Below are 72089 nucleotides of genomic sequence, written 5' to 3' on the forward strand. Positions count from 1 at the left end.
TACTGCAGTGCGTTTAGAATTTAAACCAGGACGTTGGCGTAAAGTCTGATGATAAGGAACTTTACATCGCCTCTCCTCCCTTTGCAGTAAAAAAAATATCCGCCACCAGGTATCGAACCGGCCCCATCCGACTCGGGCAGCAGAGCACAGGCGGAATTAGCGTTGGCGCCAGTGAAATACCCAGACAGGAAGCTTATGCCTGGAAACTAGAATGTCATAATCGTTTGACGTAGCTCAGTTGTGAGTCACAGGGGCGGAAATTCTCTCACTTGGTTTGTGATGAACGGGTAACGCGTGTGGGAGAAACCATGAAGTACACTGCAAAACAAAGACGAGGTGGATATACCATCATATATTAGGTATTCGGTGGAAATGAATGAAGGTGAGGGAGCATGTTGCCAGAGGTCTCCCCGTCGTGCACAGGAAGCTGAACGTCACACGTGAGGTCAGCGTGACTGTAGCGCGAAATGGTGCTGTCCCCGCAATAGGAGGCAGTTGAAAGAATGGGAAAAGGCAGTGTATGCCAATCAGTGTTACGGTGCATTGTGGTGGTGGTCTTCATTACAACGATGCCGAAGACAACATTTGGATGACTTCACACAGGGAAGAATCATCGTGAAACTACACTCATGCTCATAAATTAGGGATAATGCTGATACATGATGGAACAACGCTCTGGTGAGCGGTTTGCGGGTATAACCATGCGGTGCATTTGACCTGCGGTCGTCGCACGGTGGCGCTGGCAGCAGTCCACATACGCAGAGGTGTGTTGGTGCATGTCAGAGTACAGTGCAGCGAGTAAGTGTGTAGACGTTTTCAGACATGCTAACGGAGACTGTGTTGAAAATGGCTCAAAGAACACATGTTAATGACGTTATGAGGAGTAGAATACTAGGGCGACTGGAGGCTGGTCAAACACAGAAGGTCGTAGCACGGGCCCTCCATGTGCCACAAAGTGTGATCTCAAGATTATGGCAACGATTCCAGCAGACAGGAAACGTGTCCAGGCGCTACAGTACTGGACGTCCACAGTGTACAACCCCACAAGAACACCGATATCTCACCATCAGTGCACGCAGACGGCCACGGAGTACTGCAGGTAGCCTTGCTCGGGACCTTAGCACAGCCACTGGAACAGTTGTCTCCAGACACACAGACTACATACGACTGAACAGACATGGTTTGTTCGCCCAGAGACCTGCAAGGTGCATTCCACTGACATCTGGTCACAGGAGAGCCCGTAAAGCCTGGTGTCAAGAACGCAGCACATGGTATTGGAACAGTGGTCCCAGGTTATTTTCACAGACGAGTCCAGGTATAGTCCGAACAGTGATTCTCGTCGGGTTTTCATATAGCGTGAACCAGGAACCAGATACCAACCCCTTAATGTCCTTGAAAGGGACCTGTATGGAGGTCGTGGTTTGATGGCGTGGAGTGGGTTTATGATTGGTGTACGTACACTCCTGTATGTCTTTGGCAGAGGAACTGTAACAGGTAAGGTGTATTGGGACGTCATTTTGCACCAGTATGTCCGCCTTTTCAGGGGTGCAGTGGGTCCCGTCTTCCTCCTGATGGATGATAACGCAGGGCCCCACCGAGCTGCCATCGTGGAGGAGTACCTTGAAACAGAATATACCACGCAAATAGAGTGGCCTGCCTGTTCTCCAGACCTATGCCCCATCGAACACGTCTGGGATGCTCTCGGTCGACGTATCGCTGCACGTCTTCAAACCCCTACAACACTTCAGGAGCTCCGACAGGCACTGGTGCAAGAATGGTAGGCTATACCCCAGCAGCTGCTCGACCACCTGATCCAGAGTATCCCAACCCGTTGTGCGGCCTGTGTACGTCTGCATGGTGATCATATCTCATATTGATGTCGGGGTACATGCGCAGGAAACAGTGGCGTTTTGTAGCACATGTGTTTCGGGACGGTTTTCTTAACTTATCACCACTACCGTGGAGTTACAGATCTGTGTCGCTTGTGTCCCCTATGTGCCTATACCATTGGCGCCAGTTTTGTGTAGTGCCACGTTGTGTGGCACCACATTCTGCAATTATCTTTAATTTATGAGCATGATTGTAGTAGAAGGACGATGTGTAGCGAGTGTAGCCCAGGAGACCTGTAATGCTCACATCATTGTTTCACGTGCGTGGCGAGCGTTCCGAAGCATAGGCACTGCTTCCCCAAGGAGAGGAGATTTTCAGTTACTGTCAGTCGCAGCAGGAAATGACCATTACATTGTGCAACAGGCAAGAAAGGACAGACATCAAACAGTGGTTGCAATTGCAACCATATTTAACGGCACTGCAAAGCACGTAATCCCACGCTCCACAGTGGCATGGCGACTGCATGTGGTTGGTCCTTTAAGGAACCATTTGCACTCGAGCATAGACGATATTTAATTTACTGAACTTAGATTATATGTATCGATTTTTTAAGACAACAGAAAGCAAAATAAAGGAATTAACACCGATCTCTTGTCGTAGCCAGTAGGCATCTACACTCTTATGTCATTCGTTGTCCTAGAAGGACGTAATATTTTGTGTGGCTCCACAGTTAGCCATATTGATACTTATTTGCAGAAAAGAGGCGCAGAATTAATAAGTCGCTCTCATTTGTGAATTGTCTGCAATTATTTACCTAGAATTTTACGTAAGTGTCGTTCATGTCGTAATGTATGTGTTGAAATGAATACATGTTTTATTTAATCGTATGCTTTTCTCTGTTTTAGTAGTTTTAGTCATCCCATTGCCATGATTGAAGCTGAGGTCAGATGTCAGACTTAGTCTACAAAAAATATATAATGAGCCCTGGCTACGATCCGTACATCTTCGAACGTGCGAAGCTCGATAAATTCACGGCGTAAATTGCATTTACTTTATTGTGTGACCTCAATGAACAATGCTACGTATTAAGAAATTCAAATCCAATCTTAAAGGCGAAACAAACTTTGGTTTCTCAATTACTTATCCAAACAAACAACAATAATTATTATTATTACAAATTATTATTATTATTTTATTATTTTATTTTTATTTGTTAAAGTCCCTTTGCCCGACGACACCAGTGCAGTATGTGTCGTTGATACCCGTAGATCGGCGGCACCGTTTGAGATGATGCCACGAGCACAGGGACTGGACCGACGAGATGTGGAGTCGCGTTTTCTTCTCGTATGGAAACGGATAGAGTATGCCGGCCGATGTGGCCGAGCGGTTCTAGGCGCTTCTGTCTGGAACCGCGCGACCGCTACAACCGCAGGTTCGAATCCTGCCTCGGGCATGGATGTGTGTGATGTCCTTAGGTTAGTTAGGTTTAAGTAGTTCTAAGTTCTAGGGGACTTATGACCACAGCAGTTGAGTCCCATAGTGCTCAGAGCCATTTGAACCAACCTCAGATGTTAAGTCTCATAGTGCTCAGAGCCATTTGAACCATTTTTTGGATAGAGTCTGAGTAGTGATTCTGGACATACCATCATACAGTGAGAACTGAGAATACGTAATGCACCCGAATAACTGGCGAAAACAATCGTTTTGGTGATCCAGGTGGTACGGTTCGGGGAGACATAATGGTGCAAAGGAGTACTGACCACCAAATCTTTGAACACGGTACAATCGGCGGTCGCCGTTGCTGTGACAGTGCACTACTTTCCGCATGTGCGCCTTTTCAGAGGTGTATTCGGTCTTCACTCCTGTTTTGTGGATTGCAATGCGCGACTGCATCGAACAGCGCAGGTGGAGGACCTCTTGGAACGAAAGAATGTTAGGCGAAGGGGCTGGCCTTTACTGTTCACCCGTCTGATATCCCAGCGGGTACGCGTGGGATGCGATGGGGAAACGTGTGGCAGCACTTCCGCATGCACCAACGAACATCCAGCAGTCTTCGACCGCGCCTTACGACATGTTTTTACCAGCATGCAGGTGATGCACTGCCGTCCGTGGTGATCACATGCCGCCTTTTCTAATGTCGACCGAACCATCACAAATCGCGGTGACTTCAGTGTAATTCTCGTCACTGAATAAAAGTGTCGTTTCTGTTCTTCCCTTTGCATACTTCTTTCACTCCCGTTCTGTATTTTACTGTAAGCTCTTCTTTGTATGGCTCAAGTTTCACCGAGCTATGTTACTTGGAAGTTCCCTTCGTCCTTAAGTTTGGTACACCAGTGTCTGTAGAGGGCGGAGAACAGCTGCAGTACTCGGCTACACCTGCTGTTTTGCGCGCTGCACGCTCTTACTACATCAGCGCACGACACATGTTCCGTGTTGTTGCTGCAAGCGTGGTATTTTGCAGTTGCATGTAAAGTTTGCTTTCTGTCCTCCGTCTCCGTCCAACTGCTTGTGGGCACAGTCTGGCAGGCCTTGCTTTTACAGCTGAGCTAACACACGACACTGCAGAGACAGCCACAGCAATAGTTAAATCACATCGTGCCTCACGTCTGTCACTATCCTATCCAAGTTGAGGTCAAGACAGACGTAAAAAGAGGCGCACAATGATGCTAGCTGTCTTGTCCATATAACTGCTTTAAGTACGCCATCCTTGATGACATGACTGACCGCAAGGAGGCAAGGGCAGGGGAGAGAGCGTACTCGGGGCCCTATATATACAGAGTGGTCAGAAAATGTGTGAAATGCTTGTAGGGGTGTTACAGGGCAGGTTGTACTGAGACATAAATGTTAAGAAAGAAATTCGATACGTTGCTCCGTTTCGAGTTATTTAGCATAGAATGTAGCCAATCGGGGCGTCGCGTGCTACACTCAAGCGGCCTGCCAAGGGCGGTGTTGCCTAACGAGTGCTTTGTCTCGTTAGCTGAAACTTGAATTTTCGCGCGCGAATATATATATATATATATATATATATAGAGAGAGAGAGAGAGAGAGAGAGATAAATGTTACAAATATATATATATATATATATATATATATATATATATATATATATAGAGAGAGAGAGAGAGAGAGAGAGAGAGAGATGGATACTGCAAATTTGCTATGAAACGATATTACAATACCATGCAGAAAGATCTTAAAGATTTAGATACGAACAAAAGAGGAAAAAAATTGCAGCTATCGACGGACGGGATTCATTGTTCTATACATCAAGAAGCACTTTGTGCTAATTTTGCAGACATGCAGCACTTGAAGAAATTGGTGGGATGAATAGTAAAATTTCTGAAGTCGCACGCATTATTCCACTGTCAGTTGCAACAGTGTTCGATGGAACTGGCTCAAAATGGTTCAAATGGCTCTGAGCACTATGGGACTCAACTTCTGAGGTCATTAGTCCCCTCGATGGAACTGAATGAAGAGTATGGAGACTTTATAATACTGTAAAATTCGTTGGTTAAGTCGAGGGACTTTTCTGGAACGATTTTGTTGATTTAAAACTCGCTGTTGTTGAATTTATGAAGGAAAAAGAATTGCAGGAACGAAAATTAGAACAGGAACGGACTGCAGACCTCGCATTTTAAGTAGATTGGACTGCACTCTGCCCACAGAAAGACAATGCAAGGTGGGCACTTCTTTCTGATTTGATGGGGGTACATTTAAAAAGAAAATCACGTTGTAGAACGGACACATTCTGACAAACATATTCCAGTTCCCTGAGCACAAACGAACAGCAAGGTCTGAAGAATTCGTTGTGGCCTTGGAAGAATTACAGGGATAGTTTCCTAAACGTTTTGAGCACACTGCCCCTCTTACATTTGTTTTAGAGATGTTTTGGAGCCTGTTTGCCGTTTCAGATAAAAGCTTCCCTGTGCATATGCAGATGCAACTGACTGGCCTGCAGGGTAATTCCAATTTTAATGACAAGTTCTTTTACTTTAAAACTATCCAGGACGTCGACGTTGCTTTCCTCAAGTAGAATTTCCCCGTCTTCGTAATGAGGTTGCAAAAGGGCTATAATATTTCTATCGACATATTTGTGTGAAAGTTTTCTTTCGATTATGAAACTAAATAAGTCACAACTACGTGGCAACCTGAGTACGAAAATCGGTGATATTGTATGCGTCTTTCTAGATGCCGAGAGCTTGTACTAGATACAATAAATAATAGCGAAAAGTTGTTTTGTTTGTGATTTATTTTGTTGCGAAATGTGAATCACGAGACAAGGTCGCATGCCGTGCGTCTGCACTGCCATTAAATGCAGCGCATTCGCATTGGCCCCTCTTCCCACTCCCTGCACTCATTGTGCCATGGCAGGGAAGGAAGCGAGCAGCGAGGCCGAGCGCTATGGCACTCGTGGCAAGGGTACGGCTCGCGAACCGAATTCTTGGCTGTCCCTGATCTACAGTATACTCATAATAACACAACAATAAAATTAAGATCATACACGCCTGGAAATGTAAAAAAGAACACATTGACACCGGTGTGTCAGACCCACCATACTTGCTCCGGACACTGCGAGAGGGCTGTACAAGCAATGATCACACGCACGGCACAGCGGACACACCAGGAACCGCGGTGTTGGCCGTCGAATAGCGCTAGCTGCGCAGCATTTGTGCACCGCCGCCGTCAGTGTCAGCCAGTTTGCCGTGGCATACGGAGCTCCATCGCAGTCTTTAACACTGGTAGCATGCCGCGACAGCGTGGACGTGAACCGTATGTGCAGTTGACGGACTTTGAGCGAGGGCGTATAGTGGGCATGCGGGAGGCCGGGTGGACCTACCGCCGAATTGCTCAACACGTGGGGCGTGAGGTCTCCACAGTACATCGATGTTGTCGCCAGTGGTCGGCGGAAGGTGCACGTGCCCGTCGACCTGGGACCGGACCGCAGCGACGCACGGATGCACGCCAAGACCGTAGGATCCTACGCAGTGCCGTAGGGGACTGCACCGCCACTTCCCAGCAAATTAGGGACACTGTTGCTCCTGGGGTATCGGCGAGGACCATTCGCAACCGTCTCCATGAAGCTGGGCTACGGTCCCGCACACCGTTAGGCCGTCTTCCGCTCACGCCCCAACATCGTGCAGCCCGCCTCCATTGGTGTCGCGACAGGCGTGAATGGAGGGACGAATGGAGACGTGTCGTCTTCAGCGATGAGAGTCGCTTCTGCCTTGGTGCCAATGATGGTCGTATGCGTGTTTGGCGCCGTGCAGGTGAGCACCACAATCAGGACTGCATACGACCGAGGCACACAGGGCCAACACCCGGCATCATGGTGTGGGGAGCGATCTCCTACACTGGCCATACACCACTGGTGATCGTCGAGGGGACACTGAATAGTGCACGGTACATCCAAACCGTCATCGAACCCATCGTTCTACCATTCCTAGACCGGCAAGGGAACTTGCTGTTCCAACAGGACAATGCACGTCCGCATGTATCCCGTGCCACCCAACGTGCTCTAGAAGGTGTAAGTCAACTACCCTGGCCAGCAAGATCTCCGGATCTGTCCCCCATTGAGCATGTTTGGGACTGGATGAAGCGTCGTCTCACGCGGTCTGCACGTCCAGCACGAGCGCTGGTCCAACTGAGGCGCCAGGTGGAAATGGCATGGCAAGCCGTTCCACAGGACTACATCCAGCATCTCTACGATCGTCTCCATGGGAGAATAGCAGCCTGCATTGCTGCGAAAGGTGGATATACACTGTACTAGTGCCGACATTGTGCATGCTCTGTTGCCTGTGTCTATGTGCCTGTGGTTCTGTCAGTGTGATCATGTGATGTATCTGACCCCAGGAATGTGTCAATAAAGTTTCCCCTTCCTGGGACAATGAATTCACGGTGTTCTTATTTCAATTTCCAGGAGTGTAATAACGTCCAAAGTAAAATATCACTGTTGTTGCTGATATTGCAGGATTGTGTTGAGCGTCAAATGGTCGTTGTTCTGTCACCGGAAAAAATTCATCCACAGAGCTATAAAGGACGCTCTTTTTAGGACACTCAACATTTTTGCTTTAAACCTCTCGATTGGCGGAAGTGAATAGATTTTGACATTGCACTAAACATTTTCATGCTCATGATTGTGAAATTATGTTGCGCGTTGATCAGTCGACGTCTTTGTCTGTTTAGACTGTCTATACTGAGGGTGGCATGATGGCTAATTTGATTACTCTTGTTATCGTCCACTTTCAAGTGAATAAGGCAGATGAACACATATTGGCTGCAAACAGTCATAAAATCTAGTTTAGCAAAGATTAGTTAACAGTGGCTCATATTTTTTCCCATAGGAGTAAAGATCCACACCGTTTTCCTCTGTAACAGCAGAACATTCCTTTGCCCTGCAGAGTGACCCGGCAGCGGATGTCCGTCGCTGATATGGCTGCGAAATAAGGCGTAGTTCACTGTTAGTCTTTACTGATCTGATGTAATGCTTTTTAGTTTACTCTGAAGGTAGAGAACTCGTGAAAATTTGACACACACATGTACAGTTTGGTCTTCCCCGGTTAATTTACTATCGATTACGACGCTCAGAGGTTTAAAAGCTACAACAATACCACATGCTCCAGTGCCCCTAAACTACACGTCATTATTCATAATTTGTTTTCACCCTATTTGCGTTAAACCACTTTTTGGTCTCATGGAACAGAAACTCTTCTTGTTGCGCAACTCTTCACACTAGGAACAAACTTAAGTCATCTGCATACTGTAGAATGTGTCCATTTGAGTTTATATCATTAACAAAAATTATAAATAACACAGTCCCTAGTAAGGATCCTTGTAGCAAACCATGTCACTTCTTGTCGTCGCACGAGACTGACCCTTGTGCTGCTCTACACTTTATTTTGAGTCATCAGTCTGCCAACTCGTTTGATGCAGCCCGCTACGAATTACAATCCTGTGTCATGCTTCTCATCTCCGAGTAGCAGTTGCAACCTATGTCCTCAATAATTTGCTGAATGTATTCCAATTTCTGTCTTTTACCATTTACAACTCCCTCTAGTACCATGGAAGTTTTTCTCTGATGTCTTAACACACGTCAAACAAAACGTAATCAGAACAGTAATTTACCGTTTGCCTGGACGAAGAAGACACATCATGTCTTGTTGGGACTACACGGAAGAAGGATAGTAATAGACTGAAGAACATGGTCATGCTGTCCTGTAGATATGTTAGTCTACACTTCATTTACGAACTTACATGCATCGGACGAAAAGAAGAAATACCATCACCTGCGCTACCAGAGAAGGACAAATGTGTGAAGGAATTTGGATCTTCACAAACTGTGTGGAATGCAGCGACATACACTATGTGATTCTCTGCCTCGTGATGACTGGGTATTGTGTGACGTCCTTAGGTTAGTTAGGTTTAAGTAGTTCTAAGTTCTAGGGGACTGATGACCATAGATGTTAAGTCCCATAGTGCTCAGAGCCATTTGAACCATTTTTTTACACTATGTGATCAAAAGTATCCGGACACCCCCAAAAACATACGTTTTTCATATTAGCTGCATTGTGCTGCCACCTACTGCCAGGTACTCCATATCAGCGACCTCAGTAGTCATTACACATCGTGAGAGAGCAGAATGGGTCGCTCCGCGGAACTCACGGTCTTCGAACAAAGTCAAGTGACTGGGGTCACTAGTGTCATACGCTGTACGCGAGATTTCCACACTCCTAAACATCCCTAGGTCCACTGTTCCCGATGTGATAGTGAAGTGGAAACGTGAAGAGAAATTTGCAGCACAAAAGCGTACGGGCCGACCTCGTCTGTTGACTGACACAGACCGCCGACAGGTGAAGATGGTTGTAATGTGTAATAGGCAGACATCTATCCAGACCATTACACAGGAATTCCAAACTGCATCACGATCCACTCCAAGTACCATAAAAGTTAGGCGGGAGGTGAGAAAACTTGGATTTCATGGTCGAGCGGTTGCTCATAAGCCACACATCACGCCGGTAAATGCCAAACGACGCCTCGCTTAGTGTAAGGAGCGTAAACATTGGACGATTGAACAGTGCGTAAACGTTGTGAGGAGTGACGAATCACGGTACACAATGTGGCTATCTGATGGCAGGGTGTGGGTATGGCGAATGCCCGTTGAACGTCATCTGCCAGCGTGTGTAGTGCCAACAGTAAATTTCGGAGGCGGTGGGATCCGCAGCTCGTGGTCGTGCGGTAGCGTTCTCGCTTCCCACGCCAGGGTTCCCGGGTTCGATTCCCGGCGGGGTCAGGGATTTTCTCTGCCTCGTGATGACTGGGTGTTGTGTGCTGTCCTTAGTTAGGTTTAAGTAGTTCTAAGCTCTAGGGGACTGATGACCATAGATGTTAAGTCCCATAGTGCTCAGAGCCATTTGGAGGCGGTGGTATTACGGTGTAGTCGTGTTATCCATGCATGGCGCTTGCACCCCTTGTTGTTTTGCCTAGCACTAGCACAGCACAGGCCTACATTGATGTTTTAAGCACCTTCCTGCTTCCCACTGTTGAAAAGCAATTCGGGGATGGCGATTGCATCTTTCAACACGATCGAGCACCTGTTCATAATGCACGGCCTGTGGCGGAGTGGCTACAAGACAATAACATCCCTGTAATGGACTGGCCTGCTCAGAGTCCTGACCTGAATCCTACAGAATATCATTGGGATGTTTTGGAACGGCGACTTCGTGCCAGGCCTCACTGACCGACATCGATACCTCTCCTCAGTGCAGCACTCCATGAAGAATGGGCTGCCATTCTCCAAGAATCCTTCCAGCACCTGATTGAACGTGTGCCTGCGAGAGTGGAAGCTGTCAGCACCATATTGAATTCCAGCATTACCGATGAAGGGCGCCACCAACTTACAAGTAATTTTCAGCCAGATGTCCGCATACTTTTGATCACATAGTGCACAGTCACACAGCTACGAATCCTACAGTCCAGTTGGCATGGGTGCACAAAAATGTACAAATGCGGAAGACCACAACCATTTCGGTTCAGTCCTAGTTTGTTAAGAGTTGATTCTGCCGGTCAGTTCGAGGGTTTTTTTGGAAGGTTATCCACACTCATTTCGTCGATTGCTGGCCCTGAGCTACACTTCGCCCAAACAATCCAGAAAATTTGGATTCCGAAACACCTTTTGTTTAAATTTGATTATGCCAATAGACATTAAAAATACAAAGTACGAAAATAATGCCCTGAGATCATTAATACTTTCAGATATGAAGTTTTGTAAACAAAAAAGTGTTATAGAAAGAATCGGAATTGAGTAATCTTTTATTTTTAGTTTTACTCCTTGTTTTACTCCTCTTTGAAGAAGCCAGTGATATGTTTTGTTGAATGTATTTGTTGGTATCCGACAGTGTTCCCGCAAGCGATCTGATTTTCTTATTTTCTGTATCAGATCTTTTTTTAAATTTTCAATGTCGACCTAAGTGTACAGAAAAATCTTTGGGCCAGCATTTGACCAAGCAACTCAAAGATGCGTTTGGAGATCCAATGAAGAACTAATTAAACTAGCCGACCAACCCTCGGTAGTGAACATCGTCAAAGCAAAACGTTTACAATGTGCAGGTAATGTCGAGAGAATTGACTAGCAGAATAGTCCGTCATGTATATGATAAGAAGATGAAAGGCTTAAGAGCCCCTGGAAGACCAAGAACCAGATGGCAGGATGAGATGTCTTCAAATTCCAGAGTGTTGGGTATCAGTGAATGGAAAGAAGCGGCGGAAGACAGAAGAATAGGAGGCAGATAGTGTAGCAGCGGGAGTTTGGTCACGTACCAGAGAAGCCAACAAACTGTGTGTGTTAACCTAGGATTGCTGATACTGGAAGTAATTAAGTTAAGCTTTAACGCCCTGTCGACGAAGAGGTCGTTAAAGACGGAACAGAAGCACGGATTGGGGAGAGCTGGGGAAGGAAATCGGCAGTGCCCTATTAAAGTAACCTTCCCACGACTTGGCTTAAAAGTCGTACCGATAGCAGGAAAACTACGTTCTGGATAGCAGGAGTGGGATTTGATTTGCCATCTTCCTGGTTCTACAGTCTTACCATTGCACCATCACACTCGGTAAACTTGTTGGACACATCGTACAATAAGCGATATTATCATTGTACAGATTTTCAGATACTTGTCCTAGACATATATATATATATATATAGAGTAAGGTGGGGTAAATCCGACGTAATAATTTCTTGTGGCTATAAAACTCTTATCCGAGGTAGGATCTTAACGTTATATACGTTAAATTAGTTATAGATAATATAAAGAGCAACTGTTTGCAAAATATTTTTGTTATACCATCAATAGTTTTTGAGATATCTGTATTTTAAGAAACGTCCATTTTTGCCATTTGCGAAAATGGTGGGGTAAATCCGACCCCATATTTGTTTGGCTGATTTTGCTCAGAAATAGTTCTAAATGAACGGTTTTTTGGGGAAATAAGTATAAGAAATTATGTTTTTTACATAAATGAACAAAATGTATTCAAAACATAACATTGTTTAAAGTACTAAACGTACTGAGAGTTAAATGAGTGTAAATTTTAATTGAAAAAAGATGACTGCAATGTCGATCTCGGAATGTTAAAATCTCGAGCGACAGCTCGTAAAGACATACCCATTTGCACTGCAGCAACTGCTCGACGAATATCGTTTTGATTGCGTTTTGTCGTTTTTCGTTTGTAATTTCGTACCATTTTCCTAAAAATAAACAAAAAATCACTTTTTTTAATACACAAATAATTCCGTACACATAAACGATAAAAAATATGCGGTCGGATTTACCTCACCAATTAGCAGTCGGATTTACCCCACCACACCATGTTTCACTTAACACACATAAAAACAATTTACATGACATTTCCAACAAAAATGATACATACACTGAATAGGTCACTAAATGCACTACAAAAATCACTTGCCATTTGTTTTGCGATCGTTTTATTTGATAAGGTAAATCTAGTGACGCAACTTGCACAAAAATTAAATTGACAGAATCGAAAACACACTTGTTGTCTTTTGGGTGTCTAAATTTCAAATGCGGCGAAGCTGTCACGGTGACGTTTTCGTTATTTCGAATGCTCTATATGGTAACACTAATGCGAAATAGCTCCGCTTTGCCGTTTCTCAGAAATAGAGGACGGTCGGTTTTACCCACCCGATTGGATTTACCCACCCTGTCGGATTTACCCCACCTTACCCTACTCTAAGGGATAAAAGACGCACAACGAAGGAATTATCCGAATGGGACGGAAATCTGTAGGTGTGATGTACATGTACAGACAAAAAAAATGATTACAATTTCGGAAAAAGAGGGCTTCACCTCTGGCCCTGCAACCAGTTATTCGGCTTGACACTTATTGACGGAGTTGTAGAATGTCCTCCCGAGGGATTCTGTGTAATTAGCGCATTACATCGTCAAAACACCGAACTGTTTGGAGCAAGCTGCCCACAATGCTCCAAATGGGGAGAGATCCGGCGATCTTGCTGGCCAAGGTACGGTTTGACAAGCACGAAGACAAGCGCTAGATACTCCCGCCGCGCGCGGGCAGGCATTATCTTGCTGAAATGGGAGCCCAGGTTGGCTTGCCATGAAGGGCAACAAAACGGGACGTAGAATACCGCCGACGTACCGCTCTGCTGTAAGAGTGCCGCGGATGACAACCAAAGGGGGTCCTGTTATGTAAAGAAATGGCACCCCAAACCATCACAGATATTCAAATTTTAATTGAGCGCAAGCATCAGAATACACAGTGGCGATTGAAGACCCGGTACGACCATTGTAGTATGATACGGGCGCTGAAGGTTGGGTAACATGCATCTCACTCGGGACGAGGCTGGAGCGAGGCGTCAGATGGGATCTGGAGTCTTGGCGGAAGACACGACAGGAAAAAATTAAGATTAAGACGCAGTTTGCGGGGGCAGACACTCCTTATCAACAAGCTGTTGGACTCGTCCCAAGTACAGAATCCAGGCAGAGGAAAAGTAGTTCATCCAGAAATATACAATTTTACATAGCTAGCATGAACAAAAAAGTGACTCGTATGGCGTCATAGTAGACAGCAAAGTTATAAATGGGGATCACAGCCCATTGTGCAGAGCAGAAACTGGCGGGTGTTGGCTGAGGGAGGGAGGACCTATGTATGATGGCAGTTTCATGTCATTATCACAGCAAGCTTTGTAATTGTTCGTTTTATGTTGACGAAGTCTGAATATGAACAGTGGCATAGGCAGCCTTGGATAGGTGTTGTGAAGCTATAATTTTGATAGTACCTAGAGACTTAGACGTTGCTAGAGTATACGAACAAAGCTTATGTCGTGTTAGTAAATCATCTTCGGACGATACTTATTACCTGCTTGTGAACTTTCTCATTTATCAAATTATCACTCATGATCTCCAGGTCGCGATTGTGTGAGTTAATTTCATTGTCTTATAGAATATCGTACTTCTTTTTGCCAAGCAAATTTAGAACTATCTCGGCGTTTCGCTTTCCGAGCCCAGCGCGGCAGCAGCAATGTTATTGTAAACTTAAATGGGAGTCACTAGTGAGTTTAATTTAAAAAGTGTTTCTTGTTCATCAGAATTAGCGTCTACCGTAAAGGCTCCATGAATTCTGATATGTGGTGATTGGATCTTTGCGTTTTTCTTGTTGCTGATTCACACCAAACTAATTGGAGGACATAGCACCTCAACAATATAGTATGTTTCTATCAGAATAGCGGAGGTTCGAGTCCTCCCTCGGGTATGGGTGTGTGTGTTTGTCCTTAGGACAATTTAGGTTAAGTAGTGTGTAAGCTTAGGGACTCATGACCTTAGCAGTTAAGTCAGATAAGATTTCACACACATTCACATCAGAATAGCGTGTTATCTTTCAAGAGGCACAAACCCGATCCTGAGTTGTGTGGTGTCAACTGAAAATATTAATTAGGCTATCGCAGATATTGTGCATAACAGTTAAGGACATGTTTGGTTTAATAGGCACAGTACGTGCGAATGTATTTCGAGTACACAGACTAAAAACGCAGGTCTCAGTCAGCACTCGATCACACATCCCCGTTACTGCTGCACTTACAGTTGAAGGCAGTTAGTTCTAATATACATTGAAGGAGGCTTTTTGTGCATCTTCGTCTCATCCACTTACACTGATGTAATAATTCTTCATGACTAAATAGTGTGCGGGGTGTGTGGCGACTGAAATCCCTGATTCTATGCTCGAATAGATCAATGGAAATGGGAAAGAATATTACAACCAGAAGCCCTATTCATACTCCTACTGAATTTCACTAATACCAATTATCTCTAACTATCATCTATCCAGTTCAGTTTTTAAATTCTCTAACCACCCTATCCACACCATTAAAGGAGCTAAAATTCTGCACTTCGATGTGTAGAATGCCAGTTTTTTATGACGACATCCTTCTGAGCAGTTACTGTTCGGAGATCCGAAAGGGGAACTACTTTACCTCCAGAATATTTTGCCCAAGGGTATGTCATCCTCGCCGGCCAGTGTAGCCGAGCGGTTCTAGGCGCTTCAGTCTGGAACCGCGCGACTGCTACGGTCGCAGGTTCGAATCCTGCCTCGGGCATGGATGTGTGTCATGTCCTTAGGTCAGTTAGCTTTAAGTAGTTCTAAGTTCTATGGAACTGATGACCTCAGATGGTAAGTCCCATAGTGCTCAGAGCCATTTGAACCATTTTTTATGCCATCCTATTTTAGCTATACAGTGGAGCTGCATGGTCTCGGGAAAAATAACCACTATATTTTCCCAATGCTTTAAGCCGTTCCCATTTTCCCAGTATCAGCATGGCATAGCAGTGTTGGCTAATGTTACAAGGCCAGATCATTCAGTAATCCAAACTGTTGCCCTTGCTTCCATAGTCATCACTTTTAAATTACATTGTACAGTTTAAGTGGAACAAGAATTCGAGAGCCATTGGGCTATGCATGATCTCCATCAGCCAGCAGTTGAAATCAGACCTTTTATGCATTTCTGACTCTACCATCTGGGCTCAGAATTTACTTTCCTCGTTCTCTCAGCAGAGGACACTTGCACCCATTCAATGCTGCACTCAACTCTAAGTACCGGGAAACTAAACTTGCCTCCTTCGGTTGCTAGGTGCCTCAATTAATTTATCTTATCCGAGGTGACATTTAGACATTTTCTCAGTCTAGTACATGCAGCTTTAACATCACATTGGAAAAATGTGTTTACTACACAGAATAAGGTAGGAAAACGTATGCAGTTTCGAGTATTAATGTTCTGATAGTTTTGAGAAGAAGAGGCTGCAGAGCTAATCTTCTCATCATAGTGGTCAACAGTTCATGGTTTTGTGGTAAGTATTGCTGAGTCTCAGTCACCGGGCCCCAGATTCGATCCCTCGCTGGTCTGGGAATTTTCTCCACTGGAGAATGGTGTGTGCGCGTTGTCATTATCATCATCGAAGGAAGTGCAGGTAACCGAAGTGGCGCCGAATAAAAAGACTTGAGCCAGGCAGCTGAACTTCCCAGAAGAGAACTCCCAGACAAAAACGCCATATGCACCTTTCATTATTTCAACATAGCTTCTTTATGGGAAGAATTCCTTTGGAAAGAGAACGACAGAGTTATAATTCTGAGGAAACAACTTAACGAGGATGTACAGTGCATGGAAATGCTCATCCAGCCAAGCTCTTCAGTGTATATTTGCATACTGCATTAGCGTGCTCCGGCTACATTAATGCGGAAGCAGGGAGTCGTACTGACAGACTATATTACAGGAGTGAAACTAATCTCAGAATTTTGGAGCAAAACATTGGACTACCACAATGGTTGGTGCTGGGCCCGCTATTGTTCTAAACCTGCGTACCATGGCATGGATGATCTTCCAGTGACTTTAAACAATGTTTAAAAATTTTGTGATTGTACATGACGGAAGCATGCTAATCCAGCATCCAAACTCAACTTCGGATGCAGCACACACAGACTCATTTCATGCGATTTCAAGAAAAGCAAAAATAAGTAAAATGTAAATGTTGTGTGACTGTTCGCCAGGTGCAATTCTTCCGATTTGATGCCACTTCGCCGGTTTGCGCGTTGATGGGGATGAAATGATGACGATTAGGACAACACAACACCGTGTCCCTGCCGGGAATCGAACCCGTGCCCTTAGTATGGATATTCTGTCGCGCTGACCACTCAGCTACCGGGGTCGGACAAAGCAAAAATGATCCAATTACACAAGATGTAATATGCTAAATGAAAAAGTGTGTAAAAGTATGTGGTTAACAAGTTAAAATGTGTCAACATATAGCTAAACTAATCGAGAAGCTCAGTGTAGTGTGTTTTGGTCGTAGAACTTTTGCTTTTAGAAGTATAAAATTGTTGAGGCGTGCAAAAAGAGAACTGCTGACTTGCTTTGCAGATTTTCATTTCATCTCTTATGGATTTATATTCAGGAGTAGAGAATCTAAGGTAAATAAAATGAGCCGGCCGCGGTGGTCTCGCGGTTCTAGGCGCGTAGTCCGGAACCGCGCCACTGCTACGGTCGCAGGTTCGAATCCTGCCTCGGGCATGGATGTGTGTGATGTCCTTAGGTTAGTTACGTTTAAGTAGTTCTAAGTTCTAGGGGACTGATGACCACAGCTGTTAAGTCCCATAGTGCTCAGAGCCATTTGAACCATTTTTAAATAAAATGAATAAAGTATTTATTCAATAGAAGTGAGCAGCAACAATAATGAGTTATACAAATAACATCTTGCAGAATTCTCTATAAGGACCTCGAATTCTTACATTCACTTCCTGGAGGAATTCTCTAAGGATAGAAGCTTAAGTAATTAATTAAAATTTGTATCAAGGCCAGGACTTAAACCTGTGTCTCCTGCTTAGTAGGCAGATGTGCTATCCACTACACAACTGTCGCATTGTAGCTAACACAGATGTACCGATTACCCTAGTCCAAAGCCCTCCCTAACACAAACTCCAGTTACGCCTCAGCCCATCTGATGGGTTATTCAACCCATTTTCACAAAGCAAGAAACTGGGAATCCCTACTAATTCAGAAGAAAATGAAAAGTACCTCATTAGCCACTCCCTGCAAAAAAATACTAGACTGTCTCGCTCGAGGAATGAAAATTTCTATGATATACGTTGTAACTAACGAAAAAAGGAAAACGGACTTTGTAACTTATTAACCTGTCATCTAACTTTACAACAGTTTCTACCAGCTACATAAAAAGTGTAAAATACAATGACTGTATGGAAAAGAACTCTCGATAGTGTCGGCTAGCAAGTTACATGCATGCACAGTCACTCTCTGACTCACCTGCTTCATCCAACAAGTTGGCGTACAGGCCTGGAGCGTAAGCACACAGTGCTTTTCTTGGATATGAAAACAGGGCCAGTAAAAGATTTTGGCGACTCTCGATGTGTATTAGATATTGCCAGTCCAACTGACCTTATGAAGCACATGAATGACTTGAACACAACTTCGCTGGACAAACTTAATTACCGAAGCATTAGACACCGGTTTGATCTTCCGTTTAAAGTGATCGTTGCACAGCTTAAAGAAAATTTAGGTTCACGCTTTCCAAACATTCATTACATTTCCAATTCTAAGTTGAAAAGATCTACGAGGTGCATTCAAGTTCTAAGGCCTCCGATTTTTTTTCTCCGGACTGGAAAGAGATAGAAACATGCGCATTGTTTTAAAATGAGGCCGCGTTCATTGTCAATATGTCCCAGAGATGGCAGCACCGTACGGCAGATGGAATTTTACCGCCAGCGGCGAGAATGAGAACTGTTTTAAATACTTAAAATGGCGACGATTTCCTTACTTGAACAGCGTGCAATCATTCGTTTTCTGAATTTGCGTGGTGTGAAACCAATTGAAATTCATCGACAGTTGAAGGAGACATGTGGTGATGGAGTTATGGATGTGTCGAAAGTGCGTTCGTGGGTGTGACAGTTTAATGAAGGCAGAACATCGTGTGACAACAAACCGAAACAACCTCGGGCTCGCACAAGCTGGTCTGACGACATGATCGAGAAAGTGGAGAGAATTGTTTTGGGGGATCGCCGAATGACTGTTGAACAGATCGCCTCCAGAGTTGGCATTTCTGTGGGTTCTGTGCACACAATCCTGCATGACGACCTGAAAATGCGAAAAGTGTCATCCAGGTGGGTGCCACGAATGCTGACGGATGACCACATGGCTGCCCGTGTGGCATGTTGCCAAGCAATGTTGACGCGCAACAACAGCATGAATGGGACTTTCTTTTCGTCGGTTGTGTCAATGGATGAGACGTGGATGCCATTTTTCAATCCAGAAACTAAGCGCCAGTCAGCTCAATGGACGCACACAGATTCACTGCCACCAAAAAACTTTCGGGTAACTGCCAGTGCTGAAAAAATGATGGTGTCCATGTTCTGGGACAGCGAGGGCGAATTCCTTACCCATTGCGTTCCAAAGGGCACTACGGTAACAGGTGCATCCCACGAAAATGTTTTGAAGAACAAATTCCTTCCTGCACTGCAACAAAAACGTCCGAGAAGGGCTGCGCGTGTGCTGTTTCACCAAGACAACGCACCCGCACATCGAGCTAACGTTACGCAACAGTTTCTTCGTGATAACAACTTTGAACTGATTCCTCAAGCTCCCTACTCACCTGACCTGACTCCTAGTGACTTTTGTCTTTTTCCAACAATGAAAGACACTCTCCGTGGCCGCACATTCACCAGCCGTGCTGCTATTGCCTCAGCGATTTTCCAGTGGTCAAAACATACTCCTAAAGAAGGCTTCGCCGCTGCCGTGGAATCATGGCGTCAGCGTTGTGAAAAATGTGTACGTCAGCTGGGCGAATACGTCGAGAAGTAACGCCAGTTTCATCGATTTCAGGTGAGTAGTTAATTAGAAAAAAGAAGCGGAGGCCTTAGAACTTGAATGCACCTCGTAGAAGAGGATCCGCTGAACGAAAATTTCGATGGATATGTTACTGTACTACAAGCTCTGAGGGATGACTTTAACAATACAGAGTGATTTAGCTGCGCCTACCGATGTCATTTTATGCAATGCGCAGTCTTATATCTGGCCTTCAAAAACCACACGCGGTATTTTAATATTCTCTCGCCCGCTAAGCTCAAACATTCAGTCCTACAGAAAAGTTGAGCAGGACCTTTCTGTAGGAAGTTTAATGAAGTTAAATTTTGTACTGCGATACAGTTTCGCTTGAGACCATTGTTCTCGAGTTGTTAAAAAAAAAGTACTAAAGTGACCATCAGACGTACCCCAACTCGCACACTCAAGCCCCATTGCTCAGGATTTCTAGTTTGTTGTTCATGGCGTTCCCTCCTACCACTGCAAAAAAATTTCCAGTTGGATGAATTCGACCTTCTTTGGAGCTCCAGTGACTGGCCTTGGACTTGGTATTTACAAATTATAAAATTCCCGTTTGTGTAAATTTTACCAGGAAATTTTTGAATTTTAACAGCAAAAATAAACAATTGTATCGTTGTAATCGTCAGGCCTTCTGACAATGAAATTGCCGTGCCTGTAAGGATAAAGTTTGGATCGAATTTTCGATGTAAGTAGTTTTAGCCCTAACTTTTACAAAAGTCATTTTCTGCCAACACCCTCATGGACACGTTTAATTTTATAATGCTAACAAAACAGTCCACCACCCTGGTGACGTAATAGCCCAATCAATAGAGACTAAAAAAGTCGAATATCAGGAATAGTTCGTGTCGTCGGAAATTTTTGCACTGTGGTAAGAGGTAGTGCCAGGAATAACACACTAGAAATCCTGACTGGTGAGGAATGAGTTTGGGGGTTGGATGTGCATTTGTCTGTCACTTCTGTACATTTCTCTTGAACAATTCGAAAACCGTGTCCTCGAGTCAAAACGTATCCCAGTACAAAATTTAGCTACCTTACACTTCCTACAAGAAGATCCCGTTAATTTTTTCTGCACAGCTGTAGCGAGCGAGAGAATATGAAAATCGCGCGCATAGTTTCTGAAGGTCACGTATAACATTGCGGGTGCATAAAACGACAACTAAAGCAGTTTCAGTGTTATTTTGAAATTATTACAACTCCTTCTCCAATGGAAATTCAAATGTTGTCTCCTGAAATTCAACAGGGACCAACTGACTTCCAGGGTAATCATATGGGGAGAGAGAGAGAGAGAGAGAGAGAGAGAGAGAGAGAGAGAGATGAGGAGGAGGAGGTTGGGGTGTTAGGCTACAGAAAATTTAGAACTCTTATACAAGAAGTTTCCGCGTAAACAGTCCCACAGCTTCTGAAAATGGCTTCTCAAATCTGCAGTGTTTACAGAACCACATGATTGGGAGGAAGTGATTTTTAAATACTGAAATTAACGAAATCAAAGCTTAGAAATAATTTCGTCCCTGAATGGGGCAACCCGCAAAGTGAACAGACGTTTCACTGCAATCATCGAGATATTAACCAAAAATACATTCAAAGTAATTACAGGGTAATGTAAAAAATGTTTCTTTCGTATTTTCAAACGGAAGGCCTGCTTTGAACTTCACGCTTCATTGTAAGGTTCAATAAAACACACACATCAAAAAAGTTTGACTCAATGCCCAGGCGTATCAAGGCCGTTTTTACGGCCAGAGGTGGTTGTTCTAGGCACTGATTTCTCAGGATCTATGCACCTAAATTGCGTGAAAATGTAATCACATGTGAGTTCTAGTATAATATATTTGTCCAATGAATACCAGTTTATCATCTGCATTTCTTCTTGGTGTAGCAATTTTAATGGCCAATAGTGTATAAGAAATGGGGAATGCTCTTTGCTTGTTGCTTTATGTGTATGTTCTGTTTGCGACCATTAAATTTAAAAATAATTTTAACATTTAGATAGTTTATGGATTAAAACTTTGGGTCCTACAGATCGATGCTTTTTTTTTGCCTCTGCAACGAGCTGTGGATTTTTACCGCAGGTGGCAAAGTGAGCGCGCGTCGCGCTCTCATGCGACTCACCTGCCCGCGAGCCGCCAGGATACAGTCGTTACCGTGCTAGCACTCTCTCTGTGGAAGGTATTGCAAGCAAGCATTTCTTCGCAGGATCACGCGAGAGCATAGCACGTGTAACAGAATTACAGAAGTGATCTTGATGCCGAAGATGAAGGTACTGGAAAAAAAATCACACATTATGACTGGACACCGGAATGCTACATTGGAACCACCTCGGTCAGAACTTGGCAGCAGCAGTTGCGTTGGAAATGAGAGAAAAGCTATTTCGACAGCTCGGGTGGTCAGAAAAAGTACGTATCTGGCTAGCAATGACGAAAAATTATTCTTGGGGCTAGTCCAATAAAAGATTCTTTTTTTTTAGTCTCACAATGAGACTATAAGACCTGTTCATCACGGGTTTTGATGAGTCTTAGCCGTGCTGTGGACGGAACTATGCTGAATACGTGGCTAGCGGCTTTTCATGCTATGGTCCGAGAAAATCGATGTTGAAGATTTATGCGTACCTCCTACAGCTCAAACGCTTGTCCTGTTTCGATCAAGCGAGCTTAGCGCGGTGGCTAATGTTAACGACTACGACACTAGCCGTACGGGTTCAATTTGTTGCCCTTGTACGCTATTTCCGGCCTGAAGATCGATATTTTTCCACTTTTCAATTTGGCTTTCTCCCCGTTCAATATTCTCTATTCATCAATGGATAATTGCTTTGTGTTTCAATCGAGAGACTTCGCCTATTAAATCATCCAAAATGATGATTCGTCTTTCGGCCAACAGATCTCGTACTACACTGGATATCGCATCTCTAATTGCAATGCTATTAGTGGAAATTGTGCTCAGAGCAGTATTTGTAAGAAGTTTCAGATCATGAAGCAATCTTTCGGTGTACCTGATGGCGTTGATGATTTCACCTTTCTTTTGCTCATCACACTGCCCTTCCTGTGATGGGTCTTCTTTTTGGGGTCCCTGTAGAAACACTTGCCTCTACCATTTCATTGTACCTTCCTGGCACACACTGCACGTGACGAGAAAGGGGACGGCAATAGGCAAGCTCATGCCCAAAAAGCGCAGGAAGAGAAAGTTGTCCAAATTTTTAGAATTTTAACTACGAATCACGAACGGAATACACATTTGAACAAAGTCTGCTGTAATGACTAATTTACTAACGAAATTACAAAACAAAAAGGGCTACTTTTAAATATGTGATCTGAGGCTTTCCCGGCGAATGTGCTGTATCCAAGGTTCTCGGGTGTCCAGCCGGATCCGATCGTCGAAGTTCCACGATATTTCGGCGGATAACCGTTCCGCAGGCCGGCCGGAGTGGCCGTGTGGTTCAGTCTGGAGCCGAGCGACCGCTACGGTCGCAGGTTCGAATCCTGCCTCGGGCATGGATGTGTGTGATATCCTTAGGTTAGTTAGGTTTAATTAGTTCTAAGTTCTAGGCGACTGATGACCATAGCAGTTAAGTCGCATAGTGCTCAGAGCCATTTGAACCAATTTTGAACCGTTCCGCCATCATCAGGTGGTGCTGATGATGGCGGAACGGTTATCCGCCGAAATATCGTGGAACTTCGACGATCGGATCCGGCTGGACACCCGAGAACCTTGGATACTTTTAAATAATTTTTCATGACATATTCTATTTAAAGACCAGGGGGCCTGTGCAAAACTTTCCCACTTTTATAGTTTTAAATAACGACAGTATTTTAAATAAGTATAGCCGTTGAGATAAGGATGGTTGTGGGAATGAAGAGAAAAATTCTTTAAAAATGAACCGAACAACGTGAAATAATAATCATGAATTTATGAAACATCCTTACATACAAATTTCCATGCATTATCGCTAGTAATTTCTAACTTTCGACCGTAATATTTACATTTACCTGTTGTTAACGAGAAGTTTAATGAGAAATACGAATATAAAATACAAAGCAGTAAATAAATGCGAAATGTATAGGTTCGAACGTACTGCTCGCTTCTTACTTGGTCCATCACTATGGGCACAATAGCCCCTAACTGTATTTTGAGATTTTAATTGCACATCGTAGTTTACGTAAGCCGTAATAGGTGAATCACAATTCAAGGCGACAATAACAAATATGTGTGTCATTTAGAAATGTGTATTCGTTGAGCAAAGTCAACTTGCACAACTGGGAGAGATAATGAACTATCGCACTTGTCACAGTAATCATCTGTGACAATGCTCTACACAAATTATCCAGTTAATAAGTACAGGGTAATTTGATTAATGTTAAACTTTCAAAACGCTGTAGAAATAACACAATTGCAACAAAATATTATCGGAGAAGGGGGAAAACGTCTGGCAGAAGATAAAAATAGTGTGAAAATTGATCAATAGATGGCGCTGTATGTGTAAGAATACGTAAATGAAAACACCTGTCATCCGCACGACCCACTGAATATGGCATAAACACGCTGGATGCACGGCTTTTCCTCCTTTCGCGTCTGCGACGTTCGCCATGACTGTCTCAATTCAGGATCGCGCTCTGCTTGTAAAGCTGTATTACAAGAATGATGACTGTGCACACGTCGCTCTGCAGAAATTCCGGACACTGAATGGTTTGAAAAAAGGCGTTGGTCTGATGACTGCCGTGGGTCTGGAGAAAATGATTCGGATATTCGAAAAGAAGGGTTCTTTTTGTGTGCAACGCAGGAGGAAACGAGTGATGGTGTGCAAACGTGTAGAGCACGGAGAACTGCTCCAACATTGGAAATAGCGATGAGCACAGTGCGTAAAATCCTACGAAACATCCTACTTTGTTATCTACTCAAGATTACCAATTGTGGACAGACGAAGCCCACTTCCATCTGACAGGGTATGTCAATACACAGAATTGTCGAATATGGGCAACGGAAAATTCACAGGCAAATCAACCAGCACCATTTCATCCTGAAAAGGTCACTGTGTGGTTCGGGTTTACGGCATCATTTATCATAGGGCCATATTTTTTCGAAGAGACAGGTGCTTCCGGTCCTGTTACCTGTCACTGGTAAGCGCTATGAGTGTCTTTTGCGCAACCACGTCACTCCAGCTCTCCAATAGCGTGGGTATGTGGATGGGATCATTTTTATGTAAGATGGCTCACCTCCGCACATTGCAAATCCAGTTAAGCAGCTGCTGAAGCGCCATTTCGGAAATACTAGAATTATCAGCCACCATTTCCCTACAGCCTGGCCGTCCCGATCAACTGATCTTAATCCGTGTAACTTCTGGCTGCGGGGCTATCTGAAAGATGTGTTCAGTGTTCCGTCTGCAAACTTAGCTGCATTGAAGGCACGCATTGCGCAACACATTCTGAACGTGACCCCGGAAACACTTGGATCAGTTGTGGAACGTGCTGTTTCTCGATTTGAACTTGTTGCAGAAAACGGTGGAGAGCATATTGAACATGTTTTGCAGCAGTCACACGGAAATTAATAATCCGAATTGATTTTGATTGATGCTTTTGCCCTTGGGACAACTAAAAACCTATGTGATTGATGCTTTTTATGCGGTTTTTGGCATCAGGACAATTAAAAACTGATTTTTCCCATCCGATGTGATATGATCTTGCTGTGGTGGATGGGCTTACGTAACTAACAGTATCACGCTTGTACACCCATGCACACTGAGTAGTACAGTTTGTTTAAAGTCTAACGTACACCTTAGGCATTGTTGTATGATTCATTTGTCATTTGCGGTCGGCCACTATTAAATTATGATGCTTACAGCGCCATCTATTGCTACATTTTGTAACTATTTAATTTTCTTCTGCCATGCGTTTTCCCCCTTCTCCAATAATATTCTGTTGCAAATTTGACGTCAATCATAATAGTGGTGTTATTTCTACAGCAGTTTGAAAGTTTAACTTTAATTATAATCACCTTGTACTTAAAACAAACAAAATTATATTTGTAGTAAGATACAAGGGTTGTTCAGAAAGTAAGTTCCGGTCGGTCGCGAAATGGAAACCACTGGGAAAATCCGGTAAAGCTTTGCACAGATGTGTTGGGCAGTGTCTCTAGTATGCCTGTGGGCAATGAAAACGCTCCTGCAGCGTTTCCGATGAGAAGTATTTGATCACCCACAAGAATCGCTGGTTATAAAGACAAAAATTTTCCACAGACAGCGAGCTGCAGACTAGCGCAGATAACTGGCCGATAGCACAGGCGGCTGCTTTCTATGACGCTGATATTGGAAAGTTTATGCAGCACTACGACAACACTCGAAGTTGGAGCGCCGACTATGTAGAGAAGTAGGTGGAAGGTGTACCTAACTGCTGCAAATAAAACGTTTCTGGTTTTCACTGTGGTTTCCATTTCGCGACCGTTACTTTGTGGACAAACGTCGTAATATGAAAAGCGAGTCTCTTATTCGTGATTAATAAGCTATATTCGTAAAGTATATGTATGAAGCTGGGCATCCATGATACCCTTTTGTCTGAGATTGCTAAAATCTCTTTCACATGAAAATTTTCCAAAAATAGTAAGTTTCAGGGCAAAATCGGTATGCAGTGTCGGAAGCCGGTAAAAAAATCTATGACGATACCTCATTCATCCCTGTACGATTAGCATCTGTTGAGAAGAAGAGAAGTTGACTTGAGAAAAAATGTATTTGACCTTCTGTGCGATGAAATTGAACAGAAAAGGCACACGGGAACATACTGAATCTGTACTGCCAACACGGTAGTCGTAAACCTTAGCCGCTTCGCCAACTAGCTTGATCGAAAAAGAAATTACGAGTATTGAAGGCGCGCATACAACTTTCAACATCCGTTTTCTAGGAAGCTAGTGGTCATTGCACGAAAAGCCGCTAGTCAGGTACTCAGCACAAGACCCTCTACAATATACCTGAGGCTCTTCAAAACCCATGATTAACATATGTGATGATTTTCTTGACAGTTGCATGCCGTAAATGACTGATGGCTCGTTCAGAACATACATAATGATCACCCCAAATCTAAAAATTTAAGGAAAGTAACAATGCGTTATTAATGTAAAGAGAAAAAAAATAACCATTTACAAAACGTTGGCATTCTAATAATGCTTGACACCCAGCGTTAGTTATCTGTCAAAATCTTTCGGTATAAGTAATTAGCCTGGAGTTACACAGTAAAGAAATTCAAATATACCAGCATCAAACCTTGGACAACTATTTCTATGGGTAGCTTACATAACACTATATCGGTTCGTACAGCAGAATTATATGAGGCAGTGATGATGAGAAAAATGGTAAGACGTGAGGATGGGGGTGGGGGGAGAGGAGGAGAGGGTTATATTGTCTGATAAAGAGGAAAGGGTGAGGGGCCAGGGCTATACCGAATAAACTGATAAAAATGTAAATGTTTATTAAAAAGATATATGTAACTACAAGTAGCTCCGAAAAGAAAAATTTAATGTTGCTAAGTGAGCAATGAGATTGATACATAACTCATTGTAAGTGCGTCTTTCTCCGGTAGAGGGCGTCTGGCGTATGTTTTGCTGCTGTTGTGTGCTGGATGCAGTCTGCACGCGGGCTTGGGCTTGCAAGGAGCGCGCTCGGTGCTACAGTATTGAGTTCAGTAGAGCGGTCCACCAGTCCTGTCACAGAGTTGAAGAGTCGCTGCTGGATGGCGGTGTAGGTAAATTGTCAAACTTTCTGAAATCACGCTGAAGATTTAGCATTTTAGCAGTTTGTTACAGGTGATGCCAGTGGATCATATCCTAGAATGATAAAAAAAAATATCCATTTGCTACGGTGTCTAAAATTTCAAGAAGCTGTTCTGTTGGGACTATCGAGTGTTCATATGCACTTAAATGAGTACCGAATGCTTTGTTATTGTTCCTTAGTGCAGTACGCTCTTCAGTTGTTGCACTACTCGCCCAATTTACTGAGGTTATGGGGTTGTTCAAAAAGTGACATTATCACATATTTCGTTTTTGTTGTAGGTACGATACTTGGTTAATTGAGGGTAAACGGGCAACATAATAAAGTAGAGAGTAGGCCCACTCATTGTCGTCCACTACATCAGGTGCTTCAGTTTCGTAGTGACTCATAACATCCTCACAGAAAAGTAAGGTAAGGCTGCCGCACACAAATCCACTATCAAGCGACTATACAAGTGCCCGACCGAAAGTATCAACACACGAAAAACTTGACTGACGTACAAGGAGCGTATTACTTGAGTCCCCGAAGTCTGTGCGACGCCTGTCTAGCCATTCTGGTTTTTCCATTGGTAGTGCCCGCGTGACACTGTCTAAGTGTTTGAACATGCATTCATACAGAATTTATACTGGTTACGAATTGAGACGTGAAGATAATAGAAAACGTGTAACTTCTGTCAGTTTCTAGTGTAATTTGTAACACCAGATGGGAAGGAACTCGATGATAGGTTTTGGTCTGATGTGGAACTGTTCCACGTTGATGGATTTGTGAGTGCACTGAATACACACATTTGGGCTACGGGAAATCGACGTCGCCTGCCTGAATCCATTCTGCCTGCACATAAAAGGGGCTTTTGGTAGGCAGTTTCTCGTAAGCTAATTTTGGCCACATTGCTTCATGGCACACTGAACAGCAATCGCTACAGCAGATGCTGCAAATAAACGTGCACGTGGTTTTAGCATGACAATGCTGGAAGATACAGGAAATGTGCATCGCATCATCAGATCGACAAATTTATTTATTTCCATTATACTGGACTGGGTACACTGCTGATATAACAGATTCATGGTGAGGAGATCTTTGAAGATGTGGAACACGTCAGAAAAACAAAATACGTGTACTTACTTTCAAAACAACTGATATAGTTGTTTCTTTCATAGATAGTGAAATTGTCCTCAGAGATATGCAAAAAGTGAAACAAAAGAATATACACTTTTCACTTACACATTGATAAAAAAACTTACCACAGGCAGTTAAATGTATACATACTAATGTACAATATACAATTTCTCCGCTATTGTGATCTAGCACAGTCAAAAATGAAAACGGTCTTCAAAGCCCAACTGCACATGCCACATTACTACACTGAATCTGTTCCCAATTCAGTTATTATGTACGTTCATATTATGTTATACAGTTAATAGCAAGTACATAAATTGGTTCTGCTGAGAAATACCCTGGTGTGCAAACTTTAAGGCCGAAAGTGGCTTTAAGTGTCACTGTCAAGTAACATAGGTCGATGAAACTTGGACTATACATAGAAAGAAATGACACAGTTTAATACGAGGGTGACTCCAAAAGATATGCGCACTATTTTTGTAAAAATGCAGTTTTCATCCTACATGTGTGAAAGTTTTATAGTGTGTAGATACATCCTTCCCGCTTGTTTTCAAACTTAGTCCAACGTTTTCTCGTGAGTGGCGACGTCACAACATGTCTTCAAGATGGCTGCTCCACTTGACGTTAGTCAGAAGCAACGCGCTGTCATAGAATTCCTGTGCTGTGAAAATGAGACCGTGGGAAACATCCACAAGAGGTTGAAAAAGGTGTATGGAGATGCTGCTGTCGATCGCAGTACAGTTAGTCGGTGGGCAAGCAGGTTACGTGATGAAAGCGGGCACGGCAATATAAATTGAGTATACACTCAAAGGCCAAATAAAAAATAAAAAAAATTGAGGATTGTCCTCGCAGCGGCAGGCCTCGTACTGCACACACTTCAGACAATGTGCAGAGAGTTAACGAATTGGTGACTGCTGACAGACGCATCACAGTGAACGAATTGTCACGCTACGTTGGGACAGGGGAAGGAAGTGTTTGCAGAATACTGAAAGTGTTGGCGTTAAAAAAAGGTTTGTGCCAGATGGGTTCCCAGGATGTTGACAGCGGTTCACTAAGAAACAAGAAAAACGGTATGCAGCGAACTTTTGGAACAGTCCGAGAATGGTGGAGATGAATTTCTTGGAAGAATTGTAACAGGTGATGAAACATGGCTCCATCATTTTTCACCAGATACGAAGAGGCCATCAATGGAGTGGCATCATGCAAATTCACCCAAGAAAAAAAAATTCAAAACCACACCTTCTGCTGGAAAAGTTATGGCTACGGTGTTTTTCGATCCCGAAGGACTCTTGCTTGTGGACATTATGCCAAGTGGAACCACCATAAATTCTGATACATATGTGACGACACTGAAGAAACTTCAAGCTCGACTGAGTCGTGTTCGACCACATCGGAAAAAGCAGGATGTTTTGCTGTTGCACGACAATGCACGACCACATGTCAGCCAAAAGCCATGGAAGCGATCACAAAACTCGGATGGACAACACTGAAACACCCTCCTTACAGTCTTGACCAGGCTCCGTGTGATTATCATCTCTTTGGGAAACTGAAAGACTCTCTTCGTGGAACAAGGTTTGAAGATGATGGCTCCCTTGTGCACGCTGCCAAACAGTGGCTCCAACAGGTTGGTCCAGAATTTTAGCGTGTGGGTATACAGGCGCTGGTTCCAAGATGGCGTAAGGCAGTTGAATGTATCTACACAATGCAAAACTTTCAAACATGTAGAATAAAAGATGGATATAAAAAAAATAATGTGCATTTCTTTTTGAGTTCAAATGGCTCTGAGCACTATGCGACTCAACTTCTGAGGTCATCAGTCGCCTAGAACTTAGAACTTATTAAAACTAACTAACCTAAGGACATCACACACATCCATGCCTGAGGCAGGATTCGAACCTGCGACCGTAGCGGTCACGCGGTTCCAGACTGAAGCGCCTTTAACCGCACGGCCACACCGGCCGGCTTCTTTTTGAGTGACCCTCGTACAAAAGATAACTGAAAGAAATATGCAGTGAGATAAACAGAAATGGCATCTTTACAATAATTATAATGAAGTCACTGCTGTTTACGATGGTCTCCTGGACTTTACAAAAGGCGGGATATGGTGCTTAATACTGTGTGTGTTCACCATGGACAGTATTTTATGCTCTGCGACGTGCTCCCATGCTGGCCACAAGATTGGTGAGGAGTTCTTGTGGTAGGGTGTTCCAGTCCCCTAGCGGAGTGGCTGACAACTGCTGGAGGGTCGTTGACGCATGTGGATGTGCTGCGCTGCGTCTCCCCAATATATCCCATACTTCCTCGATGGGATTTCAGTCGGGGAAACGGATAGTCCAGACCATTCGCCGAATATTCTCTCGTCCTAACTCTACCTGTGCTATTCGATGCGTTCGCGCATTGTCATCCACAAAAATAAATATCCATCATTTTGATTTGCAGCTCCTTGTATTGGCCGTGTTTGCAGTTAAAATTGTTGGATGTGAGGTCCACCAGTTATGCAAAACGGTGTTCTGCATAACTGGCGGACCTCACATCCAAGAATCACAAAAATAAAGTCAGGACCGAATGCACCCCTGAAGATACACACGTGGGGAAGGAGTACAGTGTCACAATAGCGTTGACCAGTGAGTGCACTACGTTCAAAGACTTGGGGTCAGTATGCTCAGGCAACATTTGCCTCCCCACACCATAAAACCTGGACCATCAAAACGATCATTTTCGACAACATTCCCGCGTGCATTCCGTATTCCCATATCTCGCTATATGGGAGCAGGTACAGAATCACTACTCGGACTGAATCTGTTGTCATCCGAGAAGAGCACGCCTCTCCAATCCTCGTTGGTCAAGTCTCTGTGCTGTTAGCACCGTTGCAAACGGTGCTACGGTTGTGCGGGTGTCAACGGAGCCCAACCTACTGGTCGGGCTAAGAGACTAAACACATGCATTCGCCGTGCCACTGTGGAGCGTGAGATTGTGTGCCTATGCAGTCCTGTTAAATGTGGTTGCAACTGCACACGCAGCCAGCCATTGTGGCCGAGCGGTTCTAGGCGCTTCAGTCCGGAACCGCGCTGCTGCTATGGTCGCAGGTTCGAATCCTGCCTCGGGCATGGATGTGTGTGATGTCCTTAGGTTGGTTAGGTTTAAATAGTTCTAAGTCTGGGGGACTGATGACCTCAGATGTTAAGTCTCATAGTGCTCAGACCCATCTGAACCGCACACGCTGTTATCATGTGGGTCCCATCTTGCCTGCTGCGTAGTGTAGCGGTCGTCTGCTGATGTAGTTCACCGTAATCGAACCACCTCCTCTCCTTCGGGCAGCAGTGAGTGTGGTTCCGAACTCTCCCCAGGCACGTGAAACAATGCTGTAAACAGTACCAGACTTCTGGGCTACTATCGTCACGTTTCATCCCTATTCCACTTTTCCGAGGATTCTTTCCCCTGTAGAGCACTGAACGTCAATGGAGGAGAAATCCCTCATGATCTCTTAAACTGAACTTTAACTTTACTAGTAGCTGGAATTTTTTCGGTTCCTGGAAAAATGTTGAACATTTGTGCTCCTGAAAAATTTTAGGATCGAAGACATGTACATTTCAGGATCAAAATGAGCAACTAATTATTTATGAAGATTATTTCCATTGCTTATACTGGTTACATGACTTGAAAGGAAGGCAAGGAGATTGTTGTTTAACATACAATCAGCGATGAAGACATTACAGACGAGACACAAGCTTGAATTTTAGGAAGGCTGGGGAAGGAAAACGACCGTATCCTTTGAAACAAATTATCCCAAAATTTGTCTAAAGCTATTAGGGAAATAGGATGAATATTGATTTGAATCAATGTTCTCCCGAATGTCGGTTCAGTGTGTTACCACTGCTCCATCTCTTTCTTAAACAGACCGCTCCGTTTGAAAGAGAGGTGTATCTAAATCTACTTCTATATCCGTATTATGTAAATCACTGTGAACTGCCTGGCAGAGACCATCCATCCACGTGCTAGGTTTTCTGCCCATTCGATTCACGTATGCAGTGCGGGTAGAATTACTGCTTAAATGCCTCTGCGAGATGTAATTAGGCTGACCTTGTCTCCAGTGCCCCCAGTGTCCCTACGGGAGTGATACATAGGAAGCAGTAATGCAGGGAGTCCCAGGAGAATGGTCACTATTCAGCGATATGATTCGAAGCAAAAGTAAAAAATAGGCTCTAAAATACATACCTAGAGCTATGAACGCTCCTTCGTGTTTGAAACCGTGAAACAAATCTCTTCTTCTGCAAGTTCTTTGCTTTCCGTATTTTGAAAGGTGACAGTATGGACCAAAACAAGAAAAAATTGTTTAGTTAAGACGGGCTATAAAATGTATAACTTGAGAGCTGTGAGCACTTGTTCAACAGAAGAGACGTATTTCACAATAGCGAAGATGAACAAGTGCTCATAGTTCAAGAGGCAAAGGTTCCCAACGTTTCTTAGACCATTATCCATGAGTGCAACTAGACATTAGCTAGTACCCCCGCCCTACCTCCTCACAGTATGTTGCCACCCTCTTCCCCACATTATCACCTAATTTAGCACCTAACTAAACTGTAAAGTGAAAGACTTTTCTTGGGACATTTTTATTTTTAATATGATGAAAAGTGAATGATATATGAGTGTGTGTGTGTGTGTGTGTGTGTGTGTGTGTGTAGGGCAGACACTTGCTACAAAATATACTTCCCCTGCATTATTCCTCTTGATTGCGGCACTGCAACCCCCGGTAAAATCAACAAAGTTAAAATGTGTACATTGTACTTACTGTTCGTAAATCACCTGATTGCTGTACTCCTTACTTCCGAACTGGTAGAAATTGGAAGACTTCAAGCTGTTAATGTTTTGTGTCTGACCGCAGCCACTAACAGTAATACTAATAACTACTACTAATAATAATACTGGGTACTGCATTATAGTAGCCTTATGTAGTTACTGGCCATTAAAATTGCTACACAAAGAAGAAATGCAGATGATAAACGGGTATTCATTGGACAAATATATTATACTAGAACTGACATGAGATTACATTTTCACGCAATTTGGGTGCATAGATCCTGAGAAATCAGTACCCAGAACAACCAACCACCTCTGGCCGTAATAACGGCCTTGATACGCCTGGGCATAGAGTCAAACAGAGCTTGGATGGCGTGTACAGGTACAGATGCCCATGCAGCTTCAACACGATACCACAGTTCATCAAGAGTAGTGAATGGCGTATTGTGACGAGCCAGTTCCTCGGCCGCCATTGACCAGAAGTTTTCAGTTGGTGAGAGATCTGGAGAATGTGCTCGCCAGGGCAGCAGTCGAACATTTTCTGTATCCAGAAAGGCCCGTACAGGACCTGCAACATGCGGCCGTGCATTATCCTGCTGAAATGTAGGGCTTCGCAGGGATCTAATGAAGGGTAGAGCCACGGGTCGTAACACATTTGAAATGTAACGTCCACTGTTCAAAGTGCCGTCAATGTGAACAAGAGGTGACCGAGACGTGTAACCAGTGGCACCCCATACCATCACGCCGGGTGATACGCCAGTATGGCGATGACGAATACACGCTTCCAATGTGCGTTCACCGCGATGTCGCCAAACACGGATACCACCATCACGATGTTGTAAACAGAACGTCGATTCATCCGAAAAAATGACGTTTTGCCAATCGTGCACCCAGGTTCGTCGTTGAGTGCACCATCGCAGGCGCTCCTGTCTCTGATGCAGCGTCAAGGGTAACTGCAGCCATGGTCTCCGAGCTGATAGTCCATGCTGCTGCAAACGTCGTCGAACTGTTCGTGCAGATGGTTGTTGTCTTGCAAACGTCCCCATCTGTTGACTCAGGGATCGAGACGTGGCTGCACGATCCGTTACAGCCATGTGGATAAGACGCGTGTCATCTCGACTGCTAGTGATATGAGGCCGTTGGGATCCAGCAGGGCGTTCCGTATTACCCTCCTGAACCCACCTATTCCATATTCTACTAAAAGTCATTGGATCTCGACCAACGCGAGCAGCAATGTCGCGATACGATAAACCGCAATCGCGATAGGCTACAATCCGACCTTTATCAAAGTCGGAAACGTGATGGTACGCATTTCTCCTCCTTACACGAGGCATCACAATAACGTTTCACCAGGCAACGCCGGTCAACTGCTGTTTGTGTATGAGAAATCGTTTAGAAACTTTCCTCATGTCAGCACGTTGTAGGTGTTGCCACCGGCGCCAACCTTGTGTGAATGCTCTGAAAAGCTGATCATTTGCATATCACAGCATCTTCTTCCTGTCGGTTAAATTTCGCGTCTGTAGCACGTCATCTTCGTGGTGTAGCTATTTTAATGGCCAGTAGTGTAATTTATCTGTTTCGAGGCGTGTAATGATGCAATTTCTGGACTACTGCAAGTACTGTCTACAACTTGGAGAAGACATTTTCTTGAGATATTTAGCACTTGTTACTTATATGTCTCACTTTTATCATCAGCGATGTATGTGTGTAGTGGGTGGAGTGTATAGGGAGCCTGTAACCTCCATCGCATTAATGAAACTAATTGAGAAAAAGTAATTATTGATAAATTATATAATCAGTATTAGATTGTTACAGCATTGTGACAATAGTAATGTGTCTTTGAAAAGAATTTAGTTTCTTGACTCAAACATAATCGAGTCTTTTACTTTTTACCCGTAAGAAAATTTCATTTTACCCCTCAGGGTGTAATACCCCCACATTGGGAACTACTGTCTTACGGTCTGCACTTTAGAGTCTATGTTTACTGGATGTTTTTTTTTTTCTTGTTTTGCTCCATACTACTACCTTTCGAAATATGGAAAGCAAAGAGCTTGCAGTAAGAGAGATTTGTTTTACAATATCTAAGGTGAACGAGTACTCGTATGCATTGTAGAGCCAATGTTTAATGGACTCTTTTGCTTCCAATGACAGTTACTGTCATATCCCTGAATATCGACCATTCTGCCTTTGGCACCCTGTGTATTCCCAGATTCACCGTTTAATATTGGTTCTCGATATTTGTGAGTATGCCTTCGCGAGATAGTTGACGTTTGCCTTCAAGCGTGAGCCATTTCACGTTTTTTCGGCAATTCTGTGATGCTCTCCCACGGTTCAAACTTGCGACCATTTGCACAACTTTTTTGTAAGCAGTCTCAATGAACTAAAGTCTGCCACTTGATTTACCTACGGTCGAGCCTAAGTGAGTATTCTGTTCCACATCTTCGCAAATAGTTACTTGTAGGTACTGAGTGGTATAATTAAACTGATGGTGTTGCGAGTGCTGCAATGCGGGCAGTATACATCGCAGGACGCTGAAACACCGTAGGTACGTTCATTAATCAGTACAATTGCGGGTATGCTGCAAAAAAATAGTTCCACTTTCTGCCACCAGGTGAAAATATGGCATTGTAAGCAACCGGAATGTGAATTTTTTTTCCTGTTTTTACGTCACTGTGCTATTCCTCACTGGTGATGCGTGATACTTTCTTTTGTGAAGTGACTTTTGGTGTAAAGGGTGAGAAAGGTTGAAGTTTTCCGTATGAAATTCAATCGCTATTGAGAAGAAAGACCGTGCACTGCTGGTAAAGCTGCACTGCGGGAATATCGCCGACAGAAGCAGTCGCGAAGGTGCCCTTTGTTAATAAATGGGCTGAAGAATGAGATTAAGATATTTCAAGAACAGATGAATTAGATGGTGCAGCAGAGAGAGGGAGACTGCCCATTCTCATGGCAGGTGTTGAAGTTGCTGTAGCTATAGCCGACCGTGCAGCAGATGCCCCAAATTTACAGCCAGTGCTTTAGCTGTGTCACAGGAATTCTCTCTCCGCTGATCAACACTTCAAAAGATTTTGCGGCGCATTTTACACTGGTATCCTCACAAGATTCAGAATGGGCACAAAAGGAAGCCCCAAGATAGACCACAGCACCGTGATTTTCCCCTTCATTCTTTGCTATGCATGGAAATGGATGACATGTGGACGGGATATATTCTTTGGACAGATGGGTCACATTTCACTCTGCAAGGTGCCATGAACCCACAGAACTGTCGAAAATGGGGATCTACTTCGCCACTGTACAGGAACATCCACTGCACTCACCTTATGTGACCGTGTGGTGTGGATTCACAAGCTCCTTCATTCTCGATCCGTGTTTCTTCGAGGAGCTGACACCTCACGGGCCTGTTAAGTGTACAGTAATATCTGCACTTTATAAGGACATCCCTGTGCAACACATGATTCCAGCTTTGCAAAACACCACTGTGTCCATATCACTATTTTCATGCAAGACACCACGTGTCATTTGCCAGGTGAGAGTTTTCCTTTGATAAGCTTTCGGTAACGACCACTTCATCTCTAGTCAATTTCGAGATGTGTGGCCTTCCAAATCCCCCGACCTAAATTCATGTGAGTTCTGGTTGTGGGGATATCTGTAAGATCTTGTCTGTCAGTGACGTATCCAGACTCATCCTGATTTTAAAGGCAGCATACAACGATATATTGCACTGATTACATCGGATATATTGCTGGCAACTGTCAACTATGACGTTTTATGGGTACAGCATTTTGCTGAGTTGGTACACCTTATTGAACACATGTTGTAATTTCTGACTACATCTAAATAAACAAGTCAGAGTCACCGTTACCTATGTTTTATCGTTCCTCCCTTTTCCTGCACTCAAACCACATTTAGACTGCTTACAGCGCCACATTTTGGCCTGATGGCAGAAAGTGGAACTATTAGTCTGTAGCATACTCTATGAGTGCACCTAGTAATGAACATGTTTCAACGTCCTATGAAGTATGTAACCCACATTGCAGCATTCGAAACACCGTCAGTTGAATTATAACCACCCACTGCTTGTATGAGTTGAGTGTGATTCATTGATACTGCTGGCAGAGAGAAATACTTTTTGAATTTCATGAAGCGTACTTTTTACATTTCTGAATATTTTAAGCAATTTCACAAATTCTGAACCACTTCAAAATCTCGTCTCATTAGATCTAGTTGCGTATTTCTGCAGCTTTTTCCAGATAGTACTTAATTGTAGGTCACTGCACCACCAGTAAAAAGTCTGAGACTCCTATTACTATTGGCTACCAGGAGGCGAAAAGCAATGGTCCTAACATGCTTAATTGAGGCACTCTCAAAGTTGCTTTTACAGTTGCCGACGCCTCTCCATCGAAAATAATATGCTTTGTTGCCCCTATCAACAATGTATTACATATTGTGTATTAAATATGACAAATGTCATCATAGAATAAGGATACTGAGGAATAGTTACTTTATCCACTTCTTTTAACAGGCTTTGCACAAGAACGTTGCAGAATTCAGCCCACAAACAATTTGTGCTACTACGTCTTGAAACTTTTACTTTGCTTGACGTTTTATCCCACAAATGAGGCCGTATGGTATTATGGAATATCCTTAATCTTTTTTCTGTTACTTTGATACGCTTTTGGAAGCCCGTTAATCGTTTCTTGCATCGTCTTTTCGTCAAATTAATTTGGCCTCTTCAGAGCCAAACCGATCCTCGTATTCTTTCAGTTACTGTCTTTACTAGCCTCACCCTTCACTTGCCACAATGCCGGAAGGTTCCGATATGCATGAATAAAGCCCCTTTAGAATTCCCTATAGGATTAGTTCGGTATCTTCACGTTTTCCAGCAACAGAACTGCTCATTGAATGGATCTGTTTATGTGACTATCATCAAATTGCCCAATAGGCACGCCGTGCTGGGCTTAGACTTAGAATTATCAATGGGATTAGTTCGGTATCTTCATGTTTTCCAACAATAAAGCTGCTCATTGAATGTATCTGTAATTAAATAGCCCAATAGCACAGCGTACTGTTGAACAGTGCATGTGTTTGTGCACATCACTCCAAACGTGTCTGAAAACGCAGCACTCTTCAGACGCGCAGCACTTCAAACTTATCTACGTTTCGTCAAACAGTTTAAATCAAATTACCTTTGAAATAGTCACCTATTTTGCGACTCCAAGCGGAAAGGAAGTAAATGTATAAATAAATCTGCAATTGAGAACCAGACAAGGAGAGTATTTTGACCTTTGCTTGTTCAGCAGTGCCTTACTTGCGGGTAGCCTGTTCGAATCACGATAGTGCAAAACATAACTATCGTATGACGCCTCTGACCCAATCTGATAGGTGAATATAGTTAAAAATCTATATTTTGTTCATGTCTTTCTTGTTGACTAGAGAATTGTATTTGTTGCTGTCTTAGTAGTCAGGAGTACACTGTCTTTGTAGCTAACATCTTTGATAAACATAATCACAAAATTATTGACAATAGTTAACATAATAAGTAAACAGTACTTTCGTGGCTATGAGACCTTACTCTCGACAAAGTTAGTTTAAAAACTACGTATTATAGTTATTTTTGTTTAAGCTAATAAAACTTTCATGTTCTCTATCTCAAAAACGAAATTTCGGACCCAAGTGTTAAAGTGTAATGGAAAAGCCAATATAAGTGGTTTACGATGTGCAAAGAGCTTTTGTGGGTTACAGATGGGCAATCAAATTATTTCTGTATTAAATTTGAGCATTGTTAGATGCCAGACAGTTTTTTCATTACACTCCCTTTGTCAGAAAAGTTTTTTTGTTTCTGAGTTTGCAATACTAAAAGGAACAAATGTTATTATTATGCGCGTCCTTGAAATGACCTTGGCCACATTTCTGCGCAAACACACTAGATGGCAGGCCTGTGCTTAGGAACACACTGTTAGCACATACCGATGCAAACTTGGAACATATAAGGCAGTTATTGCAAGAAGACCGTCATGTAACTGTGCATGCGATATCAGAAGAACTTAATTTGAATTGTGATGTGTGTCACAACATTTTACATGAAGATTTAGGGAAACGGTTAATGCAAAATTCGTCCTTCGCAGAGTAATAGACGCACACAATAAGAAAAGATGGAGAATTTTTCTGAACTACTGGATAGAGTCAGATGTGATCCCACATTTCTGTCAAAGAGTATTGCTGGCGATGAAAGTCGGTGCTGCCAGTACGATCCTCACACGAAGCGTCAAAGTGCTGAATGGCAGAGTCGTGGATCACCAGCCTCTAAACCAGTCAGACGACTATCGAGAACAAAGATAATTTTCATCGCATTCTTTGTTAGTAAAGGACTAATTCACCATGATTTTGTTCCTCCAGGTTAAACAGTGAGCCAAACTATTTACATCAGAGCTTTAAAACGCTTGCGACAAACAATTCAACGTCTCCACCATGATTCGTGGCATTCTCAGGACTGGTTCTTACTGCATGACAATGCAAGGTCCCATACTGGTTTATCTCTTATCGAGTGTCTGGTCAGACATTCTATTATTGCCATCCTACATCCGCAATACTCGCCTGGCCTCTCGTCTTGCATCTTTCTCTTGTTTCCGCGAGTGATACGGCAACTGAAAGGAAAGCTTCATCAAGATTTACCAGACAACCAACTGGCTGTGACAAATGTGCTTACAAGAATCGCAGTTGAAATGTCCCTGAATGCTCCCAAGACCTCCAGAAACGTTGGCAACTCTGGACTGATAGCCAAGGGGACTACCTTGGTAGAAGCTAGGGTCATTATTTGGTAAGTGCAATTTTCTATTTTAAAAAAGCTGTCCTGGAACTTTTCGTACAAAGTATTTGATTATATAAATGGCTGCATTTGGTGAAAATATCATTTATTTATATATTTGCGAGAAAATTGTTCTACTTCGATTCTGAAACATGTGTAGTCCTCTTTCATATTTTATTAATAGCACCAAAATTCGTTAAATAAAATTGGTACCATATATTAGGGCGAGAACCTTTGTCAGAATATGTTAAAAATATTATGATGCATATAAACTTTTATTTTGGTTCTGAGGTCGTACATGGATCATTCCTGTGACTGGCAGAGAGGCCACTGAAGATCAACATTTTTCACAGCGTTTCAGCCAAGCTTACAGTTTGCACCACTCTGCTCAGAACTGATTGCTGCCCTCTTGTTTGACTCGAATGGATGGACTGGACCTGAGAGTTCGAAAGTTAAGCTAGTCTGCAACTTCCTCTACTTGTGCCATAGGTCTGAGAACTGTAGGATCCTCCTAAACGGGTCAAGTGTACATTACACATCACAAGCCGTATGAAGATAACACTGAAGACTGATATACAACTTTTTTTCCTTTTTACTATACTTTCTTTTCTACTTTCCTGGTTTATTTTCATCATACATTGAAAAGATTATTTCTGAATGATTTTGTAAATTAAATTCTTGTTATAATTATGATTCTGTTTACATAATGTAGTCGCTATAAATGTGATTGTCGTTTTCAATTATTCTGATGCATATTTTCTTATTTGTTAAATAGTATCTGAATTTTGTTCTATGGGCAGAGTAATATGAAATTATAATTTCGCGCAAAACCGTAAATCGATGTAATCAGAATGTTTGAAAGTGTTATGTGAAGTAAGGTACGAGGGTGAGTCAAATGAAAATCTTCAATTTGTAATAACAAATCGAAATTTCGCGCCGTTATCCTGTAAGTTGGTAAGCGTGCTACAAACAGCGTGCAGAATGGCCTGTATGTGGCAGCATAGTGCACATGCACACATACTGTCGCGGTATCAGTATAGAGATGGCCGCCCCACTTGCGACTTGCACCACGGAAGAACAGCGTTCTGTTATTCGGTTTTTACATAGTGAATATGTGAAACCTATTGAAATTCATCGACGAATGAAGGTTCAGTACGGTGATGCATGTTTGTCACAGCAGCAAGTCTACGAATAGAGTCAGAAGTTCGCAAATGGTGTGACTTCAGTGGAAGGTGCTCCTCGTCCAGGTCATCAGACCCCTATAACTTAGAACTACTTAAACCTAACTAACCTACGGACATCACACACATCCATTCCCGAGGCAGGATTCGAACCTGCGACCGTAGCGGTCGCGCGGCTCCAGACTGTAGCGCCTAGAACCGCTCGGCCACTTCGGCCGGCGAACGAGAATGTGATGGCTTCCTTGCAAGAATCCTTACTGGGGACGAAACCTGGGTTCACTTCCACCAACCGGAAACGAAGAGAGCGAGCAAGGAATGCGCCATTCCTCATCAACAAAACCAAAGAAGTTTCGAAAGAACCATCAGCAGGGAAGGTTATGCTGACTCTCTTTTGGGACGAAAAAGGCGTCATTTTGGAGCATTACATGCCTAGTAGGACCACTGTCACCAGTGAATCATACACAGATCTCCCAAAAAATCATCTGCGGCCTGCAATCAAATCAAAGTGACTTGGATTGCTGTCAGCAGGTGTCCTTTCGCAACATGACAATGCAAGGCCCCACACTGCCCATACAACAGTTGCAACAATCACAGACCTGCATTTTGAGTGTCTTCCTCATCCACCATACTCACCAGACATTGCCCCAAGCGATTTCCATATGTTTGGACCACTCAAAGACGCAATGGGAGGAAAGAAGTTCCGTTCTGATGAAGAGGTATGCCACGCGGTCCATGAGAGGTTGCGCAGACTACCAAAACAATTTTTTTCTAAAGTAATTTATGCACTTTGTAAGCGCTGGAGGACTTTCATTGAGCGTGGGGGGGATTATGTTGAAAAGTGATATGGCTTTGTACCACTTCTGCACAATAAATAATATTTAAATAAATATTTAAGGTTTTCATTTGACTCACCCTCGTATTTGAATGATGTAGACTCATACTGATAGGTCGAAAGAGAAGGCATCAATAAAGAGTCGGGAGTGAGGACAATAGAGAGCCTTCAGTTTAGCTGAGAGCACTGATGTGCTGCTTCCTCGACTCGGGTAGGTGCGCCGGCCCCGGATCGAATCCGCCCATCGGATTAACGATGAGGGCCAGTGTGCCAGCCAGCCAGGATGTGGTTTTTAGGCGGTTTTACACATCCCACTAGGTGAATACTGGGCTGGTCCCCATGTTCCGCCTCAGTTACACAACTCGAAGACATTTGAAACATGTTCACATTCTTTCCTGGTTTACACTCTTCACAGACAGCTGGGGTATACTGATTCTATCCTGGGGGTGTGGGGTGGCAGCAGGAAGGGTATCCAGCGACCCCTTGACACTAACCATGCCAAATCCAATTGTAACAATGCCGAACCTGCTATAAATGCGGGACAAAGGCACAAGTGAAATGAAGAAGAAGTGAGGAGAATAGAGCGGAGGTGACTGTCATGCCACATATGTACTGCTACACATTGTGTTCGCTGTAAGTGAAGAATATCAGTGTTTGGACAGTGCTGCATTTATGATTTCGGTTTGTGTCGGGATTAAAGAACTAATGACTGTTTGTCATGTTGCTCATTTGCTGGAACTGCATTTTGACTCATTAAGCATAAATCTTTGATATGCATGCCGTAAAGATACTATTTTCGTTTGCATATGGCACAAAATGTTTAGTTCGTACCATGGATTATGGAGTGAAACAGAAATTATCGTTAACACCCTGTCATGTCTTATATTGATATGATGTCGGTCAGATCGTCAGTGAGAGTATCTGTGAGTTCCTGCCACTAATAAGACGAGTACACTGTTCGTTTATTACATATTTTGACGAGCTTCAAACAGGAGCTACTTCAGAAATGAATACGAACTGTGATTGCTGTGTACAGATGTGAGCTAAGTTGTTGACTATTCGCTCACAGCTCCAGGCTGTGTTGGCTTCTGTCACACAGCTTGAGGCTACTGCCAAGGGGCATCACTGTGGGTAGTCTGATGTGGGTATGCGAGGGATGTTGAGCACATCCCACATGTCCCCCGATCGGTCCACTACTGTGGCCGCCCCAGGTACTGCCTGCACTGTGGTTGATCTTTCACCCATGGTTGAGTGGGAGATCATTCCAAAGTCTGGTAGGCAATGAAATACTTTCTAAGAGGCTGATCGTAGGGTCTCCCCGAACGAACGAGTTTCGGGAGTTATCTGTGGCTGACGAAGTCTCTGAGCCAGATGTAGTCATCCACCCTGTTCCAGACGAAGCTTCTCGACCCACAAGATCTGGGCATTCACAGAGGGAGGGGCAGTTTGCTGGTAGTTGGGAGCTCCAACGTTAGGTGCGTAATGGGGCGCCTTAGGAACGTGGTTGCCAAGGAGGGGAAGGAAGCCAGTATGCACTCCATTTGCATACCGGGGAGAGTCATTCTGGATGTGGAAAGGATGCTTCCAGAGGCCAAGAAGAGTACAGGGTGCAGCCAATTGCTGGTGGTGACCCATGCCAGTATCAATGACATGTGTCGCTTCAGATCGGAGGAGATTCTCTCTGGTTTCGGACCCTTAGCGGAAATGGTAAAAACTGCTAGTCTTGCTTGTGAGATTAAGGCGGAGCTCACCCTTTGCAGTATCATCGGCAGAACCGAATGTGGTCCTCTGGTGCACAGCCAAGTGGAGGGTCTGAATCAGAGGCTCAGGCGGTTCTGTGACCGTGTAGGCTGCTGATTCCTTGACTTGCGATATCAGGTGGTGGGTCTCCGGGTTCCGCTTAATAGGTCAGGAGTCAACTACACACAGGAAGCGGCTACACAGGTAGCGGGAGCTGTGTGGAAGGGACTGGGCGACTTTTTAGGTCAGCGGGTCTCAGGAAACCACAGAAAGGGCGTCTGTCTAAATGGGGGCAGGTAAAACACAGTAAGGTAGTTGTAAATCGTCGTAGCTGTGTTGGGAAAGAACCAGAGCTCCAAGCCCTAATAGAAAGCACTGAAGCTCAGATAGTTGTAGGTATGGAAAGCTGGCTAAAGCCGGAAATAAGTCAGCCAAAATTTTTTCAAACGACCTAACAGTGTTCAGAAAGGATAGATTAAATACAGTTGGTGCTGGAGTATTTATTGCTGTCAGTAGTTTACCTTCTAGTGAAATTGATGTACACTCATGCTCATAAATTAAGGATAATTGCAGGATGTGGTTGGAACTACACAAAACTGGCGCTAATAGCATAGGCACAAACGAACACACATGACACAGATCTGTAAGTTCCTGGTATTGGTGATAAGTTGAGAAAAATGTACCGAAGCTCATGTGCTACAAAAAGCTACTGTTTCCTGCGCATGTACCCTGACATCAGTATGGGATATGATCACCATGCTGACGTACATAGGGTGCACGATGGGTTGGCATACTCTGGATCAGGTGGTCGAGCAGCTGCTGGGGTATAGCCTCCCGATGGCAGCTCGGTGGGGCTGTGCATTATCATCCATCAGGAGGAAGGTGGAACTCATTGCACCTCTGAAAAGGTGGACATACTGGCGCAATATGACGTCCCGATACACCTGACGTGTTACAGTTCCTCTGTCAAAGACATGCAGGGGTGTATGTGTACCAATCGTAATCCCACCCAGCACCATTAAACCACGATCTCCATAAAGGTCCTTTTCAAGGACATTAAGGGGTTGGTATCCGGCTCCTGGTTCACATCAGATGAAAACCCGGCGAGAATCACTATTCAGACTATACCTGGACTCGTCCGTGAACGTAACATGGGACCACTGTTCCAATGACCATGTACTGTGTTCTTGACACCAGGCTTTACGGGCTCTCCTGTGACCAGCAAGGGGTCAGTGGAATGCACCTTGCAGGTCTTACCTTTCGGAAAGCCAAGCTGGTTGTCATCTGAGAGATCCTCAATTTTCTTCTCCATTTTTCTGTATATTATTCTTGGCAGAAACTTGTATGCATGAGATGTTAAGCTGATAGTGCGATACTTCTAGCACTGATCTACCCTTGCTATTGTCAGAACTGTGTGGGTGATATCTTTTTCCGGAAATGGTATGTCTTCAGTTCGATGCGCTCTACACACCAACTTGAATAGCTATTTTTGCTTGCCGCTTATCCCAATGATGTGAGAAATTCCGAAGGAATGCTATCTATCGCTTCTGCCCTATTTGATCGCAAGTCTTCCAAAGCTGTATTAAACTCTAATAATGAATACCCCCCATATCTTTTTAGCAACACCCATTTCTCTCTGAATCACGTCATCAAACTTTTCCTCCGGTCGTAGAGGCCTTCAGTTTACTCATTCCACCTATTCGCTCTCTCCTCGGCTCTTGACAGGGGAATTCCCATAGCACTCTTAATCTTGACGCCCTTGTTTTAAATTTCGCCGAAAGCGGCTTTCCCTTTTCTGTATACTGAGTACCGTGATATTCATTATCGCAGTATTTAAAGCCTCAGATAACTTCAAACGCATCTCATCATTCCAAAGTACTACAGTACCCCACTTCATTGAACGTCGATTCTTCCAGATGAGTCCCTTAAATCTCACTCTTCTATTCATTGTTACCAAATTGTGATCTTAACTGATATCTGTTTCTGGGTATGCCTTACAATCCAGTATCTGATCCAGAATTTCTGTCTGACTATGATGTAACTCAGGCCTTTTCCACGAATACATTGTCCTCTTGTGATTTATTAACAGCTGTTGCTAGTTCATATTTTGTTTCAGAACTCAATTAATCTTTCTCCTCTTTGTTCTTACCACCAAGCCGACAGACTGCCATCACTTTTTCTTCTATTTCTTTCCCTAATATGGCATTCCGATCCTCCATGACGATTAGATTATCATCTTCTTTTAAATACTGTGGTCTTGAGTCCGAAGACTGGTTTGGTGCAGCTTTCCATGCTACTCTATCCTGTGCTAGTCTCTTTATCTCCGATTAACTACTGCAACCTACATCCTTCTGAATCTGCTTACTGTATTCATCTCTTGGTGTCCTTCTACGATTTTTATCCCCCACACTTCCCTCCATTACTAAATCGGTGATTACTTGACGTCTCAGAATGTATGCTATCAATCGATCCCTTCTTTTAGTCAGGTTGCACCACAAATTTCTTTTCTCCCCAATTTTATTCAGTACTTCCATGTGATCCAACCATCTAATCTTCAGCACTCTTCTATAGCACTACATTTCAACAGCTTCTATTCTTTTCTTGTCTAAACTGTTTATCATCCATATTTCAGTTTCTTATAGGGCTACACTCCATACAAATACTTTCAGAAATGACTTCCTAACGCTTAAATCTATATTTGATGTTAAAAATTTCTCTTCTTTAGAATTTTTTTCTTGCTATTTCCAGTCTACATTTTATATCTTCTCTACTTCGGCCGTTATCAATTATTATGCTGCCAAAATAACAAAACACATCTGATACCTGCAGTGTCTCGTTTCCTAACCTAGTTCCCTCAGCATCACCTGATTTCATTCGATTGCATATTATTGTCCTTGTTTCTTTTTGTGTTTGTCTTATATTTTTCTTTCAAGACACTTTTCATTTCGTTCAACTGCTCTTCCATTGGCTAACCTCAGAGTTTTTATTTCTTCTCCCTGAACTTTAATTCCTACTCCAAAGTTTTCTTTGGTTTCCTTTACTAGTTGCTCAATGTACAGATTGAATAACATCGAGGACAGAGTATGACCCTGCCTCACTCCCGTCTCAACCACTGCAACACGTTCAGTATCCTAGAAGGAGGAAGCAAGATTAGCTTTAACGTCCCGTCGACGTCGAGGTCATTAGGGACGGAGGACAATCTCGGATTGTGTCAGGGATGGGGAAGGAAACCGGCCGTTCCCTTTCAAAGTAACTATCCCAGCACTTGCATGGAGCGATTTAGGAAAATCACGGAAAACCTATATCTGGATTGCCGGACGCGGGTTTGAACAGTCGTCCTCCAGAACATGAGTCCAATGTGCTATCCACTGCGCTACCTCGCTTGATTTCAATGTCCTCAAACACTTTCTCTATCTCTAAATCTTCTGCTGGTGACGTGGTTATGTATACCTTAGCCGATGCGGTTGACGTCGGTTTTCTATCGATTCTGATGAGAATAACCTTATATGGTTCAAACGACTCTGAGCACTATGGGACTTAACTGCTGTGGTCATCAGTCCCCTAGAACTTAGAAATACTTAAACCTAACTAACCTAAGGACATCACACACATCCATTCCCGAGGCAGGATTCGAACCTGCGACCGTAGCAGTCATGCGGCTCCAGACTGTAGCGCCTAGAACCGCACGGCCACTCCGGCCGGCAATAACCCTATAACTCAAATGTCCACAGCTCTCTGATCTACCTTATTTGTATAAAATTTTCCCAATATGCCATTTCTGCTGCTGTTGACATTACCCTATATTCTTCTGACCAGAAATCCTTATTTTCTCTCCACTTCACTTCATTGGCTCCAACTACATGCATATTGAGCATTTACCGTTCTCTTTCCAATATTTCTAGCTTCCCTACCATTTCAAATTCCGACATTCCACGCTCCGACTCGTAGAATTTTAGCTTTTCGTTGACTATTTAGTTTTATTCTCATGACCACCTCGCCCTCCCAAACATCCGAATGGGGGACTAATCCGGTTCAAAAGGTGTGTGAAATCTTATGGGACTTAACTGCTAAAGTCATCAGTCCCTAGGCTTACACACTACTTAACCTAAATTATCCTAACGACAAACACCCACACCCATGCCCGAGGGAGGACTCGAACCGCCTCCGGGACCAGCGACTAAACCGGAATCCTTTACCAATGTAGAGATCATCGTAATAATTTTTCGATTACAGGCGTCATGTCCGATGGATACACATTGTACGTCTTTAATGCAGTGGTTTCCATTGCCTTCGCATCTTCATACCACTGATTATTGCTGAATCTTCTGCCTTTATGGGGAATTTCCCACAGTAAGGGCACAAGGTTGCCCTGAAACTCTGTCCACTCCTCCACACTCTTTGACAAGATCGTTGGGAGAATGAGCGTAACTCCTTATACTGCGAGTCTTCGACTCATTGCTAATGACATTTATTCTTTTTTTTTTTTAAGCAGTGATTGGATTTGGAACCGGGACCTAGGACGCTATCCCTAGATCAAGAGAACGATAATATGCTCTAATAACTGATGTAATGGAAAGTATCTTCCACCATGCACTTCATAGTATTTTGAAGTGCATGGATGTGGATGTCGATGTGCAAAAATTAAGCTACTTGTTATCTTGCAAGTATAACGTTATTTAAAATGTGTATAACTTAAAGAAACTAACCAATGTCTAAATCTAAATGTATCAGTGTTCCCATTATCTTCTCTAGATACAGTGTTCCAGAAATCTTGTGCCTTACTTTGAGGGGTTGTAGAGGATGTCTTGAGCAACAAGTCGAGGATAGGAACCCTTGTCCAGAAACTATAGAGCGTCGAGTTTATAGGCGCCGACGCCTACCACTGGGCTACCCGTTTGGCATGAAACGTGATTTTCTACGCTGACGGACCATTGGCGAAACGTCTCGGAATGTTATTATTCAGGACCGCGATTGATTGCCACGATCACCAGTGAAGAAAAGTGAACTAGCTGCTGCGTAGAAAGGCCTTACCTACTATGAATGTGATGCTGTGTTGTTCCAGAGGATAGCGTTTTCAGACACGGGTTGCCATCGCAGTTTATTTTTCTCCTGGAACCCTCTAAAGTCTCCAATGCCTTTCGGTACACAGGAAGGAAAAAAGGGCAAATGGAAATTAGTGTCCGAAAACCATCATCCACCAAGACACGAGACTGTCGCATTCATAGGAGAGCAAGGCAGGTTTTTTCTTTTACTTGTGCCAACTCACCCAGCGTCCGATACGTATTGAATAACTCACACACACACATAACCCAAGATTTGCACACAGTTTTCAAATTGTTTGTAAACACATTATTTACATCACAATTTGCTCCTATCTTTCCAATGGGCTGTCATTCCAAACGCCACAATTCAGTATGGAACACATAATATTCTTGCCTCCAGACAACTTTCCTGCCACGCGCTGCTTACATCGCGTAAGTTATGTGAAACTGATGATGTTTAGTTACTTATTGTTGTTCTCCAAAATTCTACGCCGTGGCCCGCAAACAAAATACGCTGCGCTACAAAAGCCGTCTGGCCGTCGATACTTAAAGCTACCAGTTAGAAACCGGGGCGGACCGGGGTCGCTAGTCTGTTTATAGGTACAGGCAGTCGGCAGTGTGCAGTCTTTCAGTTGTAATGGAGAACACCTCTGATGTGACATTTGTGAGTTACTTTGCGAGGAAAGTGTTGGTGGTAATACTGCAGATGACAATAATGTATGCCACAACCTTGTAATACCATAGTAAGATATTATGTAATTTTTTTCTTTCTGATTAATTATGCTTTGCATAAAGTGTAATTTCTTTAATATGTGCTCTTTGATATGTTGCACTATGTTTTCTCTTTACTGACTAAAAAGATGGAGTGGTTCCCCTTTAAAACGGAAGTTATTTAGCGCGCACAAATTGCGGTTGGTGTGAGTGAGAAGTGGACATGAGGGTCAGTCGGAGGCTAGCTGCCGACCAGTTGGCAGCTACTGATTGGAAGGTGCATTGTGCAGGTGGCGAGTGAGGCTTTTAGTGCTTGGATTTATTACGCCAAAGCCTCGGGTGGATGAATGGATTTACTACAATACTATGTGGCCTGAAAGCATTATAAAATCTGATGATCGTCGCCATGAAGAAAATAACAGAGCATTTCAATTACAACGGCAAGTTCATCTGTCATTATATACTCGCCACTAATACTGCGCGATCACCGTAAGAGAGAGGAGCAATCATAGTTTGTAAAGTGATGGATCAGCACATTTAGTAAGTGCAAATACAAGGTAACTCATACCAAAATTTATTTACCTATTTTGATTTGTCCCTCATCATAATACCTTTCGCGATCCTTTCCGTTGAAAAATGATTTCCCAGTGTCCAGAGTCTGAGAAATGATAATCAAAAAGAATGATAATTATTTGATTGATTTTGTTTGAAACTGAGAGAAAAGGGGTATCAAAAATTACTGTGGATTTTGGTAAAGTTGAGGAGGAAGTAAGTGTAGCTTTTGTGGAAGTCTCCCACTGATTGAACTAACTCATTTTAAAGTTTTGGGGACTTTTAAAATTACTTGCTTAACTTCTGGTTTCAAAAGTAAAGAACTATGATGATAACTAATAGACACAATCCATTCTAAGGTTAACTTTAAAGTAAATGTTCTTAAAGATTGGTTTGAAATGCAATACACGGTGAAAATATTTACAGTAAAATCTGTTATAAAAATGCTTACAAGGTGAGTCAATATTTCAAAAGGAGAATTCCAAAAGTTGGCATTCTTAAAATTATTCATGAAAGTGTGTTAGTTTGCTTTACATCAGTGGTTAAGATAAAGGGCCCCGCATTGAAAGCTGCTAAAAACATATAAAGTTACTGGATTAATGAATATTCTCACTACTCTTGAAATTTATGTTGAGTTTTGTGCACATTGTGTGTAAAAATGTGTAATATCAGTTTATGAGCACCCACTTACTGTTTTATTCTCACTGAAGGTATAGTTACTGTGAATAACATTATCCATGAATACAGTTACTTCTTTGCTTTTAAAGAAAAGTGTGAATATTTATGCAAGTGAAATTTAATTGAATTTGTGCTGTGTAGAAAAATCTGACAAAATAGGACTAGACCAATGCCCAATTTCCAGTTTAGTATTGGCTTGCATTTGTTGTCTTGATGAAGTTACTCAGGTTTGACGAAGTATTTAAAATTGATGAGTGTAACAGTTTCCTTTGCGTTTGTGAGGACAGTCATGTTTTACAATAACTGATAGTATCCCATTTACAACTTTTTTGCTTGTGTTTGGGATCATTGCACCTTCGTAGGAATGAAGTATAGGTTGTGTTTTTCCATTAAAACTGTTTACTTTTTCTTTAAAAGAAATGTTAATGCCTAATTAGGCTGGCGACCGTATTCTATTGCATTTGAGCAAGTTTGATTAGTTAAAACAGTTTCTAAATTGGATCAGTTATCTTCAGTGTGTTTACGTAACTTCAATTTCATGTCCGATAAGCAAAACCCTTTAGGCATTTCACGGTCAATTCTGCAAAGATCCTCACAGAGGGTAACATTATAATGCATCTAAATACCATAATTGGTTACAAATATAGTATCAGTACACTAACGGTGCAGTGTATAGAGTTATACGTGGCTTTTACAGTGACAGGAGTAGTTGTTCTGTTGGGGCATAGTGCGTAGTAAACCAAATTTGGTAAGTGACAGCAAACACGCGTAGGCGGTTAATGTTATAACCTCAGATTAGAACGGTATATGGGATGATCCAATTTTTAGACCTCTTTCTATTTTAGTGCTGTTCTATCACAAACGATGTAAAAACAGTCACTTTACCACTATTTATGCTCTATTCTATGCCATTATGCAATTTCTACGTATTTTTGCAGCTCCAACCACGAATTAAATGAAGATGGCGCAGAGACTACACATTCCTGACGGTGTTCGGATTGCAGCTAGGATGGAAGTACGAGAGTCGTCTGTAGTGGTGCAATGATGGTGGATATGGGAAAGGGAAAGACTCTGGACGTGAAAACAAAAAAGAGACTGCTTGCGAATTTGCTGCGTACAGGTTTGGTTATTCACCAAAAGAGTTCTCGGCCCCAAAAACCGAGTTGCCGCTGAAGAGGCTAAAGCCAGCGCTGCCGCGGCGTTTGCGTGAAGTCTCACGAAACCCCTGAGAAAAATACCAAAGGGAAACTTGTTTATCATATCAAAGGGAAACTTGTTTATCATATGGTTCGGTCCAACAGATAAGAAGGAGATCGCCTGGAGACCATGGAAACCACACTCTCTCCAAGCATTGTCACCAGAAGACTGCGATGTTAGGGTGTTTTCTGTATTCACATTACGATGGCTGGAAGAAGGATCAGATATCCTAAGTACTATTTTGTGATCAGACGAAGACCTGTTCCATGTGGGTGGGTTCATAAGTCACTATAACTGCCATTACTGGGTCCTAGTAACGACAGTTCTGGAGTAGCGATTGAAAAATTGCAGTCACCTCCTTCGTTGACTATGTGGTGTGGTATTCATGATGATACCTCTATAGGTCCTTACGTTCTTCGTGAAAAACTAAATGCGCAGAGGTATGTGCATATGCCACAAACTTCTTGCATATGCCACAAACTTTTGTTCATCCTACTGTTTTAACCTGCATCGATGTGGACATTGTGCACTTCATGCACGATGGGGCACCTCCCAATTTTGCACTAATTTGGCGAGAACGGCTTGACAGTGCTCTTCCAGGCCGTGTTATTGGACGTCGCGCAAATTTTGAGTGGCTACCGTGAAATTCAGACTTGCTCTGTGGACATTTGAAAAAGGAAGTGTATGCCAGGAAACCGCGTGACTTGGACGCTTCAGAAGCAGAAGTTAGAAAAGTGAGTGCGCGGGTCCAAACGATGTGCTGCAACTGTCTGTCAGGAATGTTTGCACTCTGACTGCAATGGTGTGTTACTAATGCTGGTGCTAAGTGGTAATATGAAATGACAAGGGCCGTAGTACATTACATTATTGAAAGCAATCATGTAACATTGTTAATGAGCGAATAATAGTTAAAAAAATATGGATATAATAGTGGAGCACCTGCATTACTAAGTGCAATTGTTTGTGAGTCAAGTGCTTATTTAAATAGTAGTCTTGTGACGTGCAATTTCAGTTTCGTATCAGTTAAAGAACCTTCCGCCAGATCTGAAATGATACCCTGTATTAAAGAAGCACTATTATATTGTTATGGACAAACTTACTGAAACGCAGTAAATTTTTTTAAAATTCATTTTACGGTAACTCCAGTCTTCCTGGAGGATAACTTAAGAGCAACTGAATCGTGTTGAGGGCGATCACGTGCATTCGAGAACCAATTACAGGGGAAAAGAGGCTACTGTCGTGACTGTTAGGCCAACTAAAATAATACGTAACCAACACATCAACCAACACGTCGAAAAGAAAGTACAATCTGAAGAGAATTTTTTCATTTTGGGTGGTTTATGACAGGGACTGGATGGACAGCTAAAGAAATAAAGAGATGAGTGAAAATGACCTTGAGTGCTTTTGGTTAAATAAATAGGATTTTCAAAATCAAGCTCGCGAAGTGTCTGAAAAGAAAAGTTTAAAATCAATTTCTTTTATCAGTTTTAACTTATGGCTGTGAGACATGGACTTTTAATACGTACATCCAAAAATTTAGTTCCACAGCGATGTACGGAGATTTGGATGTAGGGAATCTTTGGGAAAGACAAGAAAACAAACAAATGTATCGTGGAAAAGACTGGAATGGACGATATAGTTGTGATCTCAAAGATAATGAAATGGATGTGGGCCTAGTGAATATCTTCTCGCATCCGTCGGCCGTCGTAATTTCATATATTATTATTATTATTATTATTATTTTGATTGTTGCCGACTTACGTGGTGGGCCTTAATAAAAATGATATTTCATTCAATTTTGATTTACGATTAAATGCTTTTGTGAAGTTCTCCTTTTTAACAATATTAATCTTAAATTATTTTTTGCGTTAATGAACGTTAGACTCGCTGAATCTTAAAACATGAGGATATAAGTTGAACAATGGAATAAACTTTTCATATTAATTTCCTCGGCTAGTCAGTTCACTTTAAAGCAAAAAATCTTTAGTTATTAATTACAATTCAATTGCGACCCACACACGCGCGAGACTATTTTTTCTTACCTCCGTTAACCATTGCATTGTAGACGGAGTCCTGGCTCTGGCTCTCGGCTGTTGTACTGAAAATACGAATCTTAAAGCTACGTATTTTCTGCAACGTCGGATGGCTGTGGAGAAAAATGTAGATTATGTTAATAGCGGGCGAGTTTTTCGCTTCCGCTAATTTTTATAAGTTAATATAGCCACGTAATGGCGTCGTTGGCTGCATCGGCCGCTGCGATTGTTGAACTGTAAATTATTCGAATGCAAGTTAATTCAAGGAAGGCGGACATGAAATCGGGATCACCTCTTACAAATTAAAAGTGAACAATAATATTAAATCAATATATTATCTGCTTAATTAGAACAAATATGCTTACATTTGCCAGTACTCGCAAGATGTCCGTCTACACGCTATCAAGACAAGAGAAGAAGTGAAGACGACTAAAAAATTAACAAAAGAGCGTATCTTGTCGTCTCTTTAGATCATTTTGTTATATTTCCCTGCCCTCGAAAGTTACACAGAGAAATTATTATAATACGGATAAATGAGTAAATGTATATTACCCAATTTTTAAATGTCTCTTCTTTATAAATACTGTCTTTTAAGTCTATTATTATTATTATTTCGCTGGGGACGCTATAATCGGGAGGATGGATGATGGATTTCCCGCCTTACGCTAGCGGACGCCTGAACCACTACGGCTATCCATGCGCGAATCATGGCCAGACCAAAACTTCCATATGTTATCGTCCATGTGTCACAACCTGAACTCGTACGTTACGTATATTCCCGTCCAGGAAGGATATATTTATTGAGAGTCGATGTCTGGCATTGGCGAATAAATACGAAAAAGCAGTGCCTGTGCTATTAAGAAGTACAATGCAATGATCCTTCGGATGGGTTCGTGTCCTGGTCCAGCACAAATCTTCACTGTCGACATTCCAATACACAAACGGTGATGGTTCATATTCCCAACAAGGAAAGACCGACACGTTAACCTTATGGAAGTGGACAGATGAAATTATAAGACGTACTAGAGTGACACTGATTCTTGTGGTCTAATACCGCAATGCGTGGATAAACCAAGAACACTGCAAACGGCTGGTGACAATGATGACGCCGGTTTAGCTAGCAAGGGGAGCAGGACTGGCGGCTTAAAGTTCTTGAGTCGAATGCACGGTCCCGCAATGATGCGAGTTAATAAAATATTCTCGAGCTTCCAGCTGCATACTGATACCCTCTGTATGTAAAGCCTCAGTACCAATTAACACTCCTTCAACGTTCCTTATCATCCTAAACGAAGGGTAACAAATAACGCAGTATTTATATATGAAATATATTCCCATATGCGAATACGAACAACCATCAGCTGAATAAGGGAATGACGACAGTGAAAATTTATGCCGGTCTGGAACTCTAACCCTGATGTCCCTTTTTACGCCAACGGTCATCTTAATCTCTTCGGCTATCCGTGCACTACTAGCGGCCACACCCAAACTCCTAAATGTCGTCATTCCTGCGCCACATGCTTGCATGTCAGAAGGAAATCAGTATAGGTCTCCTCATCAACAGAGGCACTGCAATGTCGTAACTATCCGCCAATACCATTCAGCTAGTTTCAATTAACATGACCTCCACGTCACGGGAATTATATGGGGTGTGTACAAGTACAATTAGTGACACAGGAACGACAACATATGGAAGTTTAGGTCTTGACTAAATCGTGAATGGATAGTCAAAACGGTCCCCCCCCATGGACCATGTACCTTGCGATTAGTGGGGAGGCTTGCGTGCCTCAGCGATACAGATAGCCGTACCGTAGGTGCAACAACAACGGAGGGGTATCTGTTGAGAGGCTAGACAAACGTGTGGTTCCTGAAGAGGGGCAGCAGCCTTTTCAGTAGTTGCACGGGCAACAGTCTGGGTGACTGATCTGGCCTTGCAACATTAACCAAACGGCCTTGCCGCGCTGGTACTGCGAACGGCTGAAAGCAAGGGGAAACAACGGCCGTAATTTTTCCAGAGGGCATGCAGCTTAACTGTATGGTTAAATGATGATGGCGTCCTCTTGGGTAAAATATTCCGAAGGTAAAATAGTTCCCCCTTCAGATCTACGGGCGGGGACTCTTCAGGAGGACATCGTTATCAGGATAAAGAATACTGGCGTTCTACGTATTGGAGCGTGGAATGTCAGATCCCTTAATCGGGCAGGTAGGTTAGAAGAGTTAAAAAGAGAAATGGTTGGTTAAAGCTAGATATAGTAGGAACTAGTGAAGTTCAGTGGCAGGAGGAACAAGACTTTTGGTCAGGCGAATACAGGGTTATCAATACAAAACCAAATAGGGGTAACGCAGAAGTGGGTTTAATAATGAATAAAAAATAGCGCGGATAAGCTACTACGAACAGCATTGTGAACGCGTTATTGTAGCCATGACAGACACGAAGTCCACGCCTACCAAAGTAGTACAAGTTCATATGCTATCTAGCTCCGCAGATATTGAAGAGACTGAAGAAATGTATGATGCGATTAAAGAAATTATTCAAATAGTTAAGGGAGATGAAAATTTAGTACTCATGGGGCACTGGAATTCGATAGGAGGGAAAGGCAGAGAAGGAAAAGTAGTAGGTGAATATGAACTGGGGGTAAGGAATGAAAGAGGAAGCCGGCTGGTAGAATTTTGCACAGAGCATAACTTAATCATAGCTAACACTTGGTTTAAGAATCGCGAAAGAATGTTGTATATATGGAAGAGGCCTGGAGACACTGGAAGGTTTCAGATAGATTATATAATGGTAAGACAGAGATTTAGGAACCAGGTTTTAAATTGTAAGACATTTCCGTGGGCAGATGTGGACTCTGAACACAATTTATTGGTTATGGACTGTAGATTAAAACTGAAGAAACTGCAGAAAGGTAGGAATTTAAAGAGTTGGGACCTGGATAAACTGAAAGAACCAGAGGTTGTAGAAGGTCTCAGGGAGAGCATTAGGTATCGATTGACAAATACAGGGGAAAGAAATACAGCAGAAGAAGAATGGGTAGCTTTGAGAGATGAAATAGGGAAGGCCACAGAGTATCAAGTAGGTAAAAAGACGAGGCTAGTAGAAATCCTTGGGTAACAGAAGAGATATTGAATTTATTTGATGAAAGGAGAAAATACAAAAACGCAGTAAATGAAGCAGGTGAAAAGGAATACAAACGTGTTAAAAATGATATCGACAGGAAGTGCGAAATAGCTAAGCAAGGTTGGCAAGAGGACAAATGCAAGGAGGTAGGAACATATATCACTAGGGATAAGTTAGATACTACCTACGGGAAAATTAAAGAGATCTTTGGAGAAAAGAGAACCACCTGTATGAATATAAAGAGCTCAGATGGAAAACCATTCCCAAGCAAAGACGGGTGAGTAGAAAGATGGAAGGCGTATTTAGAGGATCTATACAAGGGCGATGTACTTGAGGACAATATTATGGAAATGGAAGAGAATGTAGATGAAGATGAAATGGGAGATACGATACTGCGAGAAGAGTTTGACAGAGCACTGAAAGACCTGAGCCGAAACAAGGCCCCGGGAGTAGACAACATTCCATTAGAGCTACTGATAGCATTGGGAGAGCCAACCATGAGAAAACTCTACCATCTGGTGTCAAGATGTACGAGACAAGGGAAATAGGCTACCCTCAGACTTCAAGAAGAATATAATAATTACAACCCAAAAGAAAGTAATTGTTGACAGGTGTGAAAATTATCGCACTATCAGTTTAATAAGTCATGGCTGCAAAGTAGTAACACGAATTCTTTAAAGACGAATGGAAGAACTGGTAGAAGCCGACCTCGGGGAAGATCAGTATGGATTCCGTAGAAAAGTTGGAACACGCGAGGCAATACTGACCCTACGACTTATTTTAGAAAAAAGATTAAATAAAGGCAAACCTACGTTTCTTGCATTTGTAGACTTAGAGAAAGCTTTTGACAATGTTGACTGGAATACTCTCTTTAAAATTCTGAAGGTGACAGGGTTAAAATACAGTGAGCGAAAGGCTATTTACGATTTATACAGAAACCAGATGGCAGTTATACGAGTAGAGGGGCATGAGAGGGAAGCAGTGGTTGAGAAGGGAGCGAGACAGGGTTGTAGCGTATGCCCGATGTTATTCAATCTGTTTATTGAGCAAGCAGCGAAGGAAACAAAAGAAAAATTTGGAGTAGGAATTAAAATCCATGGAAAAGAAATAAAAATTTTGAAGTTTGCCAATGACACTGTAATTCTGTCAGAGACAGCAAAGGACCTGGAAGAGCAGTAAAACGGAATGGACAGTGTCTTGAAAGAAGGATATAAGATGAACATCAACAAAAGCAAATCGAGGATAATGGAATGCAGTCGAATTAAATCGGGTGATGCTGAGGAAATTAGATTAGGAAATGAGACGCTTAAAGTAGTAAAGGAGTTTTGCTGTTTGGGGAGCAAAATAACTGATGATGGTCGAAGTAGAGAGGATATAAAATGTAGACTGGCAAGGGCAAGGAAGCGTTTCTGAAGAAGAGATATTTGTTAACATAGAGTATAAATTTAAGTGTCAGGAAGTCTTTTCTGAAATTATTTGTATGGAATGTAGCCATATACGGAAGTGAAAGATGGACGATAAATAGTTTGGACAAGAAGAGAATAGAAGCTTTCGAAATGTGGTGCTACAGAAGAATGCTGAAGATTAGATGGATAGATCACATAACTAATGAGGAGGTATTGAATAGGAATAGAGAGAAGAGGAGTTTGTGGCACAACTTGACTAGAAGAAGGGATCGGTTGGCAGGACACGATCTGGGGTGTCAAGGGTTCACCAATTTAGTATTTGAGGGTATCGTGGAGGATAAAAATCGTAGAGGTAGATCAAGAGATGAATACACTAAGCAGATTCGGAAGGATGTAGGTTGCAGTAGTTACTCAGAGATAAGAAGCTTTCACAGGATGGAGTAGCGTGGAGAGCTGCATCAAACCAGTCTCTGAACCGAAGACCACAACAACAACAGTCAAAACGGGTAAGGAGGCCACTCGCATAAGGCAAGAAATTCGGGTTCGAGTCCCGGTCCGGTATAAAATTTTCATCGTCGTCATTCCCTTGTACAGCATGCATGCATGTTCGAAGAAACATTGCAATATCGTAACACAAAATTTGATGAATAGGGGAATTTAGAGTCATTAAATATGAAAGAAAAATGAGAAAACGAAAAATTCAATCTAACATAGCTGGTAGCGATATTATGGAGAACAAAAGAGAACTAGGAATAATCAAGTAGCTTTTTTGCATACTGCTTCTTTTACTTTCAGAAGTATTCCCGATATGGCTCCAGATACGAGATTATTACGTGCTAAAAAGAACTAAACGACATGGTACAAAAGAGGTTCTCGTCTCCAGGTAAAGGAGCTGTTGCAAAAATGTCGGTCATTTCGTTTTTATTGTGGTCTTTAATCTGAAATCTAGTCTGATGTAGCTCTCCACGTTAGTCGATTCCGTGCTAGTCTCTTCATCTCCACATACCTGATGGAACAGATATCCACTTGCACCTACTTCCTGTAGACAAGTCATGGTCTTCCACTATAAATTTTACCCCCCCCCCCCCCCCCCCGCCCCCCAGCACTTTCTTTCGTTACCAAATCAACTAGTCAATCACGCCTCAGCGTATGTGCTAGCAAACTGTGCTTCCTTTAGTTAAATTGAACCGTGAAACTCGTTCCTCTCCACTTCAGTCCTGTACCTCTTCACTAGTTATTCGATTAACCCATCTACAGCATTTTTCTCCAATACCACATTTCAAAAGCTCCTATTCTCTTCTTGTAGCTATTATTTATTATCCCTCTTTCATTTCCATGTAAGGCAACAGTCATGACGAATTTCGAAGACTTCGTAATGCAAAAGTGTATTCGCTATTATCAAATTTCCTTCTTCCACGGAAGCTTTTCTTACTATTACCAGTTTGAATTTTATATTCTCTCTACTTCGGCGATCTTCGCTAGTTTTCTTCTCGAATAAAAAACTCATCCACTAATTTTAGTGTCTCACTTGCTACCCTAATTCCCTCAGTATCGTCTGACTTAAATGAACTAAAAGAATTGGCCACTGCGAGGAATCGCGCACTGAGGGTTCCGTACAAAATTAATGCACTCCGGGAATCGAGAATATCGACCACTTTTGCCTTATCGACATTGATGCTGGCAAGATGTCTGTCGCAGGGTTCGCAGTATTATCGAGAATACTTTAATTTCAATAGTGTAAGTGTGACATCACGTCACGCAGGAAGCAGGCAACGATTATAATAGTAATCAGTAGTTCTCCATTCAAGATGACTGTGTCGCAAAGGTAAAAGTCAAGCGTCAGGCAAGGAATGACTTTACTGTTCATCTGACGCGTTTCAGAGTTTATCTGTCATAAGGTAAAGTCATTCCTTGGCTGATATTTGATTTTTATCATTGAGACCCAGACAGCCTGAATGCAGAACTATTGGTTGATTCTAGTTTGATATCAGATAACAAATGACGCAAGAAATATTCTTTTCGTCCGATATAATTACAGGTTAACATTCTAAGGATTTTTTCCAGTGTTTCTACTGTGAAACCTTACTTCTCACGAAATTTCATGAGTCGAAGTCAGCTAGAAATACCATATTGATTCTGAAGTTCTAAAGTCAGTTTGCGAGTGTCGAAAAATGTAACATAAATGGTCGTACCTTTTGACTACATTGGCTTACAAGCCACCGTTTATTATAGCGCCAAGGGAAATGTGGAAATTTGTGGTAAGTTTTTATGGGACCCTAAGTTTACACACTACTTTAGCTAACTTACACTAAGGCCAAAACACTTTAAAGTTCTTTTTTTTTTATTCTGTCTATTATTTAATGAGCGTTTTATTAATTGGTTGTTATTTAAGTTTGGTTTTAGAGATTCCTTTTTACTGTTTGCTCCTTTCTTTTAAAATGAGTCCTTTTAATTATGTTTGTGGTGGTTATGAAGTCTATATTGCTTACTTTTCTCCATAAGTTAAAGAATACGGTAATACCATATGCGTTTCGCAGCAGCAGATCTCGTTGAGTCTCCTTGCTGGATCTCCTCCACCCGAAATCGCTGAGGATAATTTATAGCTCTACGGAAATCGAGCGGTACAGCCAAGTGCTATGCTGTGTCATGTGTATGGAACGTGGCGTGCAACTTAAGTTCGTGAAATTATTTAGGTCTTCGGAGAAATATTCTCGACGAATCCCAAAACCGTGGAAAACTGCAGCTTCGCACCATCGAACCACACAACACTTCCAAACGACTTGCGTCTTTATAATCACCGAATATTTATTTTTAAATGATTAAGGTTTATGAACTCTACACACCTGATACTCCTTTTGTGCTTTTATATGTATTTATTTTCTTCAATACCATAAAACATAGATTACTACCTTAATGGCGGCTTCCAACAATCTCCTCTCAGTCTGTCCTAGAACATCTTTCTTCCAATGTCCAACATGGAATAATTATCTCTTTGCCGTTGCTTAATATAGTCTGTATATCTTTGTTATCGAGTCCGCACGGAGATGCTTAAATTCAGCAGAGTATTTATCTCTCGCGCAGGTATTTTACATTTATTGTCGTATTAATAATCCGTCGCACATTACTTGCGGGCAGTGTTGCAATTTAGCGCAATGGCGACTTTTGCCTTCGTCTTAGCGACCAAAAAAAACGTTTTAGCGACAAAAATTATTTAGCGATTTATCTGGCGACTTTTGGGAGTACTGACGACTTTTGAAGTACAAGTCAAAACTATTTTGGGCCAGTATTTTCATTAACAAAACCAAGATTTTAACTATAGAATGGGTGCTACACTGACTTTGTTCTAGATTTACTAAGTTAAATTAAGTTCTTAGCAGATCATGTAGCATTGTTCAGCATTTAGTAAACCCGAATGTGGGAATTGCCTACAGGGTAAGAAAACCTTGACTATAGAACATTTCATTATTCATTACCCACTAGCCTGTTATCGTCAATAGCGTATCGATCTATCATTCTTCAACTTTTGAACTCCCTTTATTTTCCGTACTGACAAAAAACATACGTAATATTAAGTATAATAAAATACATTTCTGTCCAGCAACCTTTAATTTTTCGAAATGTTAACTCACAGTCAAATTATTACCACATGCACAGTGGTAACGCAAGAACAATTCGGTGGGGTTATCTCAGACATTATTACGTTTTAAACAATGAACAATAGGACTGATATCGAGTTACCGAATAGTAGATTGTTTCATGACCTCTAGTTCGCCTGAGTTTTAATGTATTTTCAGTGATTATAAATTTGGCGAAACTTACGTTGTGGTGGCTTACATAATGGATTTACCGCAGAAGAAGAAGTAGTTCGCTCAAAAATATCGGGATGCGTGGGAAGCAGAACCTGAATTCAATAGGTGACTGAAACCAGTCGTTGGAGGCTTATCCAAGGCAAGATGTCAAGTATGTGCAACAGAGTTTTATGCTAAATTGTGTGATATTAGAAATCATTCGAAAACTATTAATCATAAACAAAAAATTGATTAAAAAAAACACAAAACCACCTTACCTGTGAAAATTGTTCCGAAAACTACAGTTAGAATAGCAAGCAGAGCGGAAGGCACCCTATCTTTATTTATTGCTGAATATTGTTCTACTTTAGCTGTAGATCATTTAGGAATACTGTGCAAGAAGGTGTTTTCCGGTGATGAGGGCGCTAAAAACATTCAATTACATCGTACAAAGTGCATTAACATTATAACTGAAGTTTTGGCTCCATATTTTACACAATCATTGGTTGAAGATATAGGTAACCAAAAATACAGTGTACTAATAGATGAACCCACGGATGTATCAATATGTAAAACCCTAGCTATCGTTATACGGTGCTATAGTGTAAACAACCAAACCATTAGATCAACATTTCTCAAACTCGCTGTAGTAGGAACTGGAGATGCAAGAAATCTGGCTGCTGTTCTTTGAAAGATCTCAAACTTCCAATCGCTATTTTTCCAACTGTTGATTTGTTGACAACACCAGTTCCAAGCGAATGTATGTACGCAAATCCGAACCTTAGCTTTATGTTTGAACAGAAATTGTCTGAGTCAAGTTTGTCTGAAGAAAATAAAGTTTATTTGAAGAGGAGATGCATTCAGTTTAGTCTGAAACTCATAAAAGAAATTCAACAAAAAAAATGTCAATGCTGAATCTTGAAGAAACACTAAAAATGAATAAAAATAATGCTGTAGCGGATGTAGCCAAAGAATTGGGTTTTAGTGACGATTTCATAGATGGTATGCTGCAAGAATGGCATAATATCAACTTCATTAGGTGGAATAACACTACTAACACTGTTCGATTTTGGAGTGAGGTTTTGCATTATAAAAATGCCGCAGGGGAGAATCCTTATTCTTTGATTTCACAGCACTGTTCTATGCCTACCGCATTCAAATGCAGAAGTGGAAAGAATATTCAGTTCTATGAACATTATAAAAACTAAACAACGTAACAGATTATCGTTAAAGACAATTAAGGCTTTAATCATATTGAGAGACAAGCTGAAGAAACAAAATAAAGATTGTGCATGTTTTGACATACCGTCAGCCATATTGGAGCTTATTGGAGCGAACAAAAGTTACTCTTTTGTGACAAAACCAGTCGAACTGCAACATCATCTTTTGAGCGACGTTCAACCCTCTGCATCAACTACAGTTCTGTCAGAGCGTGAAACAAAAGAGTTATTCGATCTTCTGAGTGACGACGATGAATAGCTCACATAGCGGTATGTATATATTTTATAACCTAATTTGAGTTCTCGCTTTTTTTTGTTACAAATATAGTTGTATATTTCTAGTATATTTGACTACTGTGATTGAAACAACAATTTATGTGTTGCGTCAGTTATGATAACATGTTTAATTAAACGTTAGCGTATTTTATATGCATGTTGTTATAAGCGATGCGTTATTTAATTAAGACAATATAGCAATTACGTATGAGACAATTGTTATTAATATTTTATTAACACCCCCCCCCCCCCCCCCCCACACACACACACACACTGGCTTATTGCACCATTCACAGCACGAAATTTTCAGTACACCCCTAGTAAAATCAGTTTTAGCGACTTTTGATATTGAATCTAGCGACTCAGGTTTTTTAGAGTTGGCAACACTGCTCGCGGGATTTTACATTATGAAACGCGTCAATACACACCCATGCCCGAGGGAGGACTTGAACCACCGACGGGGGAACCGCTAAGGGGCCATGAGCCTTAGTATGTGACATAAATTGCAACTTGATACATGTGAAAGAGGGGTATTAAACAGACGGACGGACACATAGATAACAAATGACAAAAAAAATTGTGTGTGATATAATTACAGATTTATGGCTTGTGGGTGTTTTCCCTTTCTTTGTCCTATGAAACCTTGCTTCTTGTTACGTTTCATGATTCTAGTCCAACGGGAAGTACCCTACAGGTTTTGATGACTGAGTTTGCGAGTACATGAATGAGACATAAATAGCTGTATCCTATGACTACATTGACATAGAATCTTCAATTTGTTACGTTACTAAGGGAACATAGGCCTTAGTACGTGACACGAATTTCAGCTTAATACGTCTATCCTTTCCTCAGAAAAAGGGATCTTAACAGAGGGGCGAGTACACAGAAAGTCAAATAAGAAACGACAACATAATACAAATTTTCAGTTTGTAGATCTTTTCTTTTTGTTGTACTGCGAAACTTTCTTTACGGCCAAATTTCATGATTCTAGGCAACTGGAAGTTCCCTATAGGTTTTGATGCGCGAGTATCAAAATATGTGACATAAATGGCTGTATCTTTTGACTGCCTTGACTTAGAAACTTCAGTGGTTTACAGCGCCAAGGGATCATAAACTTCAGAATGTGAAATAAATTTCAACTTCATACGTCCACCCGTTCCCGTTTTTAACTGTCGGAGACAGATAACAAAATGATCCTTATAAGGGTTTTCGTTTTTACCGATCGAGGTACGGAATCCTAGTAAATTACGCTCGTTTTACTTTTATTGATTTTCATCTTGTAACATCTTCTCGAGAGACTATCCATTCCGTTCAAATGATGCTGTAAGTGCCGTGTCTATAAGAAATACGCTATCAGCAAATTTCAGCTTTAAGTCTGTATCAACATTTCCCGTTAGTTTCTATACTGCTTCCTTAATTTTCAGACTGGATAACATTGGCGGTAATCAAAATCTTGTCTCGCTGTCTTCGTAACTACTGATTTTTACACATGTCCTTCGACCCTGAGAACTGCAGTTACAAGTCGTGGATAACCTTCTGTCCTCCGTATCTTATCCTTGGTAACTTCGGATTTCAAAGAGTTGTCAAAGCCTTTTCCTAAATCTACAAAAGCTATACATGAAGGTTTGTCTTTCTTCAAGCTATGTTTTAAGACAAGCAAAAAGTTTAATACTGCGTCACGTGTCCTTGAGTTTCTCCAGAACCTAAACTGATTTTACTGGTCGGCTTGTCCAAGCCGTTGCATTCTTCTGTTTATAATAGACGTATCGCAGGTTTAAACGATATATCGAACAGAAAAAGAGTACGAGGAACACAGTAGTCACGGCGTTAGTGGATATTTCTTCATTGATCGTCGAGTGCATTTCCAAGGTGATTCCAAAGAGAAGATATTGACCTAAAAACGTCGAAATGGTACGAGTGGCTTTCAATAACTGACGCAACACTTTTTTTGTCCGTTTCGGTTGAAAAAATGCGGAATTCGTTGTGGGACATCGTCAAATATTCCCGCTTCAGCCCCTATAGGTTCACGAAGTTCCAATAGGAGGTGGTGCTATACGTAGCCTTCAAAATGACGCCTGTAACTGAGGTGCGTTCCAAACGAGAGCTGTCATTGAGGTTCTTTTGGCGGAAAACCAGAGCATGGCAAATATTTATAGGCGCTTGCAGAAAGTCTACGGAGACCTAGCGGCGAAAACTAGGATGGTGAGTCGTTGTGCGAGCCGTCTGTCATCATAGTAACGAGGTTGCGCAAACCTGTCTGATCTCTCGCAGACATCTGTGACTCACGCAAAGTTGGAACGTACGGATCACAATCAAACACCTCGCGGCGCAACTGTATGTCTCTGTTGGTAGTACTAACACACTCATCCACCGGTTTGGGTAGTCAAAGGTGTGTTCTTGCTGAGTTCGTCGTCATCCAACATAAGATTAAAAAAGCAACGAAGGATCAACTGTGCGGAATTCCTTGAGCGTTGCGAGGCTGATCGTGGCATTTTTTGACGAACATCATCACAGGCGATGAAACATGGACACATCACTTCGAACCGAAAACAAAACGCCAATACATGAGTGGCGCCACACCACCTCTTCTCCGAGGATGAAGTTCAAAGCCACACCCTCAGCTGGTAAGGTCATAACGATGGTCTTCTGGGACTCTGAAGGGGTTATTCTGTTTCATGCTTTCCTCATGGTGCAACTATCAACTCTGAAGTGTACTGTGTTACCCTCAGGAAATTGAAGAAAGGACTTCATCGTGGTCGTCGTCATAAACATGCAAACGAACTTTTCCTTCTCCATGACATCGCAAGGAGTCACACAAGTCTGCATACCTGAGAGAAGGTCACAGACCTTCTTTGGACTGTTCCTCCCCATCCACCCTATTGCTCGGATCTCGCACATTTTGACTTTCATCTGTTTGCCCCAATGACGAATGCACTGCACAGGAAACAGTACGTGGACGATGGGGAAGTTGTTGCTGCAACAAGACTTTGTCTCCAACGTCGACCAGTAGACTGGTACCACATGGGCATACAAACCCTCTCCGTTAAGTGGCATAAGGCCATCGCATTGAATGGAGATTGTATGTTGCGAAACAGGGTGGGGAATAATATGGTATATTGGAATCCCGAATAACCTGTTAGCAGAAATAAAAATTGTTCGTTGCTTCTTGAACGCCCCTCGTATATAGAATGAGTTTGATAAATGTGGGTATACTGCAGGAAACGATAGCTGAGAGGATTAGGAGCAAAAAGCGTTCATGTGGATATACGGCCGGGAATGCGTTCCAAGGGAGGTACAACCACTTGAAGGTGGAGATAAAAGATCTTTGACAGTAACCCCAGTACCAGCAACAGACAAATGGACCGCCAGCCTGAGGTAAACCAGAAGGACGTGTGTAAAATTCTGCACTATCCGTGTCACATCACGAGCACGGTTTATTTTACTACGGACTTGTCTTTGCGGCGACGGTTTTGTCGCTGGTTCATAGCACAGACCACCATGGTGACTGAATTTATGCCATCCGTCCCATTCACAGACGAGGCTACTTCTATGGATGTAGGAGGGGGGGGGGGGGGGGGGGGGGGTTATCGTCAACCTTCACAACACGCGCCTGTGGGCTACAAGGAATTCCCATAATATGGTAGCAGCAAACCACAGCACGGGTTCAACCTCAACATGGATTGCTGGCGACTGCCTCGTGGACCAGTCATCCACCCACAACGCATCACGGGCGAGGCATATCTTCACTTCCTGCTGACGACCCTGTCTCCCCTCCTGGAAGACATCCCTTTAATAGCTGAAAATGAAGATGAGAGTGTACTGTAATGAAGCTGAATGAGTGGGAGGTGGACCAAGGAAACTTTCTTCCGAATTCCAAGAAAAAAGGGAAAGATAAAGATGACAACCTAATGGAATGTGGGTAGATGACAGTAGAAAACATATTGAACTAAATGGTTCAAATTGCTCTAAGCACTATGGGACTTTACATCTGAGGTCATCAGTCCCCTAGACCTAGAACTACTTAAACCTAACTAACCAAAGTTAGCAGGAGCAGAGTTGTCTTCAGGGATGAGTTCTACTTAGAAATGAGCCTGGCTGTGATTACTATGGGACTTAACTTCTGACGTCATCAGTCCCCTAGAACTTAGAAACTTAGAAATACCTAACTAATCTAAGGACATCACACACATCCATGTCCGAGGCAGGATTCGAACCTGCGACCGTAGCGGTCGCGCGGTTCCAGACTGTAGCGCCTAGAACCGCTCGGCCACCCGGCCGGCTTCTGGCCCTTCTGCAAGCAGTTATTCGGTTTGGCACTCATTGACAGAGTTGTTGGATGTCCTCCTGAGAGACATCGGGCTAGAGTCTGTCTAATTGGCGCGTTACAGCATCAAAATCCGAGACTGTTTGGAGGGCCCTGCCTATAATGCTCCAAAGGTTCTCAGTTGGGGAGAGATATGGCCACCTTGCTCGCCAAGGTAGGGTTTGGCAAGCACGAAGGCAAGCAGCAGAAACTCTCGCCGTGTGCAGGCTGGCGTTATCTTGCTGAAATGTAAGCCCCGGTTGGCTTGCCATGTAGGCCAACAAAATGGGATGTATAATATCGTCGATGCACCACTGTGCTGGAAGGATACCACGGATGAAAAGAAATGGTATACTTGGTTGTCGAGCCATATGGCGATCTACATTCAGGTTGGTATCCTCCCCCTTCTGGGGAGTCTCTAGACACATCTTCGGCCTGGAATCTCAATGGCAGGAGCAGAGTTGTCTTCAGTGATGAGTTCTACTTAGAAATGAGCCCCGTCGACCAGTGAAGACGTGTCTGGAGACGCCCCAGAGAGCAGTGGGATTGCAAACTGACTGTCGTCCGCCACACGGCCCGATAAGCGGGATGGTGGTCTGTGGTGCCGTTTATTTTCGTAGCAAGAGCCCTTTGGTTGTGGTTCGTTGCACGCTTAAAGCACAGCAGTATGTCGACGATATTCTATGCCGCGTTTTTTTTTACCCATCATGGCAAGCCATGTTGGGGTTACATTTCAGCAAGATAATGCTCGTCCGCACAAGGCAAGAGTTTCTACTGCTTCTCTTCGTGCTTGTTAAACTCTACCTTGGCCAGCAATATCGCCGGATGTCCTCCCAAATGAGTACGTTTGGAGCATTATACGCAGGGCCCTCCAACTATCTCTGCATTTCGACGACCTCAAGTGCCAGTTATACTGAATTTGGCACGATGTCCCTCAGCAGGGACTCCACCAATCGATGCTAAACCGAATAAGGGCCAGAGATGGACTATTGTATCGTATTGTATTGTATTGTATGTTAACCGGGGGCCTAGAAACGACGGAGAGGCTCCGTCCCTGCCGCAATGGTCCAGAACCTCACGACGACTACTTCAGTCCACTTTACCCCTCCGCCGCCCCACACCGAACCACTCTTTAAGGGTTATTGTGCGGTTGGGCCCCAGTGGACCCCCCACCCCTCCCCCGCTCAGGGAAGAGTGTAACCCCTACGTTTGCGTGGTAGAGTAATGGTGATGTACACGTACATGGAGAACTTGTTTGCGCAGCAATCGCCGACATAGTGTAGCTGAGACGGAATAAAGGGAACCAGTCCACATTCGCCGAGGCAGATGGAAAACCGCCTAAAAACCAACCACAGACTGGCCAGCTCACTGGACCTCTGCACAAGTCCGCCGGCCGGATTTGTGCTGGGGACCAGGCACTCCTTCCTGTCCTGGAAAGCCGTGCGTAAGACCACACGGCTAACTGGCCGGCTCAGAGATGGACTAACTGGCTCAGTTTGTGAAGTTCTTTACCTTGAATAAATCGCCCAATTTTTCTGGAACTGTAATCATTCGTTTGTCTGTACATGTACATTACATCTAGTGATTTGCATCCCATTCGGATAATTTCATGATGCGTAGTGTTTTGTGTTACAACGTATTATGAACAACCTCTCAGACAACTTGTTTATCTACAGGGGGTACTTTTGGTAAATGGAGGGAAACAGCAGGAAACGATTCCTGAGAGGAGACGGAGCATAAAAGGTCACATAGATTTATGGTTGGAAATGTATTCCAAGGGAGATACACTCACTTGAAGGTAGAGATTAAAGATATTTGACTTTTCAGGTTTCAGTGACTGAAAGCACATAAATCAGAACATACCAGGTAATGGGGTGGTTGTGTCTACAACAGTGTCTTCGCTCCGCACTCAAGAGCGCAGTGGGCTGGAGCACCATTATGTAATTACCAAATTAACCTTCGTACCACTAAAGGCATGTTCCGGCCACTGTGACCGAGCGGTTCTAGGCGCTTCAGTCCGGAACCGCGCTGCTGCTACAGTCGCAGGTTCGAATCGTGCCTCGGGCATGGATGTGTGACAATTCCTTTATGGTGTGTCGTTTCTTTTTGTCTTATGGTGCGCTATTAAAAAAGAACGGCAGATTAGCTTTTAACGTCTCGTCGACGTCGAATTTCCTATAGAGTCAACACAAGCTCTGATTTTTTTCAAGGATGCGAAGGAAATCGGCTGTACTCTTTCAAAGGAATCACGCCAGAATTTGCCTGGAACGATTTCAGGAAATCACGGAAAACCTAAAACTGAATGGCCAGACGCAGTTTTGAACTGTCGTCTTGCCGAATACAAGCGTACTAACCACTGCGCCACCTCGCTCGAAAATATTACTAAAGATGCGAGCATGAAAGATCCACTTCATTTTTTGCGGTTTGAAAGAAAGGAAAATATTTTCTTCTTCTTTCGCACATCTGCCTTCGGCAGATATTGACTGGACGCTCTCCACTTCCCCCTCTCCTGTGCTTCTTTCTTAATCTGCTGCTAACTTCGCTAATTTTTAATGTCATCCGGCATTCCAGTACTTATTTCCTGTCTCCTCCTCACCGCTGCATTCTTCCCTGCGATGGCTTTCCCGTGCAGGCAATTTCTTCGTGAAATATATGTCTTAATCAATACGTATTCCCCATATTTATCATTTCTGATGTAGTTTTCTTTCCCCTACTGTTCTTAAAAGTACCTGTTAATTCTTCATTCTGTCAGTCCATTTCATTTCAGATAGTTATCACGACAGCGACATTAAAAAACCATCTTAGTATTTTTCCCCCTTCTTTTTGACGCCCATGATTCGCTGCCATATAGAACTACATTCCAAACAAAACATTGGACGAATCTCTTTGTTAGTTCTGTCGGAAGTCTTTTTATTTGCCAGGAAAATAAATATTTACCAGTCGCTTGCGTGGGGGCTAAGAAGGAAAAGGCTGGTTTCACCGAGTACAGAGCACTATCTCCAAGCTTTTAAATGTTCCAGATGACCGAGTGAGGCGGAAAGTATTGCCGCGCCGGCGCTATCGTGCGGTCCACTCAAGTTAGAACTGACCCCGGTACATCCCCTGGCCGTGCCTGACTCCTCTGATAAGCGAACACGACCTCTGGCTGCACACTGTGCGTTTTCTTTTGTACAGATAATGTGAACCTGCGTGGTTGCCACACAGATCGCTGACGCAAAGACTCAGTGCTTGACTTCCTTTATCCTAGCGTGTGTTCCGCATTGACGCAAGGTCTGCTTGCTTGTTGTTACCCTCCACTACTACCCGTCGAGCGCATTCTCGGATTTCAGACCTGCTACTCGCACGGTCTCCGTGACCTTGCACGCCTATCGCCTTTTCATACGACCACAGGATCTGAAACTACATCTACATCCACATGACATGCTCTGCAATTAACCGTGTCCATGTTGAGCGCCACAGCTGACTCTAACTTTACATAAATGAAGATGGTATCTGTTCTTTCGGACATGTCCGAAAGGACAGATGCCTTCAATGTTCTTTCGGACATGTCCGAAAGGACAGATACCATCTTCACATATATATAGTTAAGGCTCACCGGCTATTTGACCATCTTCTACTGTGCGGATGCACAAACAGTGCCCGGACTCTTAGGGGAATCGGCAATAAAGCCGCGAGTAATGAGTATGATGGGCAGGGGCACTATGAATATAGTGCGGGACAGTAAGTTGCGAATGTAGGTCTCACGGGAGGCGTGCCAGAAATAAGTCCCTCCAGTTGCACTATCCTCCATGTCCTCGGTGACTCAGATGGATAAAGCGTCT

This window comes from Schistocerca serialis, chromosome 5, assembly GCF_023864345.2.
Source record: "Schistocerca serialis cubense isolate TAMUIC-IGC-003099 chromosome 5, iqSchSeri2.2, whole genome shotgun sequence".
NCBI lineage: Eukaryota > Metazoa > Arthropoda > Insecta > Orthoptera > Acrididae > Schistocerca > Schistocerca serialis.